General features: G+C 39.0%; 1 protein-coding gene and 1 pseudogene across 1 annotated transcript; both read right to left on the reverse strand.

Moving 5' to 3' along the window:
* Window positions 1-31,847: 31,847 nt before the first annotated feature.
* LOC149206039 (uncharacterized) lies at window positions 31,848-53,254 on the reverse strand. The gene is made up of 3 exons (XM_089395270.1): window positions 52,985-53,254; window positions 33,058-38,996; window positions 31,848-32,452 (listed from the first exon to the last, which is right to left on the reverse strand). The coding sequence occupies exons 1-2, from the start codon at window positions 53,105-53,107 to the stop codon at window positions 38,625-38,627; spliced, it is 495 nt and encodes a 164-aa protein (XP_089251396.1). The 5' UTR covers window positions 53,108-53,254; the 3' UTR covers window positions 31,848-32,452; window positions 33,058-38,624.
* LOC149206040 (KH domain-containing protein At5g56140 pseudogene) lies at window positions 39,271-42,858 on the reverse strand (annotated as a pseudogene).
* Window positions 53,255-72,089: the final 18,835 nt, after the last annotated feature.

Below are 72,089 nucleotides of genomic sequence, written 5' to 3' on the forward strand. Positions count from 1 at the left end.
GCCCCACCTCACACCTGGAGATATGGCTGCATGTGATTCCTCTGCCCACTTGGCTCGAAATTTCCCCCTACTAGAGGTCTCTGCATAACTAGATGCCTCCACTCAGTCTCCTCTCGGCTCCTCCAATTTTGGCTACTCCACAATTGTCTGACACTTCTTCTTCTCTACTTGAGTGGATCTCTCCACTCGGTCTCCTCTCAGCTTCTCTAGTTGTGGTTTCTCCACAACTTCCTGAAGCTGCTTCAGAGGCTTCTTTTGGGGCTGCATGTTGAGAGGTAATTTACTCTCCCTCTCAACGACCAAGTCTCTAACCTTTTCCTTGCTCCTCAAGGCTTTGCATGCATCTTGAACCTCAAGAGAATACAGGTTCTTGGCTCGCACGCCAATCTATTTCATATGTCCTTTCATAACAAAATGTTTTGGAAAAATAGTTGATTTTAAATTAGCAATATCTCCCTCATCCGAACTCTGATTTGACTGATTTTCCTTTTGAAATTGGGTACTTTTTCAAAAAAGAAGCCAATTATGTTATTTTTCTAAAAATTTTGCACAAAAAATTTCAGATCTTCTCTGCAAACTCGCAACCCAAAACTCAAAGCTTTGAAATCTCTTCTAGTATATTGTTCTCAGCTCGGATACCATGTATAATTTTCCTGGAGGTTCACAAGCTTATGTAATTTACTAAAACAAGAGACAAGAATCTATTTCTACTCTTTACAGCGGAAGCCCATAAAGATCGAGAAAAACAATAATCGACAAGATGAAGACAAATCAATGGCACATAACACAATAAATATCTAGGGAAAGCCACAACTCAAAACCACACTATTTGTATTGTATTAATCCTGAAATCAAGATGAAATTACAATGCTTGCTCTCTCTAAAACAATCCCAACACTTAGTAAAATCAATCTCCAAGCTCACAAGCAAGCTCAAGCCAAATCTAGGCCTCTTCTCTACTCTCCATCCTCATATTTCCTTGCACCCTTGGTCAAAGAATTTAGATAGATAAAAATACTCTCTGCTCAACCTTGAGCTTAACTTGCACAAGTATTTCCTATCCTCCACCTAATGACTTCCTTTGGCCAATACTTAGCCAAATTTCCAAGACTCTAAACTTCTAATTCTATGCCCAATTCATGAGAGAATTAACCCATATTTAAAGGGTAAAATTGTGCAATCCCTTCTATGTTCAGTTCCTGATTGCATGCACCATATGTACAACTCATAAAATTATACAACAAATAGTACATTGTCCCTGCACTCTAGTCTCAACTAGGTCTTTCTCAAAATCGACATGCAAGAGTTTGTAACAAGAGAATCTTCAGTTAACTAGAGTAGCTATAGTTGAGTGCACTAATGCATCAACTCACTGTTAGCTCACTATTAGTTCCTCAAACAGATTGGAACTAATTTAACTCGAATTATAGTAAACTGAGTTAACTAATTACAACTCATACTTAACTCGTCCTGGACCCCTATAATAAAGGGAGAACATATACATGACTTCAAAACGACTTCCAACTCGAAACTCCTAAGTTAACTAAGTCAACTCACTCTAGTTAACTATTACAAGTTGCTATGAGAATATAATTCGATTTTAATTCTCAGTTTAACTCAAGGACAAAATAAACTAGAATTTTTGGATTCTATTTTTATCATTTCTTGTTGCTATTTTCAACACTTCCTCTCAACAAGAAAGGAATTCAACTCAATCTCGAACTTGAACCTTTGGAATGTTTTGCATGCAACACTAATCTCTAGTGTTGTTGCTCCAACAACTCTAGAAACAAAAAAACATCAAACTTGAATCAAAATGATGCCTCTGTCATCAAAGTCTCTGACTTCTATTGCCTTTGTCGACTGAAAACTTTGTGCTTTTGTTGACTCTGCCTTTCTGCATTGTTGTCAACCCTCTTTATGCTTCTTCAGGGTCTGACTACTCTAGCCTCTGTCACTTTGATCTTTGACTGCATGAATCCCACTAATTCCTCCCACTACTATGTACTTTGGGCTCCTGTAGCAAGGTACGATCCATGAGATAAAACCACTCTATGGACCCTACCCTATTTCATTCCTCTTGAGACTATCACTTCAAATTGCCCCATCCCACACCTGGAGGTATGGCTACATGTGATACCTTTGCCCACTTGGCTCGAAATTTCCCCCTACTGAAGGCCTCTGCATGACTGGATGCCTCCACTTGGTATCCTCTCAGCTTCTCCAATTATGGTTGCTCCACAATTGTCTAAGACTGCTTCTTCTCTGCTTGAGTGGATCTCTCCACTCGGTCTCCTCTCGGCCTCTCTAGTTATGGATGCTCCATAGCTTCCTAAAAATACTTTAGAGGCTTCTTCTGGGGCTGCATGTTGAGAGAATTTACTCTTCCTCTCAACCACCAAGTCTCTAACGAAATTTTCTGGAAAAAGAGTTGATTTCAAATCAACAATATCTCCCTCATCTGAACTTCGATTTGCCCATAGTTTTTTTGAATTTGGGTATTTTCTTGCAAACAATCCAAATCTTCTATTTGTTTTTGAAAATTGTGCACAAATGTTTTTAGATATGCTCTGTAAACTCGCGGCCCAAAACTTAAAACTTCAAAATCTCCTCTAGTATATTGTTCTAAGCTCGAATACCATGTAGAATTTTCCCATAGATTCACAAGCTCATGTAATCTACTAAAACAAGAGACAATAATCTAATTCTACTCTTTACAGCGGAATCCCATAAATATCGAGCAAAACAATAATCGACAAGATGAAGACAAATCAATGGCACATAACACAATAAATATACAGGAAAAGCCACAGCTCAAAACCCTACTATCTATATTGTATTAATCCAAAAAATCAAGATGAAATTACAATTCTTGTTGTCTCTAGAAAATCCCATCACTCATTAAAATCAATCTCCCAGCTCATAAGCAAGCTCAAGCCAAATCCAGGCTTCTTCTCTGCTCTCCAAGCCTCTTATTTCCTTGCACCTGTTATCACTTAGGTTGTTCCCCAAAGTTGTAAGAAAGGGAATAACGTCGAGCTAACCATAAACCAATTTTTCAGATACAGATTCTAGCCAATCTATATCCAGAGAGGGCTCTCTTTTTATGATTTAGCTTTGTTTTGAAATGTGTTAGGCTAGTTATGAAGTTCAAATGTTTGTTTTGGATTTGGATGGTGGAATTCAATAGAACAGTGAGGCAAACTGAATATTTAAGTCCATTGGGCATGATGAAGTCAAAGAAAGATGGCTTTCTGGGTTCGGTTTCTTATCAGAGGATGGTATCACAAAGCAAGGTAGTCAAACATGGAACAAATACAGGTTGAAATCAGATGGAATGGACTCAATTGATTGAAGGGCAATTAAGAATCTTTCAGCATATTGAAAGAGGGAAAAAGGATGGTTACTGTTAAGGAGCAATTAAGAATTCCTTAGCAAATAGTCAAAATGCAAGAATCAAGAAGCAGGAGCAACTAAAAATTCACCACTTATATTAAGTCTGAATAAAACACAGAGAATAATAAATATTGAATACAGAGTGCAGTTTAAGCAAATTCTAAATTAATCCTTTTCTTTACCATTCAGATTATGAAACACAGATGATATAGTAAACAAGAAAACTGTAAAACACAAGATATAAGGGACTTATTGATCTGGAGTTCAATTCAAGAATTCTGTGACAAGTCTTCTGCATCAAATCCTCATCCAGCAGGCCAGCCAACGGATGGTTCCAACAGCTTTTTACTCCAAAAATTTCAGTAGTATAGTAAAAAACTATGAACACCCACCAACCACAAATACTTTGTCTTGGGGGGTATTTATACAAAATATCTAATAGAGATAATATCTAGTGATGACTAATCCCTTTTCTTACAAAAGATAGAGACAAACAGTCTCGAAAAGAGGGAAAAGATGAATCAATGTTGTAATGGATACTCTATCTTCGTCGGATGTGCTGGAAGCAGGCTCTGCGAGTCAGTTTACAACTGTCTTCGACTGATACGTTGTGCTGGTTGCTTCATCATTGCCAGACATTCTTTGACCTTGATCAGATATACTTTGTCACGTTTGAGCCTCATTTATCTTTGTTTATCTTTATCACAGAAAAATAGCTCAAAATGCACATTTTACCCAAGAGAAATTTACAAAATCCCGAGCATGTCTTCCCACCATTGTTGCTCTAGCAATTTATGTCTCTGAAGTTTCCTCAGGGTTTCATCAGCTTTTGTATATCTGATAAAATTGGGCTGGAGATGAAACAAATGTTTTACCTCATCTTCAATATAAATTAAGTTCTCCAAATTATCATAGAGACTTTGGCCTGTGGGGAGTGCTTTTACTCCTGAAACACTTGTTGAAGAATTAACTTGATCAAAAGCATATGAGTTCAACTTATGTACATAATCTGCGTGTTTCATAAGCCGGTCATTATTTCCTAAAAGGCTTGGTAGCCCTTTATTCTGCAAAACTGCAAACCTTTCCATGAAAAAATTAATTTCTACTTGCATATCTTGGCATCTTTTTTCCAAATTCTGCATTAAAGTTCTCTTGGTTAGAACTTTTTTGATTTCCAAAATGGTGCATGTCCTGTCTGGGATGCCAAGTTGTTCCAGCTGTTCTCTATTTCTATAATTCAAAAAATGTATGAGCTGGTTGGCTTGATTAGGCATTTGTCCTAATAAAACTCTTGATTTTTGAATTTCTCCATGTGCTACATTCACTAAGTCAACCTGCTCATAAATAGTTTGGATAGATGGCCAAACATTACTTAGGGATTGATTGATGTTGGTCCAAAGAATTCCTTTGATTTCTGCCAGAGGTTTATCCATAGTGAGATCCTTCTCTAATGTTCTCACTTTATTTTCTAATGTTTTAATCTCTCTTATTTTCTCTACCACACTTATTTTGGATTTATCATAACTCTTTTCTACTTTTGCCAATTTTTCCTTTACTTGTTTCAGCTCCGATACTTGGAGTCTCAATTCCTCCATGGCCTTTATCAATTCTTCTGTGCTCATACTTGTACTGCTGCCTGGAACTGCTCCTGCTGATGTTGTACCTATGATTACCTATGTTGCGACAACTGGGACATTTGGGGCCAATGTTGATCCAATTGTTGAGGGAACTGCAGTTGTGACTGTAGGAATTACCTCTGGTGGCTGGGAGGTCGACTCTCCATGTTTCTCTTTTAATTATTTTTCAAGTGCCTACTCTATATCAATTAATCTTTCATTGAGCTTCATGAGCAGGTCCATCATGTCTTCTTTTGATTTCTGCTCTATAATTTCTGGAATTTGATGGTGCCTTGAAGGAGGTAGCTTCAGCTGTTTCCTTAGGGCAACAATGTCCTCTTCCTTCTTCTTGATTAATGCCTTTACGCCTTTAGCATCTTGGGGGTCACGCCCTAGTTCCATGATGATCTCTTCTAAGGTTTTGATTTTGTTATCCTTCGCCAAAGAAGAGGCTTTCTCCCAATGCAACTGAGTTGTTGTGTCATCTAAGGAACTTTGTAACTGGTGGGCCAACATTGCTTTGTCAGCCAGTGTAGAGTAAAACATTTCTCCAGTCTTCTTGTGAAGCTCAATCTGGTCCAATGGATGAATGTCTTTGGCTAGGACCTCTAAGTTTGTTCTGATGTAATCTGCTGCAGACTGGGGTTGTTGTACTTTTGGCTTAAAATAACTCATTATCATTTTACCCTCTTTGATGGCATATGCAGACATTAATCTCTGCAGGGTTGAGGGAGCCATTTTCAGGTATTGATTATAGATTTTGATTCTCATGGGATCATTCTTGGCCTTTATCTCTGTGAATGCTCTCTTCATGTTTGAGGCCTGCTTGCTTTGTGGCCTAGTGGACGACACCTCTGCATTGTGCTGCCTTTCTAGCTCCTGCCTATGTGAGATAGTTGATGTATCCACCACTGGGGAAGTCTAATGGCTGAGTACCCTCTCACCTCTTAGACTGTCTGTCATTTCTTCAATGATTTCCTCTTCTGACAGAGGATTCAGCCTTTGTCTCTTTGCTCCTGGTTGCTCAACAGGTCCACTGATAGGTGTGGCCTCTTCTCTGTCTCTTTTCTTGCTTTTTTCCTCATTTAGAGGAGTTTGTAGTGTTGGGATTTCTTCTGCTTTAGATTGGGGTGGAGGAATTTGTACTTGTTCATGTTCTTTAGACCCTCCTGGCTGATCAGTCATTATTGGTTGTTCTGTTGTTTCCACCTCTTTGCCCTTTGAGGTCCCTGTGACTGATGCGTTGGTTCTCTGTGCAGGCTGCTGAGAAGTTCCAGCAGAGGATGTCCCAACTCCTGATTGTTGAGGCCACTTGAAAGAAACCTGTCCAAAAGAGTCCAGGTCAAGGGTTTTTTCAAGATCTTTCATAGCTTTTTCCATCTTTTCTTGTTCACTAATTTCCTCTATTAATGTCCCTTCTACCCATTCTTCCTGATTTGCATACTGTTCAATTTCTGGGATCCTATGATGTACATACACTGATAGCCTGTTTCTTACCCTTCTATCACTTACGAAACTACATGGGTCATATGATACCCACTGAAAAATCTTCTTCAATTTAAAGTGTTCTTCTAAGATATTTTCAGCATCTTTCCACGCATCCCTAGAATTGATGACATAAGGGCCTAACTGGTTTCTGATTCTCAGCTAAGCTTTCTCCTTTACATTACAAAAGTGGTTTAAGTCTACATAGATGAGCTGCCTGAAATATTCTAATGCAAATAATCTCAAAGGCACATATCTAGGAAACTTGAATGGGCATAGTTCACATCCATATATTTTGATTTCTGTGTGATTCTGGTAGAGGTACCAGTCACCTATCCTGTACTGTTTGGAAAGCTGCAAAATCTTCTTCATATCACCAGCAATTCTAGGAGGAGGAGCTCCTATCAACAGATTGGAGGCTGAGTGTACAAATAAGTCAATGAATTCACTATAAAAGGAGTCACAGTCATGGAAGATTGAGCTCCAAAAGATCACAGACCTTCGATTTCCCTTTGATTCCAATTTCCTGATGGGAAATGGAAAGTTGTCTGGCTGATAATATAACAACAGATGGTGTATATAAGAAGTGTATTTGAAAACTCCTCTATCCAAATTTAGGAATTGGTCATGGATTTTGTTGGCTATAAAAGTGGCATAGTCATACTTGACAGCAGGGGGTTGTTGTAGGAATTTACAGGGTAAGTTCCACAGAAAGAATACCAAAAGGACACCGCTCACAACCAGATCTCAAATCAATACACCAGTATTTTTGACGTGGTTAAAACCCTCAGAGTGCAAGGAGGGAAACAGTCCACGGCCTGTCCCAACGTGAGTACTACAGGCAATTTATTAATCAAAGAATGAAAATTTACATAAGCTTCTCTCATGCACGGATTTCCCGAACAATGACCCTCCATGCGCTTTAAATAGAACTCATGGACCAATCGGGTGTCAAGCCACGGATCAAGTGTCGGTAATACCGAGGTGAGAGTGAACCGTCGGATCACTACATATCGTGACCGTCGGATTGTAAGTTACAAAATGTACAACGGTAAAGAAACACACTTTACCTAACTCTATACTAGACCAAGTTGAACTTAACTATATCCTATGTGTCGGAATATCCTAACATCCCCCCTTAAGAACAACTTGGGATAGGATTGAAGGATTTACAAATATGACACAATAGGAGAAGGAAGGAGGCACTAGAGCCTATCCCCCCTTAGTGACAACTTCCTGAACTCCAAGCATATATCGAAGTTTAGTGAACTTCGCCTCTGTGAGAGCCTTTGTGAAGATGTTTGCAACCTGATCATCTGTTGGACAATATTGCACTTCAAGAACATGGTCATGAATGAGCTTTCAGATGAAGTGCATGTGTAGTTCAATGTGTTTGTTGCGCTGATGCTGGACTGGATCTTTGCATAGCTGAATGGCACTTTGATTATCACACCAAAGTGTGGTTGGATGCTGCTGCTCAAAGCCAAACTCTGATAGGATCTGACGAAGCCACAAGGCTTCCTTACTAGCTTCCACGGCACCACGATACTCTGCTTCTGCTGACGAAAGAGAAATGGCAGCCTGTTTCTTACAAGCCCATGTAATAGGTCCTGAACCAAGGGTGAAGACATAACCGGCAGTAGACTTCCGATCATCATGGTCACCAGCCCAATCAGAATCAGTGAAACCAACTAACAGAGGAGCTGCTTTGGCACTGTAATGAATCCCAAACTGTACTGTACCTCGAACATAACGAAGTATTCTTTTAGCTGCTTTCCAATGTGGATGGCCTGAAGCTTCTAACACATATTTCATTAAATTTGGAATTTTTTTATTACAATGATATCAATAGAATTGAGGTTTTTTGTTATTTTGGAATTCTAGATTCATCATTTAATTCCAAATTTAATGAAATATGTGTTTTCTGCAAAAGTGTCAGGATCATGATTTACTGGAGCTTGAGCCAGTAAAGAAGAGGCTCTTTCAAACTGAGAACGTGTACGTCGCTGATCTGTAGGATCACCGGCAAGATCACTTGCTGCATCCCGAGTAGCACGGACCCATATTGGAAGTTGAGGATCCTGAGAAGGTGGGGGAGGATTATCATCCTCGCTGTCATCATCTGAAGAAGAAATGTTTTCAAAAGTAGAAGAGAGAGGAAGAGGTGGCACATCCGCCGGACTAGGCTCGCAGGCCGATTTATTTTCATCAAATTTTACATCTCTTCTAATGATAACATTTTTGGACTTAAATGGAATAAGTCTATAACCTTTTACATCTTCAGAATATCCAACAAAAGTACATTTCTCACTCTTAGGTTCTAAAGCTTTATGCTTTTCATCTGGAATATGGGCCCATGCTTCACTTCCAAACACACGAAAGTGACTTACATCTGGTTTAATGGAACTCCAAGCTTCTTCTAGAGTGATATTCTCTAGAACCTTAGTAGGAGTGCGATTGATTATATAATTTGCACAATTAATTGCTTCGGCCCAAAAACTAAGACTGAGTCTTTTTGAAAGGAGTTCGGATTTTCCACAGTGTTCATGTTTTGTAGTCGACGTTTCGAGTCTGCAACTAGACTCATCATCAGGACAAATTGTGAGGAGAAAAGAAGGAGATTTTTAGGTATAAATATGAAACCCAGGATGTGAAGTCCAATGGCCGACACTTTTTCTTATTGATAATTTTATTTATTTTAAGCTTTATGATTTTACATTATACAAATTTTATTTATTATAAGCTTTATGATTTTACATTATACATATTTTTAATACCTACCTTGCAATTTATTTTTAATTTTTCTATAAAAATTACAATTTTATATTTTGTCTTATTATGTCATTATGCCTTAAAATTTTTAAAAATTTTATTTCTCATTAATTATGGTTTATGTTTATTGATATTTATGATGTTATTCCTAATTGATAAAAATGTGATTTTATTATTATTGTTATGAAAGTTATTTATTATGTCTTGTTATAAATCATATGTTTGTTATTAAAATCTCTTTTGGTAATTTTAAGATTATTTAGTATTATTTTTATTAGTATTTTGATATTTAATGCTCTTTTTGTTTATATTTATTATTTGTTATTTGATAATGCTTTTTTAATTCTATAATATTATTTAGCTCCTATTATCTGTATTATTATTAATGACATTTACTATGTTATTAGTTACAGCTCTTCTATATATACTTGTAGTTATCTATTATAGTTGATATTTATTATGATATTTATTAATGTTCCACTATATATACTTATTAATTTATCTATTATAATGGATGTTTGCTTTTTGATAGTTACTAATCTATCTTATTATATAGGTTATTTACTAGGATATTTAAATGTTTATTATATCTATTATAATTTATATTTGCTTTTATATTTGATGAGGTTAATGTTAGCTTTATCATTTAATTATTATTAATGCTATTAATGCTTCTATTGATTGTATCCATTAATGCTCTTTATACCTTTCTTATTAGATGCCTAATGATTAATGAGCAACCATTAATGGTTTGGATGCTTAATGTTTATTGAGCATCCATTAATGGTTTATGGCTTAATTATTATATTTATATTACAATATTATATTTTGTCTTATTTTGTTAATGTGCCTCATAATTAAATTTTTTTGCTTATTAATTATGGTTAATGCTTGTTGATGTTTATGATGTTATTCTTCATTGATTAAATTGAGATTTTATTATTATTGTTATGTAAGTTATTTATTATGTCTATTTATAAATAATAAATTTGTTTTTAAAATCTCTTTTTGTAATTCTTAAGACTATTTTGTATTATTCTTATTAGTATTTTAATATTTAATGCTTTTTTTGTTTATATTTAATATTTGTTATTGTTAATGCTATTTTAATTCTATATTTATTATTATGCTCCTTATTATCTATATTGTTATTAATGTTATTTATTATGGTATTAGCTATAGCTCCTCTATATATACTTATTGTTATCTATTATGATTGATATTTATTATGATATTTATTAATGCTCTACTATATATACTTATTAATTTTTCTATTATTTACCTATTATAATGGATGCGTGCTTATTGATAGTTGTTAATCTATATTATTATATATGTTATTTACTAAGATATCTAAAATTGTTCTCTTATACCTGTTTATTATATCTATTACAATTTACATTTGCTTTTATATTTGCTTATAAATTTATGATGGCAGGTTAGGAATTTACAACATTGTTATTAAGATTATTAGCGGGGGTTAAGACTGAGTCCTTTAGATTGCAGCATACAATTAGCCATTTCCTTTAAGGTGCGATTTTTCCTTTCAGCTACACCATTTTGTTGTGGAGTGTATGGAACAGTATGTTGCATTTGAATTCCATTTTCGGTGCAAAAGTTGATGAATGTGTTTTTAACATATTCTCCACCATTATCAGTTCTTAGCTTAAGAATTTGATGTCCAGATTGTTTTTCAACAAATGCTTTGAAGGCCAAAAAAGTGGTAAATACGTCGCTCTTGAGTTTTAAGAAGTATACCCAAGTGCGTCTGGAGAAATCATCAATGAAAGTTAAGAAGTACTTGCAGCCAGAGAATGAAGCAACAGGAAGAGGACCACATAAATCACTGTGCACAAGCTGTAAAGGGGCTGAGGCGTGCCAAGAGGCACGTTTGTCAAAACTGTCCCGATGATGTTTTCCGAGTACACATCCGGAACAAACACCATCTCTGCAAGATACCATAGGAAGACCTATCACCATATTTTCTTTACATAGATGTTGAAGGGAGCGATAGTTTAAGTGACCAAATCGCTCATGCCAAAGTTTGCTCACTTCATCATTATGAGCAACAAATACTGAGGGAAGATTGGATGACCCAAAGTTGTGAAACTTATACAACCTTTTGGAATCATCAGCAAGACCAGTAGCTAAAATTTGTTTAGGATCTTTTAGATCCTTGATTACAACATCATGAGGTGAAAATTCAACAATTTTTCCTTCACCTGAATGAGTTATCTGATAGACAGATAGAAGGTTGCAGGATAAGGTTGGAACACATAATACATCATTAAACTGACCATTGTCTAGATGAATAGTTCCAGTCCCTACAACATTAAGAGATCTATCATCACCAATATATATATTTTTGGTGTTACAATCATTTAAAGAAGAAAACATGGCTTGGTTTTTGGCCATGTGACAAGAGGCTCCAGAGTCAATGAGCCACTCATGAGAATGAGAAGAAGAAGAAGATACATTTAATGCATAACCAGACTGAGATGATTGACAATGAGATGCAGAAAGTGCCATTCCGGAAGTTGAAGTTGAAGTAGGCTCCACATGGATGTTATGTTTCTTCATTGCGGCTTCCAAGGCTTCCATCTTCTTAAAGCATTTAGATTCTAAGTGGCCATCTCGATTACAAAAGTTACAATGTCTATCAGTGTTCTTCCATTTGTTTTTATTGGTCTTATCATTTTGCTGAAATGATCTTTCATTTTGAGGCTGAAATGGTTTAGGACCATTCTTTTGAGGATATGACTTCTTAGGATTCTTTGAATTTGGTTGCTGCTGGGCGGCTAACGCTTTCGTGGAAGAGTTTCCAAGATTAAGAAGACCAAGGTGTAAGAGTTTTTCTTGTTCTCTTATTAAGGAATCACAAAAGGAGTCAAAGGAAGGGGGCTTGTAGTCTTGTCCTTGACAAATGAAAGCTTCTCTTGTAGAATGGAAAGTGGAAACAAATACAGAGTAGGCTGGTCCCAATTTAGTAAGGATGGAATAAATAAGGTTACCATCGTCTTTCTTAACTTTAACACCTTCCAGGAGATATCTAAGGTTCTTGAATTTGGACAAGAAATCTTCAATGCAAGAAAAATTATTAGGATCCAAAGTAAGCAGCTCATTTTCAAGTTGATGGGTTCTAATTTCATTTTTAATCCCAAAAACTTTAGCAAGTTTTTCTAATGCTTCATGAGGAGTCTCAAGTTCTGCAATGTGGAATCTAAGATCAGGAGAAATAGACATCCCTATCAAACCACGTGCTTGATCTTGTCTATTTTCCCATTTTGCCGCCTTGTCTTCATCTTTTGGTTTCTTCTCTTGGTCTGTGGCTATTCTGAAGAGACCTTTACTTCTAAGTAAATCTTCGATGTAGGCTACCCATTGGAAGTAGTTAGTGCTGTCAAGAATGACTTGGCATGGGCTTTCCATTTTAAAAAAAAACTGAAGCTGAAGATGCTGAAAGTAGGTGTTCTAATGGATAGATCTCGAAAAAATAGACGGTTTTAAAAAAAACGGCTCTGAAAAAGACTTCCGGATGAAGAAGTTATGGCTTTTTGAAAAATAATTGTTGAAGTTGCCGGCAAAGTGCGCGAATGTGCGGGAATGAAAAAATCCGCCCCCACAAAATGGAGACTTGAACCCAAGACCTCTACTCTCTTAAAATAGCTTTGAACCAATTGATCTATACAAAAAATTTGAGAGAGAGAGAGAGGGGGTGGGGGGGGCCTCGGTTTGCGTGCTTGCCTTGAGAAAGCTCTTTTTCCCTACAAAACACAAAACACAAAACCCAACATGAATATGCAAAGAAAAACGAACCTTGCGGCTCGAAGTTAGCTTTAGCCAAAAAACTAGAAATTTTAAAAAAAAATCTCAAAGTTAGCTTTAGCCGAAAAACTAAATATTTTTCTCAATGTTTCTGATTTTCCGAGATCACACTAAGGTGCAGGGAAAAGAGCATACGCATGAGAAAAATCCTTCCTTTCTGTTTCTGATTTGCCCAGATCGCACAGAGTCGCAAGGCAAAGAGCATACGCAGAAATGAAAGGTATAGATCTGGTTAAAAAAAAGGCTAAATAAACTGAGACCGAAATAAGCAGAGAGAAAATAACAGTAAACTGCAAAAAAAACACTGTATACCTCCCGATCTGAAAAATGACGCAGCTAGGGCTACCGGAAACCTTTTCGCGTGAAACGAAAGGGGTTCCTCACTGGAACAGATGCTCCGAACGCAACAGAGCAGTCCTCTCGGCCCGAAAGCAGTCAGAAACAGCAGATCTAGGAAACGACAGCCACATGCAGTTCTACCGGCTTCAGATTTGGATCACCAACGGACACGGCCCTCAAATAGCTCTGATACCATGTAGGAATTTACAGGGTAAGTTCCACAGAAAGAATACCAAAAGGACACCGCTCACAACCAGATCTCAAATCAATACACCAGTATTTTTGACGTGGTTAAAACCCTTAGAGTGCAAGGAGGGAAACAGTCCACGGCCTGTCCCAACGTGGGTACTACAGGCAATTTATTAATCAAAGAATGAAAATTTACATAAGCTTCTCTCATGCACAGATTTCCTGAACAATGACCCTCCATGCGCTTTAAATAGAACTCATGGACCAATCGGGTGTCAAGCCACGGATCAAGTGTCGGTAATACCGAGGTGAGAGTGAACCGTCAGATCACTACATGTCGTGACCGTCGGATTGTAAGTTACAAAATGTACAACGGTAAAGAAACACACTTTACCTAACTCTAACCTAACTCTATACTAGACCAAGTTGAACTTAACTATATCCTATGTGTCGGAATATCCTAACAGGTGTCCTGGAGTTAAGATAGATAATAGAACTAGGGTAATATCATCCACATATTCACTGGATCTAAATCCCAAGATCAAGGATATCATATCAAAAATGAGTTTTCCAGTCTCAGTGAAAAAGGCGCGCAAATAAGGAGGAGGGCCTTTAGGTTGGTGCATTGCTATCATGAACATCTGGTCAATGCGAGTTATCTCTGAGTTAGGCAATTGAGAAGCTTTTTCAAGCAAAAATCCCATGGAAAGACGAGCAAGGGGCTCAATGGAATGGAAATGTATCATCTCATTGATGGATTCAGCAGTTATGGAAAAAATGACAGTTTGGGAAGGTGACATAACTGCTCTGTGGACAGGGTCATAGCTGGCACAGCATTGGTGAATGATATCTGGGAAAACATGGACTGAGGGAAGAAAGTACATGGGAAGGTTTGATTCCCATAGTCCAAAAATGTCAGAGTTGCTTAGATGACTATCTCTGATTTGGCAGAAGGTTTGAAGATGATTCCTGTCACCAGATAAGTCTTTTATTTGGAAATCTTTGTTGGCCAAGGGTAGATAATTCAAGTCTTTATGAGGTGCATTCATGGGTGCGACATTCAGGGCTATGGGGGCTTCCATGTTTGGTTCTTGTGTATTCAAACATGAATTTGGGCTTTCTATGGAGAATTGGACTAAACAGAAGGTTTAGGGATCTCTTATGGACTAAACACATTGATTTCAACTCAAAGTTGGCTTTTTCAGGTAGAATTCTCTGTGAAAAAGTGAAATCGCAGGTTTGCAGGGTAAAAACAGATAAATACTTGGATTGTCCAGGTAAAACTGTGAATTTGTAGGTCGAATGGCGGACTGTCGCGCACGACGCTGAAGTTTCTTGGTCGGGTGACGGACTAACTACTCGAATAGTCGATGGGACGTGCTTTGCATGGAGCACAGTTTGCAGAAAATCGGGGCGAAAATGACATTTTATCATTTATTTAACGAAAATTGGTTTGGCGGGTATTTTTTTCATTTATTGCACGAATGACGTCATTATGACAGGATATCTTGTCATGTAGCAGAGGGTACAGGATGGTGAAGTGGCAGTGATGTGGCGGATGGTCAACGGGAGGGCGGTAAGTGGTTTACCCCGGACTGCTTTTGGGCTAAAGTAGTTTTGGACGGGAGGGCCGCGAGCAGCACGGGAATGTGACGCGCATCCGGGTACATTCTGTGTAGAGTTTTGAAATTGCACCTCCCCTACACATTTTTCCAAACTTTTTCCCCTCACCAGCACTCCATAAGCTATCAGAGATCATTGCATATTGATTCTAAAATAGCATTTAAGTGGTTTTCTAACTATGTTTTTTTGTTTGCTGTTTGAACTAGATTTTGCTCATTAGCTGCGGAATCTAGTCACTTTCCGCAGCCGATTCGACTTTCCGCAGCTGTTTTTGTTAAACTCTAAGTTTCAGATTTCATCAGGCAAAACAATCGACATGGGCAACTTAGAAATGACCTAGACATGGATCAGGTCCTATTGGTTCAGACGGATTCATCAAGGGAAGCTATGGTCAACGGTGGTCAAATGGTGGTCCAACGTAAGAGTCCTACGGTAGTTGGACTATGTTTTCAAACATGTGAAGGATTCTGAAGGATGCGTGGCCGTTCCTAAATCTCTGGGGTCATGTTGCCACCTGTAAACTGCCCCACGATGGGAATCCAACAGCCACAGTTGATAGATTTAATAGTCTCAGCAACCATTATGCTAAATCGATGGACGTTGTCTTTTACCTGTCTCTTGTTGACATAGTTTCACAGGAAAACGATTATGTAACCTTTGTTATAAATAACGCATTCCTATAACGCATAGAGTTAGTCTTTTTGAATGTAATTTTGTTGTTCAAAGTCCATTGTGCCGTGACACTAGTATTATTGTTGTAACTGTGTTTTGAAATATATGAGAAGACTCTGTTTCTACATGATTGCATGAACATAATTTTGGATTGATAGCCTGTTGACCGAGGCTGTGCAGAGGGCCCCTGTACACTGAGGTTTCGTTTTCATTGTTGTTGTACAGTTTTTATATATCGTTTCCTTATTTCCATTGCATATATTCCATAGTTATCCACCTGTGTATATTTCAATTGTTATGGTATTAATATTTCACTTATGTCCATGATTTTACAAGCTTTGTATGACGTTGATCAGTGTATGTATGTTTCAGGATAGAGTAGGCAACTCGAGCATCTGCATATAATTTTCGCAATGACTAATGACATGGGATTAATTCTCTGCTGACTTTGGTTTTCTTATTTTTTTAATTCCAATTCTGTTTTGTTGATTTCAGTCTTGTTCATTTGCTTTGATAGTTAGTTTATAAATCAACTTACTCATATCATTGACGATTACCTCTGAAAGCCATAGCTAGACTAACTGGCGAGGAATCGGATTATGAATGTTGCGATTTGATTTAAGTTTTTCTTTTCTGCAATTAAATATCAAATTGTTCATGTCATTGATGATTATCTCCGAAAGCCATAGCTAGACTAACTGGCGAGGAATCAGATTATGAATGTTGTGATTTGATTCTAGTTTTACTTTTCTGCAGTTAGATATCAGATTTCTCATGTCATTGACGATTATCTCTGAAAGCCATAGCTAGACTAACTGGGGAGAAATCAGATTATGAATGATGTAATTTTATTTTAGTTTTACTTTCTTTGCATTTTTTTATTTCTTTGAGTGCAGTAGCTTAAATCATTTTTCTGTATTTAGACAGCAGCAGAAATAATAGTTTCATGATCAGTAGTTCATTATTTACTTGTTTCAAATAGCGGCACATTTTTCATTCTTGTTTAAGTATTACTGTCATCACTAGTATATTCTAAGATCTTCTGAAGTGTTAAGTGCTGGAAACCATTATAGAGGACATAATTGCCTAAAATCCATATCCATGCTTGCCTTCTAAAGACTTAGGAATAGGATTTCCATTCACATTAGGAGATAAACGAAGATAAAAACCCCCAAAACAAAATAAAAATTGAAAAACGACAAAAATCTAAGAATGAGGCTGTCTTACACATATAGTGCGCCACACTTCATCAGTTTACGACTCTCGGATTGATAATTAATGTAGCAATTTTGGACACACTAAATTGACCAAACATTTTGGCACCGTTGCCAGGGAAGTGTAACTAGGTAGCGAATCTCTTAAAAAAAAAGAAGGGAAAATTGATAACTTCTTGAAGTATGCTCTCCTCTTCCACCTAGTGTGATCTGGAGGATCAGAAAAGAGAGTTGTTAGTTTAATAATTTCTTGAGTATGCTCTCTTCTTGCACCTAGTGTGACCTGGAAGATCAGAAAGAGAATTATTAGCCCGACTTGAAAAAAAATGACATGCATAGAGCAAGAGATTCTAGTAGCATTTTAATTGTAGTGGCCCCTCTTTAAGGTCATATCTAGGTAGTGAAGTGAAGTTCGTGACAATGAGGGTCTGGAGGCAGTGAATCATCCCCATGTGTCATTGCTTGAGGCTAACCGTGGCAACGCAAGAGCCTGAGGCATAACTAAGCCAACCATCAATCTAAGAAGCCTTCTTTGAGACAACGAGGTCCCACTAAAGTTCTGCCATTAGCCACGAACTATCCCTGCAATGTTACTTGTAGCAAAGGATCCATTTGAAGATTAAATTGGGCAAAAAACCCTTGCTAAGAGATCAATCGTGGCAGCAAAACCTTTCTGACAATCAACTGCGATAGTGAATCCTTGTTGGAAGGTTAACTGAGACAAAAAATCCATCTAAAAAGTCAATTGTGGCAGTTAAATCCCTTATGAAGACTATTCTAGGGTAGCAAGACCTTTTAGGGCACCTCTGGATAAGCAACAAGGTGTAATCTAAGAATTGAAAGGAATTGTTAGTGTGTTTCTTGAGGCAGCAAGGAAATTGTTGATCATGTAAGTTGAATCAACCAAATGCACAGTTCATGGATAGGATTAACTGGTGTAATAACCCTTGTGTAAATGGATAGTGTGTTCAATGAAAGGTTGCAACCATTTATAAACTTATGAATATTGTGTTAAATTTCCAACTACTAGCCAAGTTTATTTTCTCACAACAATTATTTATTCCCAGCAATTTATTTAGCAAAATAAATTCTGAATTACCAAAAAATAATATCATTTGTATTTTTAACCTCTAGAAATATATTTATTCAGCAAAATTCAAATTAGAGAGACCAATCACACATTGAAAAATTAATTCACCCACAACAATTCTTTGTCTTCTATTAATCTGGAAAATCAGGGTTTTTGACCCACAAAGATAAAAGGAAAAATACAATAACCGGAACTTGTAACTCGGCCCCCCACAGGATGAATTCGGCCCAAGGAATTCGGCCACCTGGAAATCAACCTCTAAAGGAAATTGGCTTGGAGAAATTCGACCCAATCAATCTGCTAGACAATTGACTCAACACCCTCCTACCAATTGCAATTGTGCCTTAGGAAACTTGGCCTCCAACTGATCGACTACTCCAATAAAATTGACCTCTCTCCAACAACTTGGCCCCTGCAATCTCCACAACTCGATCTCCTGGATTTGCCCTCAATTATTTGTACTTCTCCTCCTATGAGATCCAATCTACTGAGACACTCGTACTAAAGAAAATCACATTCTCTTCTTGAGTTTCCTTACTTGAGTTCTTGTGTGCCTTCACCTCTTCGCTAGGCTTCCTTTATAATCTTCATTAAGTCCAAATCCCTAACACTAATCTCCCTTTGAGAAGATCTTGGAGATCAATGGTTGAGATTATTTCTAGGTCAATTAAATAATTAAATTAATTATCCTTAGAAAATGACTTAATAGTCCACAATAGTTAATTGACTTTAACAATTGTACTTTGCCTAAGTTAGACTTGGGAAAGAAGACATAAATCACTTACTCCACCAAGCATGCACCCAAAGAGGCAATAGATCATCTTCCACAAGCTAAGACGTCAAGCCTATGCAGAAGAATTTTCGAAGCTACCACAAGCTTCAACAATCCCTCCTAACAAGGAAGGGATTCTCCACCACCCCTAGCTTATCTCAGTACATCACAAACTTCCCTTTCACTAGAGGCTTAATGAGACTATCGGCCACCTGCTCCTCTGTAGGAATGTACTGCAATCTCACAGCATCTCTCTAGACTTTGTCTCTGATGAAGTGATATATGATCTCAATGTGCTTGGACAGATCATGAAACATGGGATTCTCAGAGAGTTTAATGCAACTCTAATTATCACAGTGAATCATTGTTGGCGCCATTTGCAAATCAAATAGCTCTGCAAGCATCTTGTGAAGCCATACTACCTCACAACTCACCATATTCATTGTCATGTACTTTGCATCTGCTAAACTAAGTGCCATTGATTGTTGCTTCATGTTGTACCACGAGATCATGGTTGATCCCAAGTTGAAGCAACATCCAGACGAGGATTTTTTGTCCACTACAATCCCTGCCCAATCAGAATCAATGTGCCCCTGCAACTTCACTCCTCAACCTCTGACATATCTCAATCCAAAGTCCATCGTACATCGTAGGTACCTCAGCACATGCTTCACTACCACCCAATGAACCCGTCTTAGCACCACTATGCATTGGTTGAGTGTGTTCATAGCAAAACATATACTCGGCCTAATGTTGACCAAATACATCAAGGAACCTATCAGTTGCCCATATAGTATGGGATCCACCAACTTGCCTTCAGAAGCACTTAGCTTCTTCAAGTTAGTGATCACAGGTGTAGACATAGGCCTACAATCCTCGATCTTGAACCTCCTCAAGATCTCAATTGCATACTTTCCCTATCCAAGGAAAACCTCTCCTAGTTGTGGCCACACCTCCAATCCCAAAAAGTAGTGCATCAAGCTTATGTCCTTCATTTCAAACTCTGAAGAAAGATCCTCCTTGCACATCCCTATGAGATTCTCTAATCCTGTCAAGAAGAGATCGTCCACAACGTACCAAGATGAGCGACTCACCCTCAACAAGTAGGACAAGTTGGGATCTGCCTCACTCTTGGCGAAGCCCAAACCAAGAAGATATCCATCAATCCTAGCATACCATGTGTGTGGTTCCTACTTCAGCCCATAAAGGGCCTCCTTCAACATGCATACATGAGAATCTCTCCCATGCACCTCAAATCCCTGAGGTTGCTCAATATACACCTCCTTAATCACCTCGTTTAGGAAAGTAGTCTTCACGTCCATGTAATGTATCCTCCACCCTATCTCTGAAGCAATGGACATAACTACTATAATGGATCCATGTCTAGTGACAGGTGTGAATGTATCATCATAATCCACTCCCTTCTTCTAGGAAAACCCTCTCGCCACGAACCTCACCTTGTACTTCTCGACACTGTGATCAATTGCATGTTTGATCTTATGGATCCATCAAGAAGTGGCCATAGACTTTCCCTTCGATCTTTGTACTATGTCCCATACATCATTCATCGTGATGGGGTTATACTCCACCATGGCGTCCCTCCAGACCTGTTCATCTACAACCTCCTCAAAAGTGGAAGGCTCGAACTCACAGACACTGCTTGAAAATGACAAATAATTGGAAAATCTATTCGGTGGCCTACTCTACCTGAAAGTGCTGCTAGGAGCCTCTACATGCTCCTAAGCATTCCTCAAGGTCTGCTCAACCCATCTTGGCCTCCCCCTAGTAGAGCTCAAAGGAATATCCAACTCATGCTCCAGATCTGTTAATTGTGTCCCTATTTTTAGGGCTATTGGTCCCTATTCAGTGTTAGGAGCATGTCGATCCTAATCCTCTACCATTGCTCGCTCTTTCTCATGAGATCTCCTAAGGGTCTTGCCTTCATCAAATCTGACATCCAGACTCAAGATCACTTTCCTCTGTCCTGGAATGTAAGCTTGGTAGGCCTTTGAGACTACATTGTCGCCCATAAATATGCCCCTTTCTAACAAGGGATCCAGCTTAGTCCTCTTCTCTGTGGGAATGTGGTCATAAACTAGACTACCGAAGAAGTGAAAACAACTCACATCTGGTTTCACTCATGTGAACAACTCCTCAGGAGTCACATCCTCCAATATCCTATGAAGACTCTTGTTTTGCACATACACAATTGTATTGCAGGCCTCTACCCACAAAAACATAGGCAATTCTCAATCACAGATCATTACTTTCATTGCCCCCATTATGGTCATGTTCTTCCTCTCGGCAACCCCATTCTGCTGAGGGTTGTAAGGTACCGTGAACTCCTTAATCGATGTCTCCTTGCACAAATATTGGAGCTTGTTGGAGGTGTACTTCACTGCCCCCATTATGGTCATGTTCTTCCTCTCGACAACCCCATTCTGCTGAGGGTTGTAAGGTACCGTGAACTCCTTAATCGATGTCTCCTTGCACAAATATTGGAGCTTGTTGGAGGTGTACTTGCCCCCATTATCTGATCTCGGCACCTTAACCTTCTTCCCAGTCTGGTTATCCACAAGAACTTTGAACTCCTAAAACCGATCAAATACCTCATCCTTGGTCTTCAGGAAGTAGATCCAAGTTTTCATGGAATAATCATCTATGAATGTCACAAAGTAGAAGGACCATGTGATAGATGTCACAAGCATAGGACCACAAATATCTGAGTGCACCAAGTCTAGCACTCCCTTAGACCTAGTCTAACTATGAGGATATGCAGCTTTGGCTTGCTTGCCAAGCGCACACTCTTTACACACTCCACCCTGCTCCATCATAATTTATGGAAAACCAATAACCATCCTTTGCAACATTGGAAGAGCTTTATAGTGTAGGTGTCCCATCCTCCTATGTCATATCTCACTCTAGTTGTCACTCTCATGTAAGAGAGCCTTCACTAGTTGTCCTCTCAACAAATAGATATCCCTCTCCCTTCTCCCAATTACATACTTCTTACTAGGATCAATGCCTTTCGACCCAACATCCACTTCACCTCCAATAAAGTTGACTTCTAGTCCTCTGTCTTCTAGGGCCAAAAATGAAAGGAGATTATTCTCCAAACCCAATACATCCAATAACCTCCATGATACCACTTGAGACCATCTGAAACTCAATATTGCTAGTGCCTTCTACTGTATACTTGGCCTTATCACCAAGCTCCACATGTGCATCCCTAGGCCCCCTAGTCACGTTGGTGAAGACATCTCGAGATCCCATTATGTAACAATATGCTCCACTATCCACAAACCAGACACCTCTCATGACGGTTTCAGAAAGGCAAGACACCAAGGAAAAAAATCTCAAACTTTTCAGCCATCTCTTCCATCTATGCAGTAACAGTGGTAGTTGTCTTTCCCTTGCCCTTCTTGTTTGGACATTAATTAGCAAAATGCCCAAACTTGTGACAAGCAAAGCACTTGACTTTTCTCATATCCTCCCTTTTGTTATGTGAAGGTCCTCCTCCACTTTGGTTTTGTTTGGCCCTCGCTTTGCCTTTTTTTGCTTGTGCAACAAGAACAAACTCATCTCTCTCCTCGGTACCCTTTCATTGTCCTCCAGTCAATGAGTTATCCCATATCTCCTTCTGGATGAAGTCATCCCACAACCAGCTCCAATCAAGAAGTTGTTGCCTAACAAGGATCCCATCCATAAAGGTGATCTGTGCTTAACACAACCCCTTAGAGCAACTTTCACCAACTCTAAATCACTCACAGTTTCCTGAACAGTTGCAAGCTCATCACAAGCCTATTGGATCCTCGTGAGGTAAGATGTCATGATCTCATATCTGCTCATCCTTATGTTGCTTAATTTCTCCCACAGCACCATTTTCATGTTCTCATTTGTACTCTTATAAAAACCAATCAAAGCTACCCACAACTAACTCTAAGTATCCCTTCCTGATATGTGGGAAATTATGTGATCCCTCACACCATCCAAAATTATACACCTTGCTTTCATATCTTTGAGATTGTGATCCGCTACAAGGTCTGGATCTGAAGGAACCTCAATGCCCCTATTCACAAGATCCCACATACCATTCATCTTCAAAAGCATGGCAATTCACTCTTTCCAGGTACTGAAATTAGCAGCCCCATCCAACCTGTCTTCATATTGCAAATTGCTCAGTGATGTCAAGTTTCAAACGTCGACCACGACCACAAAACCCAACTGCAAAATTTAAAAATAATTATGTTGTTGTAAAAAAGGAAAAACTCGTCATTTCAAACCCTTGAGATCTCAAATCTCTCTCACAGTTATCTAGAAAACTCGGATACCATGTTAAATTTCCAAATGCCTGCTAGATTTGTTTTCTCATGGCAATTATTTATTCCCAACAATTTATTTAGCAAAATAAGTTCTGAATTACCGAAAATAAAATCAATGGTATTTTTAACCTCTAGATATATGTTTATGCAACAAAATTAAATCAGAGAGATCAACCACACATTGCAAAAATAATACACCCACAATAATTCTTCATCGTCAATTAATCTAGAAAATCTAGGTTTTCAACCCACACCTGTAACTCGGCCCCCCATGGGATGAATTTGGCCCAAGGAATTCAACCACCAGGAAATCGACCTCCGAAAGAAATTGTCCTAGAGAAATTCAGCCCAATTAATCTATTGGAAAATCAACCCTACACCCTTTTACCACTTGCTATTGTGACTTAGGATACTCAGCCTCCAACAAATTGGCTACTCCAATAAAATCGACCTCTCTCCAACAACTCGACCCTGCAATCTCCACAACTCGGCCTCTTGGATTTGCCCTCAATTCTCTCGTACTTCTCCTCCTTTGTGCTCCAGTCTGCTAAGCCACTCGCACTAGAGAAAATCACTTTCCCTTTTTGAGTCGTCTCACTTGAGTTCTTGTGTGTCTTCACATCCTTACTAGGCTTCCTTTATAATCTTCATTAAGTCCAAATCCCTAACCCCAATCTCCCTTTAAGAAGATATTGCAAATCAATGGTTGAGATTAATTCTAAGTAACTTAAATAATTAAATTATTTACGCTTAGAAAATGATTTAATAGTCCACATTAATTAATTGACTTTAATTATTGTATTTTTCCTAAGTTAGACTGAGGAAAGAAGACATAAATCACTTACTCCACCAAGCAAGCACCTAAACAAGCAAAAAATCATCTCCCACAAGCTAAGACACCAAGCACATGCAGAAGACCTTCCAAAGCTACCACAAGCTGCAACATATTGTATAGAGAGTGTAGCAATTTGTAAATTGGTAGCCTATGCTGGTGAAATCTACTACTTGATAACACTATTTATGCATTTAACATATCTTTATCTGCAAAAAGTTGAAGGAATATTGTGATGCTAGCTATAATACAAAAAAATTCATGTGCTCTTTCCAACCCCAAGGGATATTTTAGTGGTATCAGAGTTGTGCATCCTGCTAGCTTGTGAGCATATGAACCCTAGATGTTTCCAGAAGGCAAGGAGAACGTTACAGTGAAGAAGAAGAGGGGTGCCCACGACTTAGTCATGGAAGACAGGGAAGAACAAGAGAACCCTTTTGGCATCTTGAATAAACTATCAAATAGCAGAAGATAGTCCAAAGGCAACAACAAATAGCTCAAATGTTAGCCCAAGGGAAACAGCAAATGGCCCAAGGACAACAACAAATGGCCCAACTTTTTGCCCAAGTCATGGAAAATCTAAACATTACAGGTAACAATGCTGCTAATGGGCCTAATGGTGGTAACAAGAGTTTTCCAGAGGGGAGCAACTACCATAATCCTAGCTCCTTCAACATCCTTGCACAAGCTAACACAAGGTCAACCAAGGGAAGGAACCATAGGCCTCTAACACCCCAATTTCTAGATGGTCAGGTAGCAGCAAAACAAAATGGAGATTTTACAGAATATTTTCGAGAGTATGCATCACTAGGAGAAGCTGTTTCGGCAACCACAACTTTTAATGATTTCAGTAGCATTAAGTACAAAAATTGGCCCAAGGCACAACAAAATCATGATCTAATGCGCAAGGTTGGGTAATTGTCGATTCCCTCTTTCAGTGACTCATCCAAGTACTCGGTAAGGGCTTGGGTACAAAAGCTAGACACCTACTTCCAATTTAATGAAATGTTGGGAGCAGATGTTATCAAATTTGCCAATTTGCATTTGGAAGGGGAAGTGCACGAATGGTGGTACAATCCAACTTCACTTCTTATTAGGTATTCAAGCAAAGAGTGATAAACCGGTTTGATCAAAAAGATCGAGAGATACACTTCAAGGAGTTAGCACACCATATGCCTACACTGAAGAACGAGCGGTTGTTGCAGTAATAAATATATTTGAACAAAGGTTGGTCATGCTCTTCACAAAGGGTCTAGTCGAGCCATTACATGGGTGGGTCAAGGTCATCAAGCCCCCCACTTACAAGATGCTATCACTAAGACACAAGATATGGGAGATGTGGTGCTCAAAGCTAAGTTCCCATCCAAACCATTCATTCCTCAGAAGGACAGAAAAGAAGTCATTTCAGAGAGATTGGACTAGGAAGGCCAAGTTGGATGACGAGACCTGGAGCGAGCTAAGGAGGAAGAAACTCTGCTTCACTTAGAAAGAACCATGGGAATCTGGTCACAGATTCTTGGGAAAGGGGAAGGTCCACTATATTGAAGTAGTGTCAGATAGTGATGATGAATATGATACAACGCCAGCACCAAACAATGAGCTTATCATTTTTGAAAAAGGGTGGTCCCCTAAGGAGGCTAAAGGAAATGAGAGACATCGTTCAAGAATCAAGGGTGGTACTATCACCACTCTTTCTAGTGTCCCTAAATACTACACCTTCAATATCAAAGGGGTCATACAAGGGCAACGAATCATGGCTCTGGTGGATGGTGGAGCTATTGCACAATTTCATCAACACAACTTTGGTGGCAAGGAGAAGTATGCCCATAGAAGAATTTGAGGGCTTCAACATGATGGCAGCTGATGGGTATAGCATGAGATGCACGTAGATGATCCCACCTTCGAGCAGGACACTGGGTAATTACACATTCACCAATTATTTCTACATAGTAGACCTTGTAGATACCAATGTTGTGTTAGGGGTAAAATGGTTGTACTCGATAGGAAAGTTCTCAATGGACCACTAGGTGACGGAAATGGAATTTCTGGCCGCGAATGGCAGCAAAGTAGTGTTTAGAGGTACATCCAATGGTGGTCCTCCAACTATATCAGCCAAGAAAATGGAGGCAATATGCAGGCACAGAGATGAAGCTTGCCTAGCAGAATGATTGATTACAAGTCAATTGTTGTTAGATAGCAGCCTACTGTATTAAGCCTATGATTTTGATACTGAGTACACGAAGAACATGATGGTTAATGCACCTTCCAGGAAACCAGCCACATGCACACTCATAGAAATCACCGGAGATTGGAAAGCCCACCTCCTAGTAGAATATTCCAAAAATAAGTTTCCTTGCAAATTGATAAACGGGCTCATCTCAGGTTACAGGTTCAAAGTAGAGGATGAAGTCATTTTCTATAAAGACAGGATATGTTTGATCTCTGAATCTACACTCAAAAAGGATATCTTGGAAGCCACACCTGACCCACAACTAACGGGACACCAGGGGCTCTTTGAAACATACAGACAGATCAAAGGAAGGTTTTTTAGGAAAGGCCTCAAGGATGATGTGTTGAGGCGCATAAAGGAGTGCATGACTTGTCAGCAGAACAAGCCCAGGAATGCTCCTGTAGGACTGCTCCAGACCATGCCTACGGATGGGAATGCCAAAAAGAGCAGGCAGCGCTTGGAAGTGGTTCTTGCTAAAAATAAAATTAGGCATTCAAGTAGTTGAAGCACCAGATCATTATATGCATGGAGCATATGATGCAGCCATAAAGGTACCACAGCTTGAGAACTTTACATCCCCAAAGTTCGTCCCGAATGATGCTAGTGAAACAGTCAACCCTGGTTCTGGTATTCAATGCCCGGAAGATGCCTCCTTGCCCCCAAAAGTGGATAAAAGTGATAAGCGGAACTTGGGCATAGCTCCACAAAATGATATCGCAAGCATGGATGAGCTAAGGAATTATGAGTAAGAGCATTCCAAAGAAAATTTGATGGTCTGCTTGGGTTATTGTGGATTTGGATTTTTTCCTTGCCTGCAACAATTGCAACTTTGGGAATCTTCTTCACATGGGTTATCTGAGATATATGCGAGCATAAGCTCACATGCATTAGAAGAAATACCAGAGGAAGGTACTACTGAAAATGATGTTCAGAGTAGGATCACGGATTATCTCAACATTCCTCAGAATGAATATAGCATGGTATTCACTATGAGTAGAGGCTCTGCCTTCCAATTTCTTGCAGAGGCATATCCCATTCACCAGAATCGAACGCTGTTAACCATGTTTGTTGATGAAAGGGAGTCTCTTAACTGGATAGCTCAGATTACCAGAAAGAAGGGTGCCAAAATACAAAGTGCTTGGTTCAAGTGGCCAACACTTCGGCTGTGTAGTGCAGGGCTTAGAAAACAGCTCGAACACGAGAAAAGAAGGATAAAGAATTTTGCAAAAGGACCCTTTGTGTTTCCTGTCCAGTCTAGGGTGACTGGAGCTAAGTATTCTTACCAGTGGACGTCTCTACCAAAGCAGAACAGGTGGCATGTATTGCTTGACCAGACACTTTGGGTCCAAAGAATATGAATTCTCTTGGATTGTCTCTCTTTGAGCCAGATTTATATTATCACGTCCTTTTACAAGGTATTTGGTTCAGACCCAACAGGTTTTGGATGTCTTTTCATAAAAATTATTATTCTGCGGGTGTCTCCAGAATAAACCAAGTGCAACTGGAACTAGAATAGTGACAGTTTCTCCTGAATATGTTAGTAATATTCCAGAGGCTCGTGATGCTACAATGCAGTAGGGATTCTTTATTCAGGAAAGGGATGGAAGCATTTCCACAAGTCTGAGTTTTAACTTTTTCTTTCTGCAAGGAAACCAACCAGGGGCAGAATTGTTGGAAGGAATGGACCTTCTCATGGAATACATAATATGGGAAGGGCTGATCCCATGGCCGAAGGTGGAACTCATCATTTGGGTCCACATAGGCATCAATTCTTCTGGTTATTACAGTGATCATGTTGGGTCCAGGCCCCATGTTTCTACAAATACCATTGCTACTGCCAAGACTGAAAGAAGTGGCTTTGCTGTTTTCATGGATGGTACTGTAACAAAGATGATTTCAGAATATCTTACCAGATGGAAGGAACTGCCTAAAGGGGACACTACATGGGAAGAAGAACATACCTTGCAATACCCCAATTTGCAATTGCTCGAGGACAAGCAATGTCAGGAAGGGGGGACTGTAATGTCCTCTTCTAATTAATTTTCCCAAGGGATAACGAAGTAGCCTATCCAACCCCATAGGCTATAGTCATTTGTAAAGGGGGAACCTATTATTGATGTTCTTGGGACAAAATTGGATAATTTGGAGTAATTGGGGAAAACCACTCTTGCGAACATCTCGATAACATCCCGATTTCATCTTGAAATCACGATGTTTTGGCCTAGCCAATGTTTGCCGAGTTCTACCAATATTTTGATGGTATCTTACTTTTACCGATGTTTGCCGATTTTTACTGGTATTCTCCCGATTTTTATGATTTTTTGGTTTTCCGAACCATTGCCGATTTTATCCGGACGCCGATGTTTGCAACATTGGAAAAAACTTCTGATAAAAACAAAATTTGGGGAAAAAGGAGGGAAACTTGTTAGCCCTCAAATTAAAATTAGAAGGGAAGACCCCAAAGGGAAACTATGGAAAGGAGAGAGGAGATTCATTTTTTTCATCATGGATTGTTGGTATTTCTGACTTAGTGAGCTGAGACTCTTGAGGGTTTTAAGAACCCTTTCTCTGATTGGTTTCGGTGGCAAAAGATTCCACCCTAGCCAATCCCTCTCTCTCTTTACACCACTAAGCATTATTTCTGAGGCGTCATTCATCTATCTGTGGCATTATCTGGGCAGCAAATGACTCTTTTGTAGGTCTGTCTGTGGCAGCGAGGGTTCTAGGGCTCTATCTGACAGCAACCCACACTTGGGACAGTTCCTGAAGGCAGTAGCCGATCTCAGGAAGTTTTCTGTGGCAGCGTTTGGTGGCAGCATAGGCTCCTGACATATTATGCTGGGCAGCAAAGGTTTAAAAGCCTCTAATCTGAGAAATCCTACTGTGGCTGCAAGCCATTTCTGTAGCATTTTTATGGAAGTGACACCTATTTAAGGTCCTACCTGGGCAGCTAAGTGAAGTCTGTGACACCAAGGGTCCAGAGGCAGCGAATCATCCCCCTGTGCCATTATTTGCGGCTAACTGTGGCAGTGCAGGAGCCTGAGACATAACTAAGGCAACCATCAATCTAAGAAGCCTTATTTGAGACAGCGAGGTCCCACTGAAGCTCTGTCATCAGCCACAAACTACCCCTGCGGTGTTACTTGTAGCAGTGGATCCCTTTGAAGATTAAATTGGGCAGCGGACCCTTGCTAAGGGATCAATCGTGGCAGCAGATCCTTTCTGAGGGTCAACTGTGACAACGAATCCTTGTTGGAAGGTCAATTGAGGCAGCGAATCCATTTGAGGGTCAATTGTGGCAGCGAAATCCCTTCTGAAGAGTGGTCTAGGGCAGCGAGGCCTATTAGGGCACCTCTGGATAAGCAGCAAGGTGTAATCTAAGCATTGAAAGGCATTGTTAGGGTGTTTCCTGAGGCAGCAAGGAAACTGATGATCCTGTAAGTTGAATCAGCCAAATTCACAGTTTGTGGATAGGATTAACTAGTGTCATAACCCTTGTGTAAATGGCTGGTGCATTCAATGAAAGGTTGCAACTGTTTATAAACTTATGAATGCTGTAGAGCTGGTGTAGCAGATTGAAAAGTCGTAGCCTGTTATGTATTTTTGGTATTTCTGGTGAAATCTACTACTTGATTCCATTGTTTGTGCATTTAACATCATCTCTATTTGCAAAAAATTGAAGGAATACTATGATACTAGCTACAATACAAAATTTGTCATGTGCTTTTTCCAACCCTAAGGGATATTACAAAAAGGGTAAGCACAGAAAGGAAGAGGTTGGGTAGATTTTTATGAGTTGAATGGTTTATGAATGATAACATAACGGTAAGGGAATGGTACAACTGTACAAGTGGCAATTCAAATCATTTTCCCATATTCTTGGAGCTCGCTGCCATGGGGGGAAAGCCACCTGATCATTTTAAATTCAATCCACTTTAACTAGAAGATGAGGATTTGGTAATTTAATAAAAGGCCAGTGGTTTCCTTACAACAGAGGGCTTATAGAATCTACAGCCATCCAATTTGAAAACTATCTGAAGAAGATCAAATAAGTTGTTGTGAAGTGGTCCCATGAGAAAAAAACTCAACAATGAGGAATTAAAAGAGTTTGAGAGTCAATTGGAGGGTTCATACTTTCACGATCTTGTTAATTATACAGATGAGGATCATAGGGCTTGGCAAGTGGCCTGCAAAAAAGGAAAAGAGTACTATTGGAGGAAAAGGAGGCAGTTTGGAATACCACATTTTTTTCATTGGTCTGCAAACTATAGGAAAAATGTGAACACCATATGGAAAATGCAAAGGCCAGGTGGATTTATGGTTTCAAGTTTCAAGGATCTAGCTAGAGCAGGGGTGGATCATTTCAATGGTATCTTTAAGACAATAGAGCTACAATAGTTGAGGTTGTTAAGATGGCAATTTTCTTTCCTAGCTTTGCCTCTAAAGAAGACTGTCAATTTGATGGTAAAATTTTCTAAAGAAGAGCTTCAGGTGGTATTGCACTCCTTCCAAAAGGATCAAATCCCAAAACCAAGCAGCTAGCCTGTTGAATTTTTTTCTCGGGTTCAATGAGATGTTAGAGAAGGATTTTTTGGAGTAATTGAAGAATCTAGAACTTCCAGTAGGACTTGGTTTCTTTTAATGCTACTTTCATTGCTCTCATCCCTAAACTAGATAACCCCCAGTTTTGAGGAGTACAAACCTATTTCTTTGAGCAATTGCATTTACAAAATTATATCAATGATTATTGCGAAAAGGATAAACATTGTTCCATTTAAGACAATCTCGCAGCCGATAGTTTGGGTTTTTGGCTAGCATGCAAATTCATGAAGCTATTGGTGTTGCCCACAAAGTCTTCCACTCTATCAAAACCAAAAGGATGCCTGCTATGGCAATCAAGGTTGACCTTTCAAAGGCCTGTAAATTATTTAGGCAGTTGTCTTTTCATTTTCTAAATAGTGGACAATAAGTGCTGCATGAACAACTTTAATATATATAATTAGACGTATCTTCTAACTGAAATAACTAAAAAAGAAGCCGTTACCACAAGTTTGATTCTGAAAAATACATTAGTTCAATAAAATTTAGCTCCACCATCTGCAAGAATTTAAGCATTATGACACCTACGACCTATGTTTGCAAATCGAAACACATGCATGTTTCTATCCATCAATAACCACAGTGAGGTGCAATGATATGCTAGCATACTTCTATGACATCACAAGTCAAATGCCAAACTATAAGCTGTTCAAATAGAATACCACACCAGCAACATTGGCAGTGAATAGCAAAAACTGAAGCCGCATTAAAAAAGAAAAAAATACCCAATGTCATACGCAATTCTATATTTCCCACAAGCAACAGATGCCTACAATCATTAACATCTTAGAATTCTATACCATCGTAACTTCAGCAAGAAATGGCGGCCGAAATTGGAATGGCACTTAATACTGTTACATGGTCCCATGCAAATGCAGAAAAACTTAAGAATATCTCTCATTCAGAGTTCATGGATTTTAAGATATACACCAACTTATTACAAGTTACAATCAAATTGTTACTCATGTCTGAGAGAGTTTTTTGTATCGCCAGTTGTGCACACACAGATAAAGCAACATGAACAGCTTGGTGGAGATAAAACAATTTACTTAGCACGATGAATTGAAATTCAACTCCAGAAAAGTTATCCATGAACCATGACCTCTACCTCCAAGAGAGCTTACTGTGCCAAGGAGCAAGCTTCTTGCTAGCCTCAACCTTCTGCTTTTCTGATTGCCACTGATCACGTTTAACTTTTTCTTTGCTATCCTCGAGCCAATGGGTCACTTTCCCTTGCTTGTCCATGGTGCCTGCCTCCTCCTGCTGCTTGGCCTCTTTTTCTTCATTGAATAGATTAATAGGAAAAAGGTTTGGTGGCAAGGTGACTGGATGTTTGAGGGTTACATATGCTTTCTTGTAATCAGGTTTAGCAAAAACAATCCCACCTCTGCGTTTCTTTTTGCCTTGCATGTTAAGTGTCTGTACCTTCTCGACCTCTAGCCCATATAGAGACTCCAGCACCCTCTTAATCTCAATCTGTAGGGAAAAAAATAGGAAGCACAATAAGCTTGAACTTCCCGACAACAATATCTACAGATACATTAAATCAAGGTATTTAAAGTTTATATCATGTGGAACTGTTATCCAATAAAATTAAGCTGGCTAGTAATCGATGTCAAGCAGAAATTGACAAACTAAAAGCCACTTTCAGCTGCTTGATAAATTAGGTCAACTTTTTCTGAATCTGAAAAGATTCAAAAAGAAGAGAATAACACAGAAGTTATGGAAAAAATTATATACAGAATTTACATAGCAGTTCTGGTGGTGCACAGATAGGTCTTACTACCAAACATATGAGAACCAGGAGACCTCTGAGCAGAATCCTGTGTCCAGAAAGACTGAATTATAAACGTTACAATTGTCCAGAAAAACAAACTAGGACCAGGAGACCTCTGAGCTGAAGCATGTGTCCAGAAAGACTGAATTACAGACATTACAATTGCCCAGAAAGACAAAGTAGGACTGAGCCAGAGTAGGTGCCTGGTGCAACTACAAGTCAAGAAACAAAAATGCCTCAGATGAGTCGCCTGAATCTTGTGCATTGGAGCTGATAGGAAGGACAAGTTAGACAGAATGCTTGCCTTTGGGGGTCACTGTGTCGTCCGGAGCCTTGCTGGACTGGCCCTGCGCTGCAACGTCTTCCAAAGATTCCTCAACAATGATACATCTGTAACTGGAGCCTGTAAACCTGGTGGGCTGGAGCGTGACCATGATGCTGCTGACCTGGTGGAGCCTGGCTGCCTGAGGATCCCTACTTGGTTGGCTATGATGCAAGGCTTCTTCCATCCAAGCAGAGGGGGAGAGAGAAGCAGGCGAGGTGGTAGGGGAGGCATTGCCTCCATCAGAGCTAGAAGACGAGGGGGAGAGCAGAACTGGAGGGAAAGAGATGTCGAAGAAGCGATTAAGTTGGCGCAGAGACTGGCAGAGGCGACTTGTCTGAGCATTTGGCTCGGCGACTTTCTGTGAGGAGGCATCTTTGGCTCTTTACTGATTCCTTAGGTGCCTGGCAAGAAGGTTTGTGAGTGCTCAATCGCCATTACCCAAGCACCGACATTCATCAGCCTTGAGTGAGGCGACCCTGCGATAGATGCTCAGTGAAATATCTGCATCGAAAAGAGTGGAATCTTCATCATATCCAGCAGCACGAGGAGGCTTTCAGACGCCGCGACTGCTGCTGCCCTGCCTTACTCGTCCGCGTCCTCAAACAATGATGGCCCGCCAGAGAATGATAGAAGGAGCAGGGATACAGAGGGAGTAGCAATGGTTATCCAGAAAGAGGCAGAGGCATATGAATACAAGGTTGTGCAGATGGGAGTCAAAAATCCAGAAAATTCACCATCGCCATGGGAGAGGGATGCGAATTGAATGAGGCACAAGAACTCTGCACTTGGAGATCAAACCAAGGATGCAAGGTGTAGAAATGCATAGGGATCGATGGGAGTGCGTGCCGGAGGGGAGGAGTTAAGGCTTGCGAGCGCCATTTATGGTGCTGAGGCCTGAGAGCATTAAATGCCACCAGGACAGCTGCAATCAAAAACCCACCAGGAACGATACCACAATCTTATTATGAGGAGAGATGAGCATTTTATAAACAATGCAAAGATTCTCGTTATTAATTTAATAAGGAAATACATGAAATAAAAATCAACTACATTATTAGATAAAGCAAATTTATTGAGATGTTTTCCTCTTTACAAGTTTTTAGATGTTCTTTTGAGTTTCAGATGTTGCCAAGAAAGGAGTGCTCTTTTTCTTGGTTGCCCAATCAGTTAGATGTTTCTGATTGGTGAGTCTTTCTTGGTTGCCCAATTCCTCCTTGTTTAGAGTGGGAAGCGTCCCTGCTTCCTCACCAAATGAGGGAAAGTGCACTTCAATGTTTCTGTTGTCATCCTTTTGGCCTACACTGGTGTGTGTCCCTTCTGACCTACAAGATATGATAAGTATGGCTGTTGGTGTGTAGTCCTTTTCATTCCCAACTCACTGTTGTTGACTGGAGATATTGAACCAACTATGGACCAACCATCTTCTCATGCTGTACCATTCAAAATGTCCATCTCTCTTAATTGTTGCTTCTTGAAAAAACCTTGTGACTCGTTTACAGGTTTCAGCAATTCTTCTAATATCTCTCGTGCCTGTAGTAAGACAGCATCTATGATACTTGCAGGCAATTCAACCTCGACAAAGATGTGCAGAGGCTCATGGATATGCTCATAACCTGGCTTGTCCTTCATTATGGCCTCCGGGGATATTGATATTGTTTACGAGGCCATGGATTAGGCCAGAGAGCAAATAAAGTTATCTTATGGAGATTGAAGGCAAAAGTACAATCCTCTATGGAGAGTCATTGATTGAAGATGGAACAAACAACTCCATAGACCTTTACATGCAACTGACTACTACTTAAATCCAAGGTATGTAATTATGATTTTCAAAATTTATAAGTTTTGGCATTCATTAAAAAAAACTTTGCCAAACATTCAAAATTAACTGATGAATATTTTTTTGTTTTTTAACTTTGAAAATACCATTACATTACAAATTTTGAAGCTGATGGGGAGGTAAAAAAGGGATTGTATAGATGTTGATCACATGGTCTCAATCTCCCAGATCCCAAGATTTAAGAATATATACATATCGGCTCTTGAATTTCAATGAGTATCGATACGTTTGGCATGTTTATGGCTATAAGAAGTAAAGCAAAGTATCCACCACGTAAGAAATGTCAAAATTTCCAAATTATATTACTCACTACAATTGTTGAGTCCAAGTTTCAAAGCCATTTGTTAATACTTCTTTGCTTTCAACACTTTTTGCAACCTATTGGTGGCAACAATTTGGTAGCCAATGCCTTGAATTGCAAAAATTTGCAATCTAGATATTGAATCAGACATGCAATGCTTCAAGATGTGAGCGGAATTGGAGTGTTTTTTAACATATACACACCAAGAAGGGGAACCATTTGGTGCATAAATGATTGGATGACATGGTTTCTATTCAGTACAACCTTAGGTTGAGGTGTAACCAATTGCTAAACAAAACCTCCGAATCAAGCAACATAATTTTGGGTGACTTTGATCCAACATCAAAATGGGTTGTGGAGAGATGAACACCAGCATTTAACATTGAAGACCTTTATTGGTTCGACTTGGACCCACCTCCACAAGCTCCACAAGGAGAGATATCACAAGCACCACTTTCAAGGCCAAGGTAATCAAGCCGAAATCCCACTATAGACTTAAAGGCTACCCATTCTACAGATGAGGATCAAGAGAATGAGGATGATTCTGATGATAGCCATTAGCACTTGTAGCTGTAGTATTTTAGTATCATGCCTATTTTTGGACATTAAAGGCCATTTAGAGCCTGTTTCTTGATGTATTTTGGTTCAACGTTGTATTGCGCTAAGTTTTACTTCAGTTATATGCAAGCTTGTTATTTAAATGAGAACTTTTGCATATTTATGTATAAATGATTTGGGTTCACATGTATATATATATATTTGAATATTTTATATATTTTTGGTCAATCGGTTTTTTGGGCCAATTCCGACCAATTCTTGATTCAGGAGGTCTACCAGTGCGATCACTAGTCTGATTTTGATAACATTAACATATATTGCAGTGACTTTCTAGGTTATCAGTTTCTCATTATTGCCCCCCATGCTGTTACAAGTACAACTACTTGTTAACTATGATAGGCAGCTTACAAATTGCAAGATCACAAGGGCTGCCACTTTTGCATAAATGCAATTGATAGAGGAATTTACAAAATGCTACTTTTAATGTTGGCTACATAAAATGATGACCTAATTGTGATTGTTACCTAGAAAGAACTTATAACGTCATAACATAGTTTGATCACATTCTTGGAGGGTCACCATCCAGTAGTTAGCATGTGATTTCAAGTCAAAAACATGAAATTGTGACTTGAAAGTTTTGTACAAGTTTAAGGGAAACCTGTGATTATAATCTGTAGGCCACTCTAGTAAGCTCGTGCCAATCATCTAACTTGGCCTTATATATGTAATCTAACATAAATAAGTTTGGACCTATGTCCTGATCATAGACCTAAACAACGATAAGAAAATTAGTAATGAGAATGAGTCTTCTCTCGAGAAGAACAGAGCATCAATGTAATTGACTATGGTGGAAATGAAGTTAACAAGCTTCTTTATAGTGTTTAATACAAATCTCACTAAGGGTCGATAGAGCAACTTTCTGTTAACCTATTATTATTATATTATTATAAGTTTTCTTCATTGGATGCACTTTAAGAAATATATGGACAACAAAATTCATGGCATTGGATAGTAATGCAATTTCATTAGACAATTTGAATATGTAGATTTACACAGTAAGTCATAATTGTAGTGAAACTTCTAGATATGCACTATGTTCATGTTTAGAAACATTCCCAACATTTCAAGTGGGCACTCCACGTGACCCTTTCTGTTAACCTATTATTATTATATTATTATAAGTTTTCTTCATTGGATGCACTTTAAGAAATATATGGACAACAAAATTCATGGCATTGGATAGTAATGCAATTTCATTAGACAATTTGAATATGTAGATTTACACAGTAAGTCATAATTGTAGTGAAACTTCTAGATATGCACTATGTTCATGTTTAGAAACATTCCCAACATTTCAAGTGGGCACTCCACGAGACCCTTTCTGTTAACCTATTATTATTATATTATTATAAGTTTTCTTCATTGGATGCACTTTAAGAAATATATGGACAACAAAATTCATGGCATTGGATAGTAATGCAATTTCATTAGACAATTTGAATATGTAGATTTACACAGTAAGTCATAATTGTAGTGAAACTTCTAGATATGCACTATGTTCATGTTTAGAAACATTCCCAACATTTCAAGTGGGCACTCCACCCATCATCAGGGGACCCAATTGAGGGATCCAACATTCATTAAACAATGTTGGAGAAAAGAAGTTTTGCAAGCCATGATATTGGTTGGGGATTGTAAAGATCTTACTTTGGCAAGGGCTCTTCATAGTAAGACATATATACAAATCATATTCATTACCACTTAAAGATAAATTACATATGGAAAAATTTGGGGTATTGCATTTATTGAATTGTAGCTTTTCACAACTTATTTTCTGTTTTCATACAAACAGAAAGTGACAACAATGTCTTCCTACAACAAGGATAATGTCAATATCCAGGTAAAAATTGTAAGGCGACTCAAAAAGTTTCCAGGATTACTCAAAATTCAAATATGAACTCTAGAATCAACCTTTCCATGGTTTGGTTCAACCATTTGATAGACATTAATTTAGAAAAACATCACCTCTCCTAAGGATTCTTCACTCCTTACAATATACTCTTCCAGTAAATTATTTAGGCAGTTGTCTTTTCATTTTCTAAATAGTGGACAATAATTGCTGCATGAACAACTTTAATATATATAATTAGACGTATCTTCTAACTGAAATAACTAAAAAAGAAGCCGTTACCACAAGTTTGATTCTGAAAAATACATTAGTTCAATAAAATTTAGCTCCACCATCTGCAAGAATTTAAGCATTATGACACCTACGACCTATGTTTGCAAATCGAAACACATGCATGTTTCTATCCATCAATAACCACAGTGAGGTGCAATGATATGCTAGCATACTTCTATGACATCACAAGTCAAATGCCAAACTATAAGCTGTTCAAATAGAATACCACACCAGCAACATTGGCAGTGAATAGCAAAAACTGAAGCCGCATTAAAAAAGAAAAAAATACCCAATGTCATACGCAATTCAATATTTCCCACAAGCAACAGATGCCTACAATCATTAACATCTTAGAATTCTATACCATCGTAACTTCAGCAAGAAATGGCGGCCGAAATTGGAATGGCACTTAATACTGTTACATGGTCCCATGCAAATGCAGAAAAACTTAAGAATATCTCTCATTCAGAGTTCATGGATTTTAAGATATACACCAACTTATTACAAGTTACAATCAAATTGTTACTCATGTCTGAGAGAGTTTTTTGTATCGCCAGTTGTGCACACACAGATAAAGCAACATGAACAGCTTGGTGGAGATAAAACAATTTACTTAGCACGATGAATTGAAATTCAACTCCAGAAAAGTTATCCATGAACCATGACCTCTACCTCCAAGAGAGCTTACTGTGCCAAGGAGCAAGCTTCTTGCTAGCCTCAACCTTCTGCTTTTCTGATTGCCACTGATCACGTTTAACTTTTTCTTTGCTATCCTCGAGCCAATGGGTCACTTTCCCTTGCTTGTCCATGGTGCCTGCCTCCTCCTGCTGCTTGGCCTCTTTTTCCTCATTGAATACATTAATAGGAAAAAGGTTTGGTGGCAAGGTGACTGGATGTTTGAGGGTTACATATGCTTTCTTGTAATCAGGTTTAGCAAAAACAATCCCACCTCTGCGTTTCTTTTTGCCTTGCATGTTAAGTGTCTGTACCTTCTCGACCTCTAGCCCATATAGAGACTCCAGCACCCTCTTAATCTCAATCTGTAGGGAAAAAAATAGGAAGCACAATAAGCTTGAACTTCCCGACAACAATATCTACAGATACATTAAATCAAGGTATTTAAAGTTTATATCATGTGGAACTGTTATCCAATAAAATTAAGCTGGCTAGTAATCGATGTCAAGCAGAAATTGACAAACTAAAAGCCACTTTCAGCTGCTTGATAAATTAGGTCAACTTTTTCTGAATCTGAAAAGATTCAAAAAGAAGAGAATAACACAGAAGTTATGGAAAAAATTATATACAGAATTTACATAGCAGTTCTGGTGGTGCACAGATAGGTCTTACTACCAAACATATGAGAACCAGGAGACCTCTGAGCAGAATCCTGTGTCCAGAAAGACTGAATTATAAACGTTACAATTGTCCAGAAAAACAAACTAGGACCAGGAGACCTCTGAGCTGAAGCATGTGTCCAGAAAGACTGAATTACAGACATTACAATTGCCCAGAAAGACAAAGTAGGACTGAGCCAGAGTAGGTGCCTGGTGCAACTACAAGTCAAGAAACAAAAATGCCTCAGATGAGTCGCCTGAATCTTGTGCATTGGAGCTGATAGGAAGGACAAGTTAGACAGAATGCTTGCCTTTGGGGGTCACTGTGTCGTCCGGAGCCTTGCTGGACTGGCCCTGCGCTGCAACGTCTTCCAAAGATTCCTCGACAATGATACATCTGTAACTGGAGCCTGTAAACCTGGTGGGCTGGAGCGTGACCATGATGCTGCTGACCTGGTGGAGCCTGGCTGCCTGAGGATCCCTACTTGGTTGGCTATGATGCAAGGCTTCTTCCATCCAAGCAGAGGGGGAGAGAGAAGCAGGCGAGGTGGTAGGGGAGGCATTGCCTCCATCAGAGCTAGAAGACGAGGGGGAGAGCAGAACTGGAGGGAAAGAGATGTCAAAGAAGCGATTAAGTTGGCGCAGAGACTGGCAGAGGCGACTTGTCTGAGCATTTGGCTCGGCGACTTTCTGTGAGGAGGCATCTTTGGCTCTTTACTGATTCCTTAGGTGCCTGGCAAGAAGGTTTGTGAGTGCTCAATCGCCATTACCCAAGCACCGACATTCATCAGCCTTGAGTGAGGCAACCCTGCGATAGATGCTCAGTGAAATATCTGCATCGAAAAGAGTGGAATCTTCATCACATCCAGCAGCACGAGGAGGCTTTCCGACGCCGCGACTGCTGCTGCCCTGCCTTACTCGTCCGCGTCCTCAAACAATGATGGCCCGCCAGAGAATGATAGAAGGAGCAGGGATACAGAGGGAGTAGCAATGGTTATCCAGAAAGAGGCAGAGGCATATGAATACAAGGTTGTGCAGATGGGAGTCAAAAATCCAGAAAATTCACCATCGCCATGGGAGAGGGATGCGAATTGAATGAGGCACAAGAACTCTGCACTTGGAGATCAAACCAAGGATGCAAGACATAGTGTAGAAATGCATAGGGATCGATGGGAGTGCGTGCCGGAGGGGAGGAGTTAAGGCTTGCGAGCGCCATTTATGGTGCTGAGGCCTGAGAGCATTAAATGCCACCAGGACAGCTGCAATCAAAAACCCACCAGGAACGATACCACAATCTTATTATGAGGAGAGATGAGCATTTTATAAACAATGCAAAGATTCTCGTTATTAATTTAATAAGGAAATACATGAAATAAAAATCACCTACATTATTAGATAAAGCAAATTTATTGAGATGTTTTCCTCTTTACAAGTTTTTAGATGTTCTTTTGAGTTTCAGATGTTGCCAAGAAAGGAGTGCTCTTTTTCTTGGTTGCCCAATCAGTTAGATGTTTCTGATTGGTGAGTCTTTCTTGGTTGCCCAATTCCTCCTTGTTTAGAGTGGGAAGCGTCCCTGCTTCCTCACCAAATGAGGGAAAGTGCACTTCAATGTTTCTGTTGTCATCCTTTTGGCCTACACTGGTGTGTGTCCCTTCTGACCTACAAGATATGATAAGTATGGCTGTTGGTGTGTAGTCCTTTTCATTCCCAACTCACTGCTGTTGACTGGAGATATTGAACCAACTATGGACCAACCATCTTCTCATGCTATACCATTCAAAATGTCCATCTCTCTTAATTGTTGCTTCTTGAAAAAACCTTGTGACTCGTTTACAGGTTTCAGCAATTCTTCTAATATCTCTTGTGCCTGTAGTAAGACAGCATCTATGATACTTGCAGGCAATTCAACCTCGACAAAGATGTGCCGAGGCTCATGGATATGCTCATAACCTGGCTTGTCCTTCATTATGGCCTCCGGGGATATTGAAATTACCCTTGAAGGGTCTTTAATTGAACCCTATCCTCTGAGTAGAACTCGACATTTAGCAACTTCAACTCGTTGTAGTGAGTTGTGGCTAGGATGAAGGAGATGTCTAACAAAATTAAAGTTAGGATATTTGTTAACCGGAACTTCAACTCTGATTTTTTTTAAACAATAATTCCACTAGAACCTCAGCCTGGTGCTCCAGGCCAACCATGAGGGGACGCCTATAACATGCTCAACCTTTCCGATTGGTAAGCAGCCCATCCAATCATGTCCACTTCTCTAGTTGGAATTAATCCTCCGTGAGTCAACGGGCTACCACGCTCAAACCCATCATGGTCTAAAAAAGATGAATTTCCCAACAATGTGGTTACCCACAATACTTCTTGGGTTAGCAGTCGACGGCATTGTGGCAAAACTTGTATAAAAGGACCAATTTTTTTTCGTTCAGTAAGAAGCTCAGTAAGATACTTGTCATGCCTGGATATGGCAATGCTTGCAGAACACCTGCCAAGAAGTTGCAATGAATGTGTCCCTGATGGCAAGAAGTTCATATATCTGGCCAACATTTCTTTCGTCGAAACGTCTTTAGATTGGGCCTTAGAGTTGATAAATCCTGCAAAACCCGAGCTGCTAAATATGGGTTGCTAAAGCCTCTGAGTTCCAGAAAAGCTAGAAATCATGGCGAGCCAAAGGGGGGGGAAGAGAGATTTAAGTAAGTTATAGGGTAGCCTCCCTGTTAAGAACAACACCTAGAATAATATTGATTTTTTTCAATAGAGCGTGTTGGGGTAGCCCCGTGGGTTGGTTGAAGCCATCTGCAAATTGTAGTGGAGGCATGGCAGGAGGTATAGGGTTGGTGAGGTTGTCTCGATTGACGAGGCAAACCAAACACAAAGAAATGCATTGGTGTAAATTGACTTTCATAATGGAAGCTTTGCCAGTAGGAGGTTGTTAAATTTTTTAATTGTTCAATGTTGTATCAGTTACTTTAGCCCAATTTATCCTTTTCATTAACAATGCATCCAACTATTAACAATATAATCAATCATAAACGTAACTAAAGAATGAACAATAGGAACATTAATAGAGAAGACAACATCACACAACCATAAGAGGCAGCAAATTGGTCCAAGACCAGGGAAAAACCCCACAAGGGGGAAGCCCTTTCAAATCTTCTTCTTCTTTAGTACATCGTCATAAAAAGTTACAGCAGTGAGTACAATGAGCCCAATACAAATAATCAGCAGCAGGTAACAATGAACCAGATCTACAGATCTGTCATAACAGCAGAGAAACTCAAATCCACTGATCTACAGTAGAAAAACCCAGATCCACAGATCACTGATGCCGAGATGCCACAACCCCAGATCTAAATTGGGTCGCTATCATCAACATTGTCTATGTGCGACGGAAAATTTCGGGGTCGCACTCACGAAGACAGTATGCTGGCAACTGTAACAGCAAAGTCGCTCCCAGGAGGTCTATGTGCCTGCGACTATGGATCTGAACAACAAATATCCAAAGTCACTCCCTTGTCGGGCTGTCCGAGCGACCGATCAAGGCAAATTCGCACTCATGCAATGTTATCTGAGCGACCGACAAAGCAAAGTCGCTCCCTGGGCTACCTGAAGCCAGCGACCAAAGACCAGAACCTTCTAAAGGCAAAGTCGCTCCCTCTGAACTGCCTCCCAGCGACCAGAGAGCCAAAGTCACTCTCTTACCCACTCTGTGCTAGCGACTATGGACGAAAAACTTCAGATCTGTGCCAGCGACCGAGATCCAAAATACCCTAACTCAAAGTGAACCTTTCGCCTGTGATCTCGGACCCAATGAACATGTGCGAGCCAAGACAAAGTAGAAGAATAAAAACATAACTTGAGTGTGTGTCCAAATGAGCTTGAGGTTGCTTCCTTTTATAGGTTGTCTTGAGGGTTTACTTGGGGTTAAGAATGACCCAAGCAGTTACCCAAGTGGTTAGGGCCGACCCATTCCATAATGAATGAATTAATAAAATAATTTAAAACTTAACTTCCGCTTGACCAAATCAAGTGATCTTTAGGTCCATTTTGATCCTCTCAAAAAGAGGAATTTAATGCAAGCATCATCTTGGTCATCTGAGCTATCCAAAATGGAATTTTACCGCAGTTGCAAAAATGAACACTCCCTCTCAACTGAGGAGAATTTCACTTGCCCTCATCTTCTCAAGTTGTTGTAATGCTTGACTGTCTCTACTCAACTCTAATTGTTGAAACTTTCTCTGATCTAAAAGAAGAAGAATTTGTTATCGGAGGGGAGCTTAGTCTACCACCCTCTATCCATCAGGTTGTTGTCTGGAATCTCTGCTATCGTTCTGCAACCCGGAACCATGTTGGGGAGCAATAGCTTCCACCCATATCGAGCAATAGGATAACTCTCCTCACAAGGGAATATACCTTCAACCTTGAAATCTCATTAGGGAGCTTACTCTCAACCCGGAATCATATCAGGTTATCTCAACCCATCCTATTGCCTACTGATCTTCCCATCAATGGTAGAACACTTGCATCATAATCAACTTGGGTTGTACACCCCAGGTACACTCTCAACTGGTTGGCCAAAACGAGGAGCAGTATTCCCATCAAGTTGCCCTGCTTGATGGTATGATGCCAACTGGGGTATACTTTGCGAAGACCAAGAGGGGTACATCATTCTCTGACCCTATAAAGATAGGGGAGCAACATTCTTCAACCTTGGGTAACAGATAGGTTACGACCCTATTGTCCAGAGTTCCCTCAACCCCAGGAGCCCTTTATCTCAATTCCTCACCCTAGGAGCTCAAGTAGGGTGGGAAGAGCATGCTCAGTGTCCTCGATTAGCGCTGCCCCTTATCCAAGGGGCTACATCCATCAGTCCAAGTCCAAGTTGTTCTCTGAAGAATGAGAACTTTCTCTTCGATATGCCTTGGTGAGAATATCTACAATCTGATCATCTGTTGATATGTGTTGGAGCTTGACAGCTACTCCCTGCACCATATCTCGAATGAAGTGATATCGAATTTCAATATGCTTGGACTTGTCATGGAACACAGGATTTTCTACCAAACGGATCCCACTCTTGTTGTCACAGTATATTACTATGGTATCTAGGACCTGCTCAAACAGCTCCCCAACTAGCCATGCTAGCGGCAATATATTCTGCTTCGGTTGTGCTCAATGCTACAGACTTTTGTTTCCTACTCATCCAAGATATCATGGCAGATCCAAGGCTAAAACAACATCCAGATGTACTTTTCCTGTCGAAAGTATTTCTGGCCCAATCAGGATCAGTATATCCATGAAGCTGAACATTTCCTACATAATATCTCATGCCAAGTGTAATTGACCCATGCAAGTATCTCAATATGTGTCTGGCAGTTATCGAATGTGAGTGGTGGGGCTCGATCATAAACTGACTCAAAGTGTTTACTGCATAGCATATATCTAGACAGGTATTCACAAGGAACATCAGAGCCCCAATCAGTTGTCTATACTGAGATGGATTTTCTAAGTCTAATCCTACAGCATCTCCACAAAATTTCTTGAAATTTATTTCCATAGGAGTGACCATAGATTTACATTCAGTCATTCCAAATGTTTCCAGTAACTTTACAATGTATTTCCCTTGCGAGAAAATTTTCACCAAACTTTTGCCACACTTCAAGGCCCAAAGAGTAGTGCATAAGACCAAGGTCTTTCATTTCAAACTCAGAGGCTAGCCTCCTCTTACATTCGATCATCATAGGCTCACTATCTATCAAAAATAGATCGTTAACATACAAAACCAAAATCAATGGCATACCTTGGATATTACCTTGAAGTAGAGGTTGGGATCAGCATTACTTCTTGTGAATCCCAGCTTTATTAAGTAGTTGTCAATACGCGCATACCAAGCTCGGGGAGCTTGCTTCAAACTGTATAATGCCTTCTTCAACCTGCACATATGTGTTTTCCGATCTTCCACTTCAAATCCTTGTGATTGTTCAACATATACCTCTTCCTGTAACATGCCATGGAGGAAGGCAGTCTTTACATCCATCTCATGAAGAGTCCATCACTGACGTGCAGTAAGGGCAACTATAGAGCGGATGGTTGTATATCGAGCTACTGAAGCAAATATGTCATCATAATCTTCTCCCTCTTTCTGAGAGAAACCACAAGCCACGAACCTTGCTTTATATTTCTTGATGTTGCCATCACTTCCATGCTTGATTTTAAACAACCATTTTGAAGTCACAACAGACTTCCCTTTCGGTCTAGGTACAATATCCCAAACATCATTTTTCATAATTGATTCATATTCTTCAGCCATATCATCCTTCCAAACTTGTTCTTTTACTGCTTCTTTGAATGAGGACGGTTTGGCATGAATCATAGTACTCATTGCAGCAACATATCCCTGATACTTGCAAGGTTGTTTCCTTTCTTTGAATGATCTGCGAATGGGGACATTCCTGTAGAGTGTCGATCTCTTCTTAGAGGGAGGATCACTTGAAGGAGGATTTAACAAATCCATAGGCTTTATGGGATCGTCAACCATATCAAGTTCAGGTGCAACCGAACCATCCACAATATCCAAGTCATCATTCTCTTCCTTGGTAGGAGGAGGAGGAAGATCTCTTGCTTTTCCAAGAGCTGCATCTTCATCAAATGTTACATCCCTACTAATTTCAACCTTTCTATGACCAGGAATATAAATTCTATAAGCTTTAGAATTATCACAATAACCCACAAACGTACCGTTTCTGCCAATAGCTTCCAGTTTGTTCCTTTTGTCTTTCGACACATGAAAATATATTGGGCATCCAAATACACGAAAATGGCTGATATCAGGATTGATCCCTGTAAATATTTCTTCGGGAGTCTTGTTTTCCAACGCTTGATGAGGCACCCTGTTCTGAACATATACCGCAGTAGATGTAGCTTTGGCCCAAAGGAGTTTTGGCATCTTTTGATCATGGAGCATAGCACGGGCAGCTTCTAATATAGATCTGTTTTTTCTTTCAGCGAGACCATTCTATTCAGGAGTATATGGCACAATCATTTCCTTTTTTATTGTCTTTCTTGCAGAATGCTATGAATTCTTTTGACATGTATTCTCCTTCATTGTCGGACCTGAAGACTTTGACTCTCTTACCTGATTGATTTTCAATCAATGCTTTGAATTCCTTGAAAGTTTCGGAGGCTTCATCCTTGTGCTTAAGATAATATATCCATGTCTTTCTTGAGAGAAGTCATCAATAAAGGTAATGTAGTAGAGACGACCACCAAAATAATGTACAAGAATCAGACCACATATATCATAATGAATGAGAAGAAGAATGTCATAAGTTTTGTTCTTACTAGAGGGAAATGGTTCCCTTGTTTTCTTTCCACTTCCACAACCTGGGCAGACTCCATCATGTTGGGTCTGAACATCAGGAATACCAGAGACAAATTTCTTCAATTTCGGAAGAGCATCATAGTGAAGATGAGCCAGTCTGTGGTGCCATAATTCACTCAAGTAATTTGTATTATGAGCCAATGCAAGGAGAGGTCTTCCTGTGACCCTATACAGACCTTCAAATCTCGATCGTTGCATAAAGGCATCTTGCGTAGATGAATCAACAGGCCAAGATAGAACTTTCCCTTTGATGAAGGCAACCTTCATCCCTTTGTCTTCCAATGCAGATACAGATATTAGATTTTTCATTAATCCTGGTAAATACATGACATCATGCAACAGAATAGATTGCCTAGAATTTAGCTGAAACTTGACAGAGCCAAAACCTTTCACGAGATGAGTAGAATTGTCTCCAGGAATTATCCTTAACTTAGTCTCCCTCTCTACCAGATTAGAGAGGACTTCTTTATAACCAAAGAAATGATGAGTGGCCCCACTATCGACTAGCCAACTATCCCACGAATCTAGTGGAGAAGAACTAGTAAGAGAAGAAATGAGAATGTATTCAGACTTATTTGCAGCGTTACTTTCATACCTGGGTGCCCTTTGTTTCTTTTGAGGAGGATAATGTTCTTCACGGTCACTTGAGGAGTCTCTTCTTCTCTCATCTCTTCTGTCACGGTTCTTTCTTTGAGAGTCTTTTCTTTCTTTGTTATCGTAGTTGTAGCGTGATCTCTTTCCTTTCTTAGGACAGTCTCGTGCATAATGACCTTTCTTGTGACAATTGAAGCATTCAATATGAGATGTCGATCTGTCATTCTTTCTTTTTGAGTTTTGAAAGAAGGGCTTCCTTGGAAAACTTCCACTTTTCTTCTTCCTTTGCCACGAGAGATGTATGTTGCGGGTTCTCCTTCTTCATGCTTTTGCATTCTTCCTCTTGCTATCAATATGGATTCTTCTTGAGTAAGTTTTCCCACGATCTCATCATATGTTGGAAGAACATTGTTGTTGTTGATGGTAGTAATGAAGGTTTCCCAGATAGAGGGGAGAACTCTAAGAGTCACTATTACCAGTTCCCTATCAGGTATATTTTCTCCAACTCCCTCCAATTGATAAGACAAGAGATCCTCATAATGTAAGATTGAACAATTTCTCGTTTGTTCATCTTGACTTCCTTGAGTTGATATTTCAAGTTAATGATCTCTTTTAGGTTATTGACTTCATACATGCCAATTATCTTGTCATACATATCTTTGGACTTTCTTAAATTCCCAACATAAGCAAGTAAATGATCCTGTAAACCATCAGCTATAATTTGCTTTACTTTAGACTCACCTTTCTTGTACCTGTTCTTGAGTGTAGCAGAAGCATCTTCTAAAGGCTCGCGTATACTTCCTTGAATATATTCCAGCACATCATGGTTGTCGGCTATGATCTCCAATCTGACTTTCCATGCAGCAAAGTTTGATGCATCACCTAGCTTTTCATGCTCCTTGAAGGTAGAGGATGACATCTTGACTTTGAATCAGGCGATCTACTTTCTGAAGAAGAGGGCTTAAAGACTTGTCTTCTCTTGGGCTTCACTTTCACCGTAGCTCTGATACCATGTTAAATTTTGTAATTGTTCAATGTTGTATCAGTTACTTTAGCCCAATTTATCCTTTTCATTAACAATGCATCCAACTATTAGTAGTATAATCAATCATAAACATAACTGAAGAATGAACAATAGGAACAGTGATAGAGAAGACAATAGCACACAACCATAAGAGAGCAGATTGGTCCAAGACCAGGGAAAAACCCCACAAGGGGGAAACCCTTTCAAATCTTCTTCTTCTTTAGTAGATCGTCATAAAAAGTTACAGCAGTGAGTACAATGAGCCCAATACATATAATCAACAGCAGGTAACAATAAACCAGATCTACAGATCTATCATAACAGTAGAGAAACTCAGATCTACCGATCTGTAGCAGAGAAACCCAAATCCACATATCACTGATGCCGAGATGCCAAAACCCCAGATTTGAACTAGGTCGCTATCATCAACACTATCTGTGTGCGACGGAAAACTTCAAGGTCACACTCACAAAGATAGTTTGCGGGCAACTGTAACAGCAAAGTCATTCCTAAGAGGTCTTTGTGCCTGCAATTATGGATCTGAATAGCAAATATCCAAAGTCGCTCCCTTGTCAGGCTGTCCGAGCGACCGATCAAGGCAAAGTCGCACTCATGCAGTGTTATCCGAGCGACCGACAAAGCAAAGTCGCTCCCTGGGCTACCTAAAGCCAGCGACCAAAGACTAGAACCTTTTGAAGGCAAAGTCGCTCCCTCTGAACTGACTCCCAACGACTAGAGAGCCAAAGTCACTCTCTTACCCACCCACTCAGTGCCAGCAACTATGGACAAAAAAACTTCAGATCTATGCTAGCGACCAAGATCCAAAATACCCTAACTTAAAGCAAACCTTTCACCTGTGATCTCAGACCCAATGAAGACTTTCGTCGATGAACCTGTGCAAGCCAAGACAAAGAAGAAGAATAAAAACATAACTTGAGTGTGTGTCCAAATGAGCTTGAGGTCGCTTCCTTTTATAGGTTGTCTTAAGGGTTTACTTGGGGTTAGGAATGCAGTTACCCAAGTGGTTAGGGCCGACCCATTCCATAATGAATGAATTAATAAAATAATTTAAAACTTAACTTCCGCTTGACCGAATCAAGTGATCTTTAGGTCCATTTTGATCCTCTCGAAAAGTGGAATTTAATGTAAGCATCATTTTGGTCATCTAAGCTGTCCAAAGTGGAATTTTACCACAGTTGCAAAAATTAACAGTTGGGTTGACTGGAGATTTAAGTATGTGAGCACAAAAGTGCAGCCCTCGTGCTGCCAGTGGTATTGGTGATCTTTAGCATGATAAATAGCGTGTGGGGCTTGTTGGTATGGAATGCCTAGTAACAAATCAGCACAATTGAGAGGAGAAACATCACATACCACAGTATCTCGAAAAGGACCAATAGCAAAGCTGATAGCACAACACTGGGAGACAGTAAGACGATGGCCCTCCTTTTGGACGCAACCGAGCTTATATGGGTTCGGGTGTGTAGCAATGGGAAGGCTAAGGCGTTGAACCAAGTCCTATGCCACAAGATTGTTTTGACTCCCATTGTTAAGGAAAAAAGTCACCAACTCATGTTTGATTTAACAATCACCGGTAAATAGAGGTGCAACAGAGGTGCCAGCTGCATTAGCAGTGATGAGGATGAGAGCACAAGCGAGGTAGGGGAATTTGGTTGCTCTACTTCTGTCAAAAGAATCTTGTTGGGGTGCATATTTTTTAAAGTGTTTGGCAATTTGCATAATCATGTGAGTTGTTCGGATAAGGATGAGGCAGGGACCACATTAGAAGGACTCACAAGAGATGGACCATTTCTGGTTTTAGGAGATCGGGTTTGAAGAGCCACTTTACGTTCCACAGCAAGCATGAATGAAGGCCTTGTCCAAGTAAGTACTATCAAACAACTCAACTTCTCGACGAAAAACCATTAGCTGACGAAAATTAAATTGGATAATTAATACCTCTTTTGGATCATAGATATTGAGTTGAATGCGCAATTTGCAGAAGACACCAATGTATGCTTGCATTGATTGATTTGGTAGTTGTCAAAGCTGCAACCATTTGGCAAGGAGATTATAGATATATCTTGGGGGATAAAAGTGTTCTCTTAAGGCTTGGCAGAAGATGTGATACGTGTGGATCTGGTCTCCGTTGGTTTTCCAAGCTCGACAACCAAGAATATCGTCTCAAGCTGAGTATCCCACCATGTTTGTGCCAAGCCATCCAAATGTAGACCGGCGGTTTGAAGCTTCATGTCCTCCTCCATCACGGGATATTTTTTGAAATAGGTGTAGAAACTGAAAAGGACCAATAGCAAAGTTGATAGCACAACACTGGGAGACAGTAAGACGATGGCCCTCCTTTTGGACGCAACCGAGCTTATATGGGTTCGGGTGTGTAGCAATGGGAAGGCTAAGGCGTTGAACCAAGTCCTATGCCACAAGATTGTTTTGACTCCCATTGTTAAGGAAAAAAGTCACCAACTCATGTTTGATTTAACAATCACCGGTAAATAGAGGTGCAACAGAGGTGCCAGCTGCATTAGCAGTGATGAGGATGAGAGCACAAGCAAGGTAGGGGAATTTGGTTGCTCTACTTCTGTCAAAAGAATCTTGTTAGGGTGCATATTTTTTAAAGTGTTTGGCAGTTTGCATAATCATGTGAGTTGTTCGGATAAGGATGAGGCAGGGACCACATTAGAAGGACTCACAAGAGATGGACCATTTCTGGTTTTAGGAGATCGGGTTTGAGGAGCCACTTTACGTTCCACAGCAAGCATGAATGAAGGCCTTGTCCAAGTAAGTACTATCAAACAACTCAACTTCTCGACGAAAAACCATTAGCTGACGAAAATTAAATTGGATAATTAATACCTCTTTTGGATCATAGATATTGAGTTGAATGCGCAATTTGCAGAAGACACCAATGTATGCTTGCATTGATTGATTTGGTCGTTGTCAGAGCTGCAACCATTTGGCAAGGAGATTATAGATATATCTTGGGGGATAAAAGTGTTCTCTTAAGGCTTGGCAGAAGATGTGATACGTGTGGATCTGGTCTCCATTGGTTTTCCAAGCTCGACAACCAAGAATATCTTCTCAAGCTGAGTATCCCACCATGTTTGTGCCAAGCCATCCAAATGTAGACCGGCGGTTTGAAGCTTCATGTCCTCCTCCATCACGGGATATTTTTTGAAATAGGTGTAGAAACTGTAGAGCCATGAATCAACAACCTCTCCATTCATTTGGCTCGAGAATTTGGGCAATTGAAAGTGGAGGGCACCTTTGTTGCTGCAGCGTAATTAGCTCTTGAAGAGCCATGGCTAAATCATGGTCTGGTGAGTCCTCGGTTGAGGGTTCTGGATGGGGTGGCATGAACTTTATCCACCAAAGGGATTGAAATGTATGACCCCACGCAACAATGCAAGGTGGGGATCTGAAGCAAGGAGGGCGCACTAAGAAGTTAAGCCATAAATCCAAAAAAACAAATATCTTCCAAAAGGTGGATGGCTTCCCAGATCTTATGCTCTGATACCAATTCATCTACATGCCTATCTGAAAAGATTCAAAAAGAAGAGAATAACACAGAAGTTCTGGAAAACAATACCACAATCTTATTATGAGGGAGAGATGAGCATTTTATAAACAATTCAAACATTTTCTTTATTAATTTAATTACAAAATATATAAAATAAAAATCAACTACATTATTAGACAAAGCAAATATATTGAGATATTTCCCTCTTCTTTTTTGAGTTTTAGATGTTGCCAAGAAAGGAGTGAGCTTTTTCTTGGTTGCCCAATAAGCTAAATGTTTCTAATTGGTGAGCCTTTCTTGCTTGCCCAGATCTACCACGACGTTCAGCAAGATTGTTCATGCAATTCTGCTTAATAAACCAAACTAATTTTGACTGAAATTTATGTCTTTTCCTTAATTTTCAATGTCTTAAAGAAGTTCGTTGGTGATAACGATTACTCTGTTTTAATTTCTCTGATGATTACTTACATAAATTTTATAGATATAGAGGTTTGCTGGAGGCAGCCCCAAAGCAATTAAATCTAAGATAACTGCCAATAACTTTAAATTGCACCAGAGAAACGAAGTGCATTCTATAGCCCGATATGGATAAATACTGTATGAAATGGATATGTCAGATTCAACATTATATACAGACAGAGAGAGACGCGCATTTCTGATAATTCGTAATTTTTTAAGCACCCAGAAGTTTACATCTGGTTGGGTTTTTATGTTTCTTGGTGCGTAATAGATTCAGAGAAAAGATGAAGATATGCCGTTTTAACATTAAACCCAACAGGGTATAGGTTATCAAATCGACCGTTGGATTCGCACAAGTAAAGGAACATTAGTTCGAAGAGCGGAAAATGATTGCACTGTAACAGGCTTGAAAGGATACGAATCTAGTAAGTAAACTTTCTCAGTCCGGGGAGTATTGTGTAAGAAGCAAATGCAGTAGTATGACTGGAAAGTACCGTGATAGAAAAAGTGGAAAAAAAAAACATAATACAAACTTTAAAACAATACTAATGAAAAATGAACCGCCGCCCGCAAGGTTCCGACACCGCGAAAAATCGAACTGACGCCTCCAGAAAAAATCTGGAGCGGACATTACGTTACCCGTATAAGCACTGCGAACCAAATGGCAAATGGGATCGAAGAGAGAGAGGGGTATTAATTACCTTCGATGCAGAGGGAATCGTCTTGAATGCGACTTCCTTGATATTTTCTCTTGAAGAAGGCATCACCAGTTTCAGAGGCAAATTGGCGAAATGTACGACCCTTCTTCCTAGTCTGCTCGCCATCTCTCAGCGTCTGCAAATTCAACTACTCCAATCGGTCAAGATTCAGTGTCTCTGCGCTTTCACCCAAACATCTTTCTGCTCCATGAAAACCACCTTTAAACCCTCCCTAGGGTATCTGTCATATCCTTCTCTTTTTTAAATAGTATGTGAGATTAAATGGGAAATTCAAATATAAACTACGTCAACTTTTAAGCATCGGATTCGTTGTTTCGATGCTCCCAAATTGCAAATATATTTAATGAAAAGTAAGATTTGAAACCTTCTTCCGAGCTATATGTTATACTTCATTCATTTAAAAAAATACAATTGTTATTATAATTTAAAGTAGTTAATTAGGGTTAGGTTGGGTGGTAGGATGAAATGGTTGTTATTTTTTTTTTCAAGTATGTTGAAATTTTTATTAATGGCATATAACTTATAATGGGTTGATAATTATTGTTGTAATTTTGTGTTTAAGAATGTTGTTCTATTGTTTTTGGGTTGAGAGGGAGGCTAATTTCTTTTTTTGGAAAAAAAAATGAGCCTAGATCTATTTTATTTGGTCCCTCTTAGATCCAAAGTGTCTGGTACCAACAACCTTACTCTAGCCCTTAGTCCTTGGGTTGAGAGGGAGGCTAATTTCTTTCCTTGGAAAAAAATCAGCTTAGATCCATCTTATTTGGTCCCTCTTAGATCGGTTCAAGTTTACTTTAACTAGCCAATAAAAATTAAAAAAATTTAATTAAAAAAATAATAATAACATAAAATTTATATTTTTATTATTTTGGCTTGAAATTATTTTTATTATAATGTGAGGTTTTTTTTTTAATATTATTCTATTATTTTTGTTTAGGTAACATAACATAACAAGACAATACAACATCTCTTCCATACTGGGATGGAGAGCGTCTCTCGGTGCAAAAAATTACCAGCCTAGATCCATCTTAACTCTGGATCTATCGAGCACCAAGAGCAATCAATTCTCTCAAAGTGCAAACCTCTTTTTTGAGTGCAAAACTTGAGGAAGGGTTTGCACCTTGAGAGATTTGATTCCTCTCAATGCTTGATAGATCTAAAGTTAAGATGGATCTAGGCTTATATAAATAGTACTTATAAAACAAATAACATTTATTTTGATATGAAAATATTTCATGGAATGTGATATTGAATTGGGTAAAAAAAACTTTAAAATTATGTAAAATTATAATAAATATATAATTTTTTAAATTTAATTTTTTTATATGAAAATATAATTTAAATAATAAATTTAAAAAGCCAATATTACAAGAGAATTAACATGTTATAAAAGATCCCTGATGGACGTGTGCATTCAAAAACACTCGAGGGAGAAGTGCAGATGGGAGATTTGGCACAAGCCCCAACTGGCTCGAATGATGGCTCAAGCATGTGCTGAGGTTAAGACGGTAGGGCCCACCAAGCGGCAGGGAAAAATAGGAACTCTCGCAAAGGAGGCAATTATCTATTTAAATCATCGATGGAAGGAATTTATTTGTTTATGCTTGCTAGTTATGGAAGTGAGTGCAAAGGGGGTCGGGAAGTTGTGTGTGCACAGGCAAGCTCCCTGTGCATGCATACTCGACCCAATGGAATTGAGGGTGTATGTTGCGATGGCGATGGGAGCCCGGTTGTGTCGAACAATTTCTAGGTTCGTGTGAAGGTAGTTTGGGACCCGGGCGATAGCAACGGCTTTAGTGGTCCTGTGGTCGTTGTCCTTCATCCCTTCCTTCAAACCTTTCTGCTTGGTCGTGAAGGGCATTGAGATGGTTTTTAGTTTAGCTGAGTAGTGTTTATCTCTGGTGTTTTGGCTTACTTACAAGGTTGTGCTCATTATTATTATGTTGTTTCCTTTTGCTCGTTTATAGTGGTAATTCAGTTTTGGTTTCGTACACCCAACATTTGGGGTGGTGACGTGAGTGGTGTGGTGTTACACAGCATTTTGTCACAATAGGCAAATGACCACCGATTTGGATCTTTCGCTATCCACAAATGTGTTCCAAAATCTTTCCCCTGCAAAGTTAGAATCTAAATCATCCCAAAGAAAGTGAATTTCTGGATCCCATGGTACAAAACCCTGTTTTTGGCTACCTGCGCAATTCCTTAGTTTATTTCCGGGCATACGCAGAGAAGACCATTAGAAGTTGCACATAAGTACGCATTGCCTTACACTGTAACCTGCAAACATGACTTAACGAATGTAAAAATAAAAAGTAAAGTGTAGAAGCATTGTTGATAGCATCTATCCCAACCAAACAGCGTCCAATGGGTGCCTATTCAGCCCTGATCCCTCCCATCGTGGAGAAACTCACCTTCCTTTGTGGAACCCCTATACCACTATCAGTGGATCTCATCCCTTGGAGAATGGATCCAAAACTTCCCATTTTTGGCCTATAGAGGTACTATAGGTCTGAGGATTGGGGGAGGACAGTTGGAAGTAGGCTTAGGCTGTTGGAATAAGGTTGGAAGGATATTCATACAAGGGAAAGGGTTGGAGATTTTGGAAGGGACTTGCAACATCAAGACTACACAGTTGTAAGGCTTTTCTCCAGTTTATTAATATAAAGGAAATTGTTCTGTAACAACCCTGGTTAAAAATCTATGTAAAAATATGTATAAGACCACGGTTGATGGGATAAGTATTCCAAGTTCAATCGCGGGCAAGACATCCTAGTGGGCGTTCATTTCGGTTATTATGGCTAAAGGAAACTGGCAAAGGCTTTGGAAAGGCAAAATGACATTTTTGGCACATTTATTTATGAAAATAATCAAAATTAGGAGAAAATGAAGCTGAAAGGCCACAAGTTGCATGTGAGGAAATTAAAGGAAAATAATGGAAAATGAAGGAAATAGAGGCCTCATTCATAAAAAGGCTTCTAAGGATCAATTGGTAACCTTTTGTCAATTCAGTTTTGGAGAACTCTCATTATTCTCTCTCTCTCTCACCCTTGGACACTTAGAGTTTTCTTGGAGCACTTTGACATTGGATCAAGAAAGGCAAAGAAGGAAAGAGGAAGTGAAGATCAAGTAGGGGAAGGTAGGATCAAGCAACTACAACAGGATTCTTTGCAGGTATCGATTTGCATGTGTATTTTCCTTGCTAGATTTGGCATGCATGTGGTTGTTTTCTGTCATGGCATGGATTTTTCCAGGTGTGGTAGTGTTTTCAGCCTAGCCTTGCCATTTCCTTACAGTCTTGATGAGATGGGTTCTCATACTTCTGTTGAGTTATATTATCGCATGGATTCGAAGCTGAGTGGGGTGGATCTTTGAAATGACAAACACATGGCCTAGTGGTCCCTGAACCAAACTGTGGATTACGGTAAAGCCACTAGCCTAGTAACCCTTGAGCCAGACTGTAGGTTGTGGTAAAGTTAGGATTGTGTGCTTTGGTGGGCCTAGGAATCCTTACCGGTGAATGGTGGGATATACGGTAAAGCCAAGAGGTGGATTGCTATTTGTTGGGCCTAGTGGCCTCGGGATGGGATGTACGGTAAAGCTTGGAGAGTGGGTCTTGGTGTATGGCCTAGTGATTCCTGGATCAGACCGTGGATTATGGTAAAGCCTAAGAGACTAGGAGGCACTCAAATTCCTCAAGGTGTAGGTGGAGAACTCTGGTAGCATCCATGCTTGTTTGTCTCTTTTCGATTAGTTATGAGTCCCACATTCATGCCTGGAATATGGCACGGGGGTGATTCGCTGAAGAAAGACTTGGCTCAACTAATCTATGGTCGTGTGGAACATGGTAGCCACATGTCTAATTGGTTTTTGCATTCACTAATGATAAATTCATTCCCTTGGTTTTCATGTGTAAATGTACTAGTTTATATGTGGATTTTATGGCTTATATGTTTATGGTATTTCTTTTGTTACTATGCTAGTTATATGTATGTTTAATGACAACAACTATGTGTGGCTCTAAGTATGTTTCTACTTGTAAATAAATGGACAATGTATCTATGACCTAATAGATGATAATTCAGCAAAAGACATTAGGGAACAATGGTTCTTAGTGATTCTCATACAAGTATGAGATCTCTATGCTTAATTTTATTGTTTACACCTATAGTGTTAGGTCCCTATAATACTAGGTATTCCCTTATTATTATTGTCATTGTAGCCCCTTATTGTTATTGTTGTGCCCATGTTGTTCCCATATTGTTATTATTGTGCCTCATAGAAGTCCACTATTGTTATTTTTGTGCCCTTACATTATTATTGTTATGTCGGCCCTGATTATATTGTGACCCCTTAGAATCCTATATATAGAAAGGAGGTCTTGTCATTTGTATCATCCAATAATTGTTCATTTGTGTAATGTAAATGAGGTTTCCTCCTCAAAGAGGCTGATTTTGAAATCGTTGATCTATCTTTTTTTCTATTTCGTGAGTTGGTTGCATAATAATTGGTTTCATATTTTTGGATTCTAGGGTTTCTCTACTTCAAACAAGTCATCGTGGAATTTTTGCTACAACTTTTTTTTACGAAGCTTCAGAATCTGAAATTAAAACCCATTTAAGATGAAATCATGATGAACCTTGTGACCTAATTTCAAATATTGTCTCACTATATTTTCAAAGATATGAACTGAGGAAGTTAGGGTTTTTGCAGGCTCCCGAATTTGATCTCAAACAGGTCACCTTGGTAAAATCGTCATAACTTTCTCTCTGAGCATCGGATTCAAATTTCATAAGAAGTGACAGAAAGAGGACGGATTGTAGTTGGTTGGGTATCGTTTTTAGGGCCGAAGGTCGAAACAGTAACACGTGGCACGTTGTACAAGTTCGCTCTACTAAACTAGACTATAATCAAGCCATCGCGGAAGATTGGGAATAACTCTTTCTTAGAGAATCCAATCGTGATAAGACTTGTGGGGTTGGAAAGAGGACTTAGAGGGATATCACATGCTGAAATTTCAAAACTTGGAGATCCAAAATTATAAATTTACAGTCATTTCAAGATTGAGATCATACAAAGAGAAAAAAGGTGTGTAGTCTTTTTAAAAATTTGCATAAGTTTGGTTTGAAAAAATAGATTGAAGTAATTCAAAGGGCATAGTGAAGCATAATTATCATTAATTGATGTCTCGAAGAAAGAAAATGGAGACACCTAGTAAGCAACCTCAAAGCTCTACCATGACTCATGAAGAAGAGGAAGAAATGCAACATGATATACCAAAATTACGAGACCAAGTGCAACAAATTTCACTCTCACAAAAAGTAACAAAAGTTAAGATGGATGGTGTGGAATCTAAGATAGATGGCATGGAAGCTAAGATGGATGGTATAGAAGCAAAACTTAAAGGCAACATGAAATATTTGAAGATAGATTTGACAAAGTTGCTATAAGAAATGCTTACTAATGGTGAAAGGGTAGTAAAGGAAACTCATGGCAAGAACAAAAGAAATGTTAATCATGATTTCATAAACTCTAACATTTGATTGAAGACCCACCATGTTCCAAAAATCGATATGAGGAAGTTTGATGGAAAAGATCACTTAACATGGATACTACAGATGGAGCAATATTTTGATCTCCATAATGTGCCAACCACACAAAAGGTACGCATTGCAACTTTATATTTGGAACCCAATCAGTTTGTATGGTATCGATGGATTTTCTCTTATAAACAAATTGTCACTTGAGCAATTTTTATGGAAGAAATGATAGCACATTATGAGGATACAAAAAGCAACACCTTTTTTAGCCAATTGATAAATCTCAAACAAAAGGGTTCAATGGTGGCGCACATTGAGGACTTCCAAAAATTGATATAAGGGTAAAAGATATTCCAGAGGATCATAAGATTGATGTGTTCATTAGAACTTTAAAGGATAACATCCAACATGAGGTTCGTCTTTGGGAACTTGATTCATTGAAGAAGCATTCGGGTTGGTAAGAAAAATTGAAAGCAAAATTATGACAACAAGGAAGCCAACCACTCACAACTATAAAGATTGAAGTGTTGTTTCCCCTAGCCTTCCACAACCTACAAGGTTGACACCACAACAATTGGAAGAAAAAAATAGCAAAAGGGCTTTGTTATAGTTGTGATAGCAAATACACTAAAGGTCATAAGTGTGATGAGAAGAAATTATTTTACATAGATTGTGAAGAGGAGGAGGAAAATGAACAAGAAGTGTAAAAGGAAGAGGATATACACCAGGAAAAAACCATAGATAAAAAAGAAATGAATTTGACCATATCTTGTAATGCATTGGCCAGAATTACCACTCCTCAAACTCTCAAGATAAAAGGACATATCAAGAAGAAAAAAGGTAATAGTGTTGATTGATTCGGGTAGTACCCATAATTTTATTCATTGTAAGATAGCCAAGGAATTGAATTGCTTCCTATATCCAGCACCAGAGTGTCAAGTGATGGTTGCAAATGGAGGAACCATAAATTGCTCTAGAAAGTGCCATAATATCAAGCTATCCATGGGAGAATATGTATTGAATAGTCCAATGATTTCCATTCCAATGGGTGGTGTTGATGTTGTATTAGGAGTCTAATGGCTACAATCTTTGGGTACGATAACTTTTAATTTTCAAGAACTTTTCTTAAATTTTTTTTGGAAGGAAAGGAAGTTGAATTAAGGGGTATCGCAGGGAAACCGAGAAAGATAATAAGCTCTAACGGCATGACAAAGCTTCTAAAGAAAGAACAACGAGGCATAATTGCACAATTATGTTCGTTAGAGGTTCCCACATTGAAATCATCTATTTCTCCAGATCTCCAAAAAGTCTTGGACAATCATTCCAAGGTATTTGAGACTCCCAGAGGCCTCCCACCTATTCATGATCATGATCATGCTATTCATTTAATTCCAGGAAGTTTTCCTCCAAACATCAGGCCTTACAGATATCCCTATGCCCAAAAGAGTGAAATTGAACGTATGGTTGCAGAAATGCTAGAGGTTGGTATAATTCAAATTAGTCAAAGTTCTTTCTCTGCTCCAGTAGTATTGGTGCACAAGAAGGATAGATCATGGCGCATCTGTCTGGATTATAGGGAGCTCAACAAGCTCACTATTAAAGATAAATTTCCCATTCCTGTCATTGATGAATTATTGGATGAATTGCATGGATCAATTTACTTCACCAAGTTGGATCTTCGTCCAGGATATCATCAAATTAGAATGAAGACTGAAGACATTCTGAAAACAACATTTAGAACTCATGAGGGTCATTATGAATTTTTGGTCATGCCTTTTGGCTTTACTAACACACCTTCTACACTTCAAGGTTTGATGAATTCCATTTTCAAACCCTTCCTTATAAAATTTGTGTTAGTATTTTTTTATGATATACTAATCTACAACAATTCTTGGAATGATCATGTTCAACATGTTGACAGGGTGCTCAAACTATTGGAGGAGAAAAAGTTATATGCAAAACCTCCAAATGTTTTTGTTGGAGTACAAGAGGTGGAATATCTGGGTCATATTGTATCTCACGAAGGTGTTAAGGTAGACCCTGGCAAAATTAAAGCCATTAAGGAATGGAAAATCCCCACATTCATAAAGCATCTGCGAGGATTTCTCAAGTTGACAAGGTATTATCGCAAGTTTGTTAAGCATTATGGGAGAATAGCAGCACCTCTAACAACATTATTGAAGAAAGATGCATTTTATTAGACTCCATAAGTAACAAAGGCCTTTGAACATCTTAAAGAGGCAATGTGCCAAGCACCGGTCTTAACTAGGCTAGACTTCACAAAAACCTTTATTATGGAATGTGATGCCTCATGAAATGGAATTGGTGTTGTTTTAATGCAAGAAGAAAGACCCATTGCTTTCGAAAGTCGTCCAATCAAATGAAAGTATCTACACAAATCTATTTATGAGAAGGAAATGTTGGCAATACTACATGCACTTAAGAAATGGCAACCTTACCTAATGTGAAGACACTTCAAGGTAAAAACAGATCATGATAGTCTCAAATACTTTTTAGAAGAAATATTGTCTTCAAAAGAGTAGCAAAAATGGGTCACAAAGATGTTGGGTTATGACTTTGAAATCATATACAAAAAAGGGAAGCAAAATGTTGTTGCAGATGCACTCTCAAGAAAGGATGAGGATGTCGAAGCATTACTTTGCGCCATTTCTATTATCCAACTAGATTGGATAAACGAAGCAAGGGATGAATGGAAGAATGATGAAGAAGTGTGGGCACTCATTCAAAAGTTACAACAAGATCCCAATACATGTGATACATTTAGCTGGAAAAATGATTCGTTATGGTAGAAAGATCGCTTATACCTCTGTAAGAATTCCCAACTCAAAAAATAAAAGATTCTTATGGAATTGCACACCTCTCCCTTAGGAGTGCACTCAGGATTTTTTAAAACTTACCATAGGGCTAAGAAGGATTCTTTTTGGGATGGCCTTAAATTTGATATTCAAAAGTTTGTGGCAGAATGTTTGGTTTGCTAACAAAATAAAGTTGAAACAATTAATACCCTAACTCTATTACAACCTTTATCCATTTCAATGGATTTCATCACTGGTTTACCCCAAGTCCAAAGGAACGAGTGTCATCATGGTGGTAGTTGATAGACTTACCAAGTATGGACACTTTTGTGCATTATCTCATCCCTTTAAAGTTAGTACAGTTGCTACTGCATATATGGAAACAATTCAAAAGCTACAAGGAAAACGAAAGATTATTATAAGCGACAAAGATCCCATTTTCACTCAAAAATTTTGGATATAATTATTTTCTTGTATGGGTACTCAGTTAGCTCATAGCTCATCTTATCATCCTCAATCTAATGGGAAAACTGAGACAGCAAACAAATGTTTGGAAGGATATCTTCGTTGCTTGGCATCTGATAAACAGACACATTGGATCAAATGGTTGCCTCTGGTTGAATTGTGGTATAACACTTCCTTCCACACTACAACAAAAATGACCCCATTTGTAGCACTTTATGGATATCATCCACTATCCATCGCATCATATTTAAGAGAAAATTCTAAGGTTCAAGCAGTGGAAGATCACATCGAGCATCAACAACAGGTTCTCCAACTCTTAAAGGATAACCTCACTTTGGTGCAGAATAGAATGAAATAACAGGCAGATCAACATCGTAGTGAAAGAAGTTTTGATGTAGGTGACTGGGTATTTCTACGACTACAACCATACAAACAAATGCCCCACAAGCAAGCTAAGAAGGATAATAAATTATCACCAAAGTATTATGGTTCATACAAGGTGTTGTAAAATATTGGTACTGTGGCATACAAATTGGACCTTCCTGCAGGTTCCCGAGTGCACCCAGTTTCCCATGTTTCATGCTTAAATAAGGTTATAGGTGACAAGCTCCCAGTTCAAACAATATTGCCAGAACTTAACAAGGAAGGAAAAATCATATTGGAACCTGAAGTAGCCATAGAAACAAGAACTCAATAACTATGAAATCGATCAATTTCATAGTATCTCATCAAGTGGAAGAACTTACCCGTTGAAGATTCCATATGGGAGGATGAGAATTTTATACAGAAGCATCCAGAACTACTCAAATGTTGAGTACAACACTTTTGTGAAGGAGATTAGGTCCCTATAATACTAGTGTATTCCCTTATTATTATTGTCATTGTAGCCCCTTATTGTTATTGTTGTGCCCATGTTGTCCCCATATTGTTATTATTATTGTGCCCTTACATTATTATTGTTATGTCGGCTTTGATTATATTGTGACCCCTTAGACTCCTATATATAGAAAGGAGGTCTTGTCATTTGTATCATCCAAGAATTATTCATTTGTGTAATGTAACGGAGGTTCCCCCTCGAAGAGGCTGATTTTGAAGTCGTTGATCTATCTTTTATTTTATTTTGTGAGTTGGTTGCATAACATATAGATTACATGTTTGCGATATGTTTGACGAAATGCCTGTTATGGCTAGTAGGGGTATGGTTAAAGGCTTCTTTAAATAATTTCTTCTACTTCTTTGTTTCCATGTTAGTTTACTGCTCTTAAGATAACATTCCATTATGGGTAGTGAACTGGGCTTTGGACCAAAAAAATGGCTCAAATCTTGGGGACGCTGGCACAAAACTAGACAAATTGGTCCCTGGATCCTAGCAGCAAGCTTGTGAGAGCGTCCAAAGGGCAACTAATCAGAAGTTCAGTAGGACCCACGGGCAAGTTGCCTAAAGTGTTGTCATGGTTCTCATGGGTCATGTAGCTGATGTGGAAGGTCTTTTTGTTGTGTTTCTGTTGATTCCATTTCCTTAAGGTCATATAGGAGGTCAAATCCAACCATAGTAGCCTCTCGTCGCATGTTTACCTCAGTTAGGCAGTTACTTGGGTAGATGTGGGAGGAGGGTGTTACAGAGTGGTATCGGAGCATGGTTCACCCCTCAGACTAGATGGGCGGTGTGTTGGTCATGCATTCATGTCATTTGCACGTGTGTTAATCATCCTTGTGGTCCATGTGCTTGTTGCATTTGCATGGTGTTGATCATAGTTGTAGTGTTGTCGCCATGTGAAGGTTGATGCTATTGTTATGGGGTGTGTTGTCATGAGTGTATGTGTGTATATGGATTGTTATGTGTGTCGATGTCTATAAGCATGCATTGTCATGGTTATGGTTATGCATGTATGGTAGGTCAGACATGCATTGTGAAGTCATTGTATGCAATTAGGTCATCATGATAACATTAGTATGTTATGATGCTAATGTGTTGGTTGAGATAGAGCAGGAGATGTAGATAATTAAATTGAAGTTGCAACATTGGACCTCAAGGCAAGAGAATGTCGTCATACAAGTTTGTATGTTGGGCATGCAGGTATGTAGGTTAAGGATTGTTATATGCAATATGGTTACGTGTATGTCTTTCATTCTATTGATGTTATGGTCACATGTATGATACATGCTAGTTGATTAGTGTAGTCATATGCACATGTGTCGAATAGTCATGAATGATAGTAACTTGTTGTTATATGCATTGTTGTTGTTGTTTTCTGTTAGTTAACTTGATGATTATGTTATATGTCGTTAATGAATATGTTATATGTTAATTTGTAGTTAGCTCAATGATTATGTTATATGTTGTTGATGAGCATGTTATATGTTAACTTATTGTTGTTATATGTTAGTCAACTTGATGATTAGGGTTATAACATTAATATCTTGATGTTATATATATCACACTAAATTGGATTGGCCTATGTAGTTGGTTACGGTTACGACATTCAGTTATGAGTCGACTTATTTGTGATATTGTGTCCTACTAATCTAGACTAACTCTGCATATGTGATTTCTATGCATGAATGAAAATTATTTATGGGCTTATGATTTGAACATGTTAGTTAGTTATTGTTTTGGATATCATGACCTTATTTATGCTGACTTGATTCGTTGTGAATTTATATCATGCTAATATAGATTGATTGTGTAGACAAGATAGCCTCCCTGAGATACATTAAGGTATGAGTTTTCTTATGTCGTCTATTTGGTGTTTGAATGTTTGACTATGTCGTTTATTTGGTGTTTGAGTGTTTGGTGTCTATTATGTCATCTATCTGTTGTCTGAATGTTTGATTACTTAAATGATATGAGTATGTGTTTATAAGATTTCTTGCCGAAATGAGCTTATTTTAAGATGATTTTACTAACCCATGTGTGTTGAGATAACTGACATGTACTTGAGTGTAAGTAGGTGATAGTTGTAGCATTATGTATTATAATTGATGTATGTGAGTTGATTGTTGATTATGACATGGTTGTTAGACTTGGTAAAGGTTGATTTTAGATTAATATACATGATGTCTTGATCTTTGGAATGTGAGACTGACATGTGTGAGTAGTTGTAGGGAAACATGTTTGGTATTAGCTTGACAAGGTAATAGTTGATGTGTGTTTATATAACTAACAGTTGGGTGATGTGACAGTGCATAGTAAGACTCAACTGCAACAAGGTAAAAAGGTAAAAGAAAGGAATTGGGCAAGAATTCTTTGGCTATGTTTGGAAACCCTAATTCCAAACGAATGAGTTCTTTGCATACCAAAAGTCTTCTTAATTTTGATTTTGAATGATATCATGCGGATATGTGCAATAGTCATGAACATGTATTTGACAAGTATATCAGTTAGTTTCTAGTTATAGTTAGACGGATTTGTCAAGGGAATTGGAGTCCCTTGAGAGATGGCATGGACGTGTTTAGTTACAAGGCAATGTGCATGACACAATAAGGTAAGGTAACTACTATGTTGTTATTTTTATTTATACACTGACAATTATGTGTTTATGGTAGTGTGATGCAAGGAGTTGCATGGCAAAGGGACTACCATGAAATTTTGAAGAAGGCTCAGGTGAAGCTTTCCCTTGGAACCATGGGGATTGAGTCATGGCGTTTGTTGTCAGTATTGTGCTTTTGGTCTTTGGTGATTTGTTAGTGCTTGATTTGCAGCTTCATTGATGTCTAGTGTATGTCCACACCACTTTGTTCGCGGTGTTGTATTGTTATTGGTCTTTCATGGTTTGCTTCTTATTCTTTCCTTTTATGTTTTGGGTCTTGGGAATTGGTTGGGAAAAGATGAAAGTCAATGGAGTTCGAGAAGAGCTGAATGAAACCCAACAGGTGATGTAAAGCCCGGATGAATCTCAGTGCATCTATAAAGGTAGTTGAGGAGAAGAATATGGCAACCATTTGGACTAGTTGGGTCCATTGGTGTAAATGGACGATGACAAGATAGTCATGGGAAAGGTAATCAAGAAAAGTGAAGTAAATGGACCTGAGGCGTCAGATACCTTAGCTATGTTGGGAACGAGTGTTCTCAATGTTGTGCATGGTGTGCACAAATAAAGGGAGAGTTCTCTTAACCTTGACCTTGTGATATTTGGTAATTATGTTGTGATCATGTTTATGCTAATGTTTATATATATGCATGTATATATGTATGTATGTATGTTGTTGTCTCATAAGATCATGATTGTTTTATGTTGATGTTTATCTATATATATCATTGTCCGACAGGGTTGTCAAGGATCATTCTTGTGGAGGAATGATTGCTTATGCAGGTGAATGGCATGACGAGGTTCCTGGTCTTATGGGAATCAAGTGGGAAGAGTAGTCATGACGAATATATGAGGTCAGTATCACGTGGATATGAATTGATATTGTATGCTTGTATTATGCCTATGTTTATGTTATGATAGGTAACGTTGAAGGATACATCAATAGAATGAAAACAATGTGCTTTGCGACATGTTAGGATAAGCATGGATGGCAGAGAGACACTGGAAGCAAGGTTGCTTGGTAGAGACAGTGTGGTTTTGGATGTGTGGTACTACTGTTGTGCATATGTTGTATATGTTGTACATGTTGCATCTGTGATGTTGTGCACATGCAGTTTTGTGTATATATAGTGTGTGTACATGTTGTTTATGCAATGTTATGTACAAGGTGGTACATATAGTGTTGTGTGAATGTTGCATATGTAGTGATAGATATATATGGTGCTATGTACGTGATGGATATGCGGTGTTGTGTTCATATGGTACTGTGCGCATGATGGATATGCGGTGTTGTGTGCATATGGTGTTGTGCACATATTGTATGAAGTGCTATGTACATATAGTGTTGTGTGCATGTTTTGCATATGGTGCTATGTACATATGGTGTTGTGTGCATGGAGGAATGATTACTTATGCAGGTGAATGGCATGGCAAGGTTCATGGTCTTATGGGAATCAAGTGGGAAGAGTAGTCATGACAAATATATGAGGTCAATATCATGTGGATATGAATTGATATTGTATGCTTGTATTGTGTCTATGTTTATGTTATGATAGGTAACGCTGAAGAATACATCAGCAAAATGAAAACATTGTGCTTTGCAACATGCTAGGATAAACATAGATGGCAGAGAGACATTGGAAGCAAGGTTGGTTGGTAGAGACAATGTGTTTTTAGATGTGTGCTACTATTGTTGTGCATATGTAGTATATGTTGTACATGTTGCATATGTTGTACATGTTTCATCTGTGATGTTGTGTATATATGGTGTGTGTACATGTTTTTTATGCAATGTTATGTCCAAGGTGGTATAGATAGTGTTGTGTGAATGTTGCATATCAGTGATGGGTATAGATGGCGTTATGTACATGATGGATATACCGTGTTGTGTACATACGGTATTGTGTGCATGATGGATCTGCGGTGTTGTGTGCATATAGTGTTGTGCACATGTTGTATATGAAGTGCTATGTACATATGGTGTTGTGTGCATGTTGTACATATGGTGGTTGTGTGCATGGTTGTACAAGTGGTGTTGTGAGCTGTGGTATTGTATACATGTTGTACATGTGGTGTTGTGTGCATGTGGTGATGTGTACATGTCATGCATGTGATGTTGTGTACTTGTGGTGTCGCGTACATGTCGTGCATGTGGTACTGTGTACATGTGGTGTAGTGTACATGTGGCGTTGTGTACACATTTTGCAAGTGGTGTCATGTACATGTGATGTTGTGCACACATTGTGTAGATGGTGCAGTGTACATGTGGTACTGTGTACATGTTGTATATGTGGTACTGGTGTACATGTGGTATTGTGTGCATGTCATACATGTTGTGTTGTGGGCATGTGGTACTATGTATGTGCATTGTGTAGTCATGGTATCGTGACATGTGTATTCGTTATCTTGTGCTCTGTGTACGTATATGTATTATGTTGTGTTGTACATTGGGTGTAGGTGTATGTGTGGTATGTCAGGTGTAGGTGCATGTATTGCAGGGTCTTGTATGTCGTGTGTGGTTGTATGTGTGTGATGCACACTATGTGAATGTGCACATGGTTAAGGAGAAGTCGCTGGGTGTTTGTCGGGTGTAGCAATCGATCTAGTGTGCATACAAAATAAGCACAAAGGTAGAAGCTAAGGATTGATTAAAGGATAAGTATCAACATTTTATTTCAATTTTATTATGCATGAGATTTATGATTCTTACCTATGATGATTACATGTGATCTATGATTTTGGTTTATGATGGTTACATGTGATTTATGATTTAGATCTATCATGGTTGTGTTTTGAGCTAACCTGATGTGATATGTTTTTACATGATGATTTGGTCAAATATGTTAGTTTGACTTATTGTGACATGAAGCAAACATAACTGCAAGTGTGCCTTATTGATGGGCCACCAATGAGGTATGGTGTGAGTTTATTTCAATTTATTTTAAATCTAATGGAAGTTATGTGCTTGGTACAGGAAGCACAAAAATTCTTAGTTGGGTGGTTGAAACTGATTGCAAGATCAGTAGATGCAGGGAAAGGGATTGGAACATGCAACAGTATGCTTTTAAAGCATTTCAGGAGTAGAGTTATTGTGGGACACTGGTACCCAATAGTGTCCATTGATTTCCATGAGCATGCTATGAATGGTATGATGGTTTTGAGGCAGGTATATGCATTGGTTATTTGACCTTCCGATGTGAGGAAGCCTTGCCAAGGGATGGATTGCCCAAGATAGGGGATGTCAAGGAACTTGGAAGGGGTGATCAGATTGCCCAAGGGACTGTGTAGCAGAGAAGGGAAGATCGGGGATGGATTTTTTTGGTCATCAACGTTGCCAGATGGAATCAAATGCACATTGGGAGTGCGCCTTGGAACAATGAGTCGGTAACTGTTCACTGAGAAGAGAAGTGGCACAAGATCGTAGCGCTAGACATTGGATGCAGATTTGACTTTGCAATGGATTCTGGACTTCCTAGGAAGGAGGTGAATGATGGTATTACTTTGAGGGTGGAGGTGTGAGCCTTTGGTTTCCCTTGTTGTGGATGCAGGCATCATATCCTTTTATTTGTTGGTTGAGAAAATGTGTATATGTGTATATCATTGAAAATACTTTATCGAGCTGGACTTATAAAGCTTCATAGACAATATAATTATTTGTTGGGTGAAGCAAATGTGTATGTGTGTATATGTGGTTGCTATTGTAAATATTGTAATGAGTTGTGTTATAAATCTCCAGTAAACGGTATGTTTGTCATGTTTTAGCATATGGTCATCGTAAATACCACATCGAGTTATGTTATAAAACTCCATGAGTAGTATGTTTTCTTTTCAACAGTTTGTTGAGGTATATGTGTGATTGAACACCAAGGACGATGTCCCCCAAGGGGGAATGTTCTATAACAGCCCTGGTTAAAAATACATGTAAAAAATATATATATAAGACCACGGTTGATGGGACACGTATTCCAAATTGAATGGTGGGCAAGACACCTTAGTGGGTGTTCATTTTAGTTATTATGGCTAAAGGAAATTGACAAAGGCTTTGGAAAGGAAAAGTGACATTTTTGGCACATTTATATATGAAAATAATCGAAATTAGGAGAAAAGGAAGGTGAAAGGTCACAGGTTACATGCGAGGAGGAAATTGAAGGAAAATAATGAAAAATGAAGGAAATAGAGACTTCATTCATAAAAAGGCTTCTGAGGATCAGTTGGTAACCTTTTGTCATTTTAGTTTTGGAGCAGTCTCATTATTCTCTCTCTCTCTCTCTCACTCTTGGACACTTAGAGTTTTCTTGGAGCACTTTGGCATTGGATCAAGAAAGACAAAGAAGGCAAGAGGAAGCAAAGATCAAGCAGAGGAAGGCAGGATCAAGCCACTACAACAAGATTCTTTGCAGGTATCGATTTGCATGTGTATTTTCCGTGTTAAATTTGGCGTGCATGGCATTGCATGTGGTTGTTTTCTTTCATGGCATGGGCTTTGCCAGGCGTGACAGTGTTTTCAACCTAGCCTTTCCATTTCCTAACAACCTTGATGAGATGGGTTCTCATACTTCGTTTGAGATGGATCGCCAAATGGATTTGAATCTGAGTGGGGTGGATCTCTAAATTGACAAACACATGGCCTAGTCGTCCCTGAACCGGACTATGGATCACGGTAAAGCCATTGGCCTAGTAACCCTTGAGCCAGATTGTGGGTTACGATAAAGCTAGGATTGTGTGCCTTGGTGAGCCTAGGAATCCTTGCTAGTGAATAACAAGATATACGGTAAAGCCAAGAGGTGGATTGCTCTCCATTTGGTCTAGTAGTCTCGCGATGGGATGTACAGTAAATCCTGGATAGTGGATCTTGGTGTAGAATCTGGTGATCCCTAGATCAGACTGTGGATTATGGTAAAGCCTAAGAGACTAAGAGGCACTCAAATTCCTCACAGTGTAGGTGGAGAACTCCGGTAGCATCCATGCTTGTTTGGTTCTTTTCGGTTGGTTATAAGTCCCACATTCATGCTTGGAATATGGCATGAGGGTGATTGGCTGAAAAGAGACTTGGCTCAACCAATCTATGGTCGGCTGGAACATGGTAGTCCCATATCATGTTGGTTTTTACATTAATTAATGATAAATTCATTCCCTTGGATTTCATGTTTAAATGCACTAGTTTATATATGGATTTTATGGCTTATATGTTTATGGTATTTTTGTTGTTACCATGCTGGTTATATGTATGCTTGCTGACAACAACTATGTATGGCTCACAGTATGTTTCTACTTGTAAATGAATGGACAATGTATATATGACCTAATAGATGATAATGCAACAAAAGACATGAGGGAACAATGGTTCTTAGCGATTCTCAAATAAGTATGAGATCCCTATGCTTAATTCTATTGTTTACACCTATAGATTACATGTTTGCGATATGTTTGACGAAATGTCTGTCATGGCTAGTAGGGGTCTGGTTAAGGGCTTGTTTAACTAATTGCTTCTACTTCATTGTTTCCTTATTATTTTACTACTCTTAAGATATCATTCCATTTATGGCAATTACTTGGGCCGAAAAAAGTGGCTCAAATCCCAGGGATGTTGGCACAGAACTAGACAAATTGGTCTTTGTACATTGGTATGCAGGTCTTTGAGAGTGTCCAAAGGTCCCTGGACATTGGCATGCCCATAACATGAGAGCGTCTAGAGGGAAAGTGATCAGAAGTTTCAGTGGGACCCAGGGGCAAGCTGCCTGAAGTGTTGGCATGGTTCTCAAGGGTCTTGTAGCTGATGTGGAAGGTCTGTTTGTTGTGTTTCCATTGATTCCATTTCCTTAAGGTCACATAGGAGGTTGAATCCAACCATAGTAGCCTCTTGTCGCATGTTTACCCGGTTTGTCGTTACTTGGGTAGATGTGGGAGGAGGGTGTTACAGAGTGGTCTCAGAGCGTGGTTCACCCCTCGAACTGGATGAGCGGTATTGGTCATGCATTCATGTCATTTTCACGTGTCTTAATCATCGTTGTGGTCCATGTGCTTGTTGTATTTGCATGGCGTTGATCATGATTGTAGTGATGTCACCATGTGAAGGTTGATGGTGTTGTTGTGGGATGTGTTATCATGAGTGTATGGGTGTATATGCCTTGTTATGTGTGTCTATGTGTATATGCATGCATTGTCATGGTTATGGTTATGCATGTATGGTAAGTCAGACATGCATTGTGAAGTCATTGTATGCAGTTAGGTCATCATAATGATATTAGTATGTTATGATGCTAATGTGTTGGTTGAGATAGAGCAGGAGATGCAAATCATTAAAGTGAATTTGTAGCATTGCACCTCGAGGAAAGAGCATGTTGTCATACAGGTTTGTATGTTGGGCATGCAGATATGTAGGTTAAGAATTGTTATATGATTTATGGTTACGTGTATGCCTTTCATTCTATTGATGTTATGGCTACATGTATGATAAATGCTAGTTGATTAGTATAGTCATTGCACATGTGTCAGATAGCATGAATGATAGTAACTTGTTGTTATATGCATTATTGTTGTTGTTTTATGTTAGTTAATTTGATGATTATTTTATATGTAGTTGATGAATATGTTATACATTAACTTGTAGTTAGCTCGATGATTATGTTATGTTGTTGATGAAGCATGTTATATGTTAACTTATTGTTGTTATATGTTAGTTAACTTGATGATTAGAGTTATATCATTAATATTTGATGTTATATGTATCATGCTAATT

This window comes from Pinus tabuliformis, chromosome 1_2 (assembly GCF_031772625.1).
Source record: "Pinus tabuliformis cultivar Carrire ecotype Pingquan chromosome 1_2, CPIR1, whole genome shotgun sequence".
NCBI classification, from domain to species: domain Eukaryota; kingdom Viridiplantae; phylum Streptophyta; class Pinopsida; order Pinales; family Pinaceae; genus Pinus; species Pinus tabuliformis.

Coding starts and splice junctions, on each gene's coding strand:
- LOC149206039 (XM_089395270.1), bottom strand. CDS start 53,107: ATGGCGAGCAGACTAGGAAGAAGGGTCGTACATTTCGCCAATTTGCCT. Junction 38,997..52,984: donor CGATTCCCTCTGCATCGAAG/GTAATTAATACC, acceptor TTTTCCCTACAG/ATTGAGATTAAGAGGGTGCT.